We start from the raw sequence: 72,089 nt of genomic DNA, 5'->3' as shown, positions 1-72,089 counted from the left end.
CACTCCAGCGAGGACGTTCCCTGTGACCTTATTTGCTTGAACCTCCTCCTCTTTTCTGCATCATTGCAGGCTCCTGATGTGTTGATGGTAACGCAAAAGGCCATGAGCTATCATTCAACTCCCCCCGTGGGTGTTTTCCATCTTGTATCGCTTGTTAGCGATATTTGTGTATCACCATCTGGTATATTCACCATCTTGACGTAAGACGACACACAAGGCATTACTAACAAAAGTAAAATGCGTTTACATTTTCTGTGGATGTTAAGCAGCGCTGCTCGAGTAGTTAAGATCACTAAACATAATCTCAAGTCGTAATGAGCAACTCTGAGTGAATAAATTGACGAGTGGATGGGTTGTTGAACCTTGGTCCTGGTATGTTGTAGGTTCTTTGATGAATATCAAAATGGTATACAATACCGACAGGTTGGTAGGTAAGACACATAGGCAACAGTTAGGCAACTTTATTCCGAAACGTTTCGCCTACACAGTAGGCTTCTTCAGTCGAGTACAGAAAGTAGGCAGGAGCAGTAGAGATGTGAAGACAATGTAATCAGTCCATCACCCTCGAAGTCGTAGATTTGAGGTTGTCATTCCCTCAGCCTGGAGAAGTTCAGTTCCACAGTCAGGAACTAACTGAAGATCAAGCAATGGCATCTTAGTACAGAAAACACCTTGGACAACTTTTCAAGTGAGAATTGTTTGATCTGAGAGGGACATGACCTCTTAGTGGCTGCGTTCTCACTACTACTACTCTGCACCTCTCCTTCCCACAGTATTTAAGTCTCCGCACTGTCGCTTGATCTTCACTTAGTTCCTGACTATGGAACTGACTTCTCCAGGCTGAGGGACTGACAACCTCAAATCTACGACTTCAAGGGTGATGGACTGATTACATCGTCTTCAAATCTCTACTGTTCCTGCCTACTTTCTGTACTCGACTGAAGAAGCCTACTGTGTAGACGAAACGTTTCGGAATAAAGTTGCCTAACTGTTGCCTATTTGTCTTACCTACCAGGTTGTTTGATACGGCGTTGGGATTGCAATGTGCCAGAACCACTATTTGAGTCCCCATTCATTTATTTTTTATTTCTGAGTATGTATAGAAGGAAATTTATCCACTGTAGGGCGCTATATTAAAGATTATTGCCTCACTAAAGGGATTTTTTCAATCTAATGTATTGTGGCGAAAAGTTTCCAAAATAATGTTAATAAACACTGTATACGTGTTTTTAACATTTCTGGGTATCATATATATGGACAATATCTGAGCACAATACATCGCTCTTAAAACAGAAACAGTTCACACGGTACACAAATTCTACTCTCTTGTGCTTTGCTGACGTCCGACTATCATAAGAACATAAGAACATAAGAACGAAGGAACACTGCAGAAGGCCTACTGGCCCATGCGAGGCAGGTCCAAGTCTCCCACCGGCTTAAGCCAATGCACCCAACCTAGTCAGGTCAGGTCACATTGACTTAAGGGAGGAACACGGCAACCGACCTGTTAGCACAAGCTATCAGGTCTAACTCACACCCACCCACATCCACTCATGTATTTATCCAACCTATTTTTAAAGCTACACAACGTTCTGGCCTCTATAACGGTACTTGGGAGTTTGTTCCACTCATCCACAACTCTATTACCAAACCAGTACTTTCCTATATCCCTCCTGAATCTGAATTTTTCCAACTTAAAACCATTGCTGCGAGTCCTGTCTAGGCTAGATATTTTCAGCACACTATTTACATCCCCTTTATTTATTCCTGTCTTCCACTTATACACCTCAATCATATCCCCCCTAATTCTACGTCTTTCTAGAGAGTGCAGTTTCAGGGCCCTTAGTCTATCCTCATAGGGAAGGTTTCTGATACATGGGATCATCTTTGTCATCCTCCTTTGTACATTTTCCAGAGAATTTATATCCATTCTGTAATACGGTGACCAAAACTGTGCAGCATAATCTAAATGAGGCCTAACCAAGGATGTATAGAGTTGAAGAACAACCTGAGGACTCCTATTATTTATGCTTCTTGATATGAAGCCAAGGATTCTATTAGCTTTATTGCGAACACTTATGCACTGTTGTCTTGGTTTCAGATTACTGCTAACGAGAACTCCTAAATCTTTTTCGCAATCCGTAATATTAAGATCTACATTATTTAGTTTATATGTGGCATGGTTATTGTCCTGTCCAACATTTAGAACTTTGCATTTGTCTATATTAAACTGCATCTGCCACTTCTCCGACCACTGCATCAGTCTATTCAAATCTTCCTGGAGTGCTCGAATGTCCTCGTCAGAATGAATTCGACGGCCTATTTTGGTGTCATCGGCAAACTTGCCGATGTCGCTCTTTATGCCCTCATCTATGTCGTTTATGTAGATTGTGAACAGCAGGGGGCCCAACACTGACCCCTGTGGAACACCGCTCGTGACGCTTCCCCACTCTGATTTCTCCCCATTTATGCAAACTCTCTGCTGCCTATTTGTCAACCATGCCTCTATCCAGGAAAAAATTTCTCCTCCTATTCCATGTGCTTTAATTTTCCTCAATAGTCTCTGATGTGGGACCCTGTCAAAAGCCTTACTGAAGTCCATATACACAATATCATATTCATTACCATGATCTACCTCCTCAAATACCTTAGTGAAAAAAGTTAATAAATTCGTAAGGCAGGAACGCCCCTTTGTAAAACCATGCTGAGATTCGTTGATTAATTTATGCTTTTCAAGGTGGCTACGAACTGCCTCGGCAATTATTGATTCCATAAATTTTCCCACTATGGAGGTTAGGCTTATTGGTCTATAGTTCGAAGCTAAGGACCTGTCACCTGTCTTGAAAATAGGTATCACATTTGCCATTTTCCACTTATCTGGCACCATGCCAGTTTGTAGTGATAAGTTGAAAAGATTAGCCAAAGGTGTGCTAAGCTCCTCTTTACATTCCTTTAGAACCCTTGCATACAGTTCATCAGGGCCTGGGGATTTGTTAGGTTTTAATTTATCTATTTGCCTAAGGACCATGTCACTTGTGACCCTAATAGTGCACTGTTTATTATCGTCCTGTTCTACATAATTTATCATTACTGGAATATCGCTGGTATCCTCCTGTGTAAAAACTGAGAGGAAGTATGTGTTAAAAATTCTACACATTTCCTTATCACTGTCAGTGAGCTGACCCGAGGAACTTTTGAGTGGGCCTATCTTGTCCCTGATCTTACTTCTGTATACCTGAAAGAATCCTTTTGGGTTAGTCTTCGATTCTCTTGCAACTTTAACCTCATAATCTCTATTTGCTTTTCTAATTCCCTTTTTTATTTCTCTCTTTAACTGAATATATCGATTTCTTAATTGCCCCTCTCCTCTTTTGATTTGCCTATATATGCCTCTCTTTTGACCAATCAGATATTTTAATCTATTGTTCATCCATTTAGGATCATTTTTGTTTGATCTGATTTCCCTATTTGGAACATAATTTGACTGAGCAGCTAGAACTATGCCCTGGAAAGCATCATATCGGCAACCATCACCACCTACCTGACCCCTAGTCAGGTCATTCCAGTTCAGCCCACCTAAGTAATTTTTCAGTCCTATGAAATCAGCCAAGCGAAAGTCAGGGACAGAGACTTGATTGCCATTATTAGGGGAATTCCATGATATGTTAAAACTGAGTGATTTGTGATCACTCTCCCCAAGCTCATCATTAACCTCAAGATTATTAATTAGTGTTTCCCTACTGGCAAGAACCAAGTCAAGGAGGTTATTTCCCCTAGTTGGCTCTGTCACAAACTGTTTTAAAAAACAATCCTGGATCGTATCAAGAAAGTCACCCGACTCTAAATTTCCTGTCAAATTGCTCCAGTCAATCTGTCTATAGTTGAAATCTCCCATCTACAATTATTCACAGTAAAAACTACGTATCATCAAAATCAGTAACTAAATTTCAGTTAAATGGAAACTGACCCCCAATACTAGCAATAATAAAATTATGCTTGCTATTTTTTTTATCATGCGTGTAACAAAGGAAGAGAAATCGACTAGGTTAGCACTGTTGAGAAGCCAGAGACGCGAGCAGCATAATAATTGAGTCGTTAATCTTTACGTACCTACATCGCTTAGTGAACCCACGGCCAAGGTACATGTCTAATGTGACTTTGTTGACATACGTAGTATTTATGTGTCTTTCAGACCTTGGTGTTTAAGATAGGATAGGATAGGAAAAATAAATTACCAAACACAGCCTGAGGGACTTCAATGATTATCCTCGAAATTAATTTTTGCATTTGCAAGGTTTTTGTGATACATTGGACTGTATCTCGTTATTTGTTACTATCTTCCAGTTTTGTTTAAGATAATTTGCCATTTTTTGTGTTGTTCCATCTCTTTCTCGTGTACCTTCTCTCTCAAAAGTCTCATAGGCTCTCAGGAGTCACAGCATCCGTTTCCTCTCTCTCTCTCTCTCTCTCTCTCTCTCTCTCTCTCTCTCTCTCTCTCTCTCTCTCTCTCTCTCTCTCTCTCTCTCTCTCTCTCTCTCTCTCTCTCTCTCTCTCTTTCTCTCTGTCGTTGTTAGTAATCGACCCTCCATGAAATGAATGAGGTTCTTTCATGCTAGACGAAGGGCTCTTGATCGGCAGAACTGGAGCTGTTCTGCCCTTGACAGGATCTCATTGACTGCCAGAAATGCCTCGGCATTATAGTGGCTTTCTTTGCACTTAGCAAATCAATATTATAATTGCACATTGTAAACTATGCAAGGAAATAAGCTCCTTAATCCTTACCTGCCTTTCACAGGTTTACCATGATATCCTGGTTCAATACTACTACTGCTAATACTAGTATTACTACTACTACCATTAGTATTACTAATACTATTGCTACTACTACTGTTTGTACTTGTATTACTACTACTATTACTACTGCTATTACTACTACTGCTAATACTACTATTACTACTACTATTAGTAGTAGTAGTAATACTAACTACTACTAATCAAGGCACCTCATTCATTTTATGGAGGGTCGATTACTGACAACGACAGAGAGAGAGAGAGAGAGAGAGAGAGAGAGAGAGAGAGAGAGAGAGAGAGAGAGAGAGAGAAAACGGATGCTGTGACTCCTGAGAGCCTATGAGAGTTTAGAGAGAGAAGAAACACGAGAAAGAGATGAAACAACACAAAAAATGGCAAATTATATTAAACAAAACTGAAAGAAACGAATAACGAGACACAGTCCAATGTTTCACAGAAACCTAACACCTACAAATGTAAAAATAACTTCGAGAACTACTATTAATAATAACAATAATAATAAATAATAATAATAATTCAATTATTATTACTACTACTACTACTATACATAACTCAAGAAAAATATTCAAAGTTATCTAATGATTTCATTCTGGTGAAAACTAGGTCCATGTTTTTGAAACGCCCAGTATAAATAAGATATTGAAAACAAAGAACATTTACTCTTCTCTGGGAGGTACAAAACGGAGTGTGTAATGTATATACTTGATACAGAATCAGCTGATAATGAGTGAGTATTTTTTGTTTGCCACAATCTTAAACCACTAGATGTGGTCAAAACATATGTCAGAGTCAGACATAATTCAGAAGGACTCTGTGTTTTCGTTCTTACGGTGTATTTCACATTTTGAGGTTTGGTTCCATCTTTGTTACTAATAACTGGTTACACAAATTTTACATGAACTTAGCTGGAGTCAGCAAGTGCGTGAAAAATTTTATCTTCATTTTTCCAAAAGTAATCGTATAAATTTTGTGGAATCCGGTTCTGTAACCGACATTTTATCTGGGTGAATATACTTTTTTTTTTAACACAGCTTACATTTTCTTTTTTAAATTAGATTATTCTAACCATGAACGTCATGAAGATTTGACGTCCCTTCTGGGCTCTCTGCCGAGAAGTGCCATCCACTATTAGTGAAAGATTGTCTGGTACTATCAAATGGTTGAGGCAACGATGGCGAGGTACAAGACTCTCATGTGTTTCACTCGTCTCTGGTAAACTGACTACTGGTCTTGGATGATGGAACACTAGCAGGTCTTGAATAGTTAACTAAATACACTGGGAAAGACAATGGAAAAGCCAACCAGCAAATAATCGACAGTGAGATTCATACTGAAAGGTAAAGCTCAAGCCATTGTTCCTACTGAGAGTATCCTGCTAGAAGCCCCTCTAGGAACTAATACTATTGATGTGATGCTCCAAGACAAATAAGATTATTTAAATAAAATACATACATGCATATATTCGCACATTCATAAGTAATATTTGCTGAGAAAAATACATGTAATGTGATGGCAGTATACAGTAAGGGTCAAGTGAGTTTGGAATGTATATGATGGCAGCTACACTTGGTTCTTTGTAAATTATATATCGATAGAAATACGTTTTATTTGTTATTGTTTGCATTAAAAATTTAACCTGATATTTGAAAATATATCAGAGCATCATTCTGAGGTCACAAATTAAGAAAAAATATACATGTAAGTGTATATATACAATATATACGATATAAATGCGCTATCAAGAATTATGTACACACTCATTGTTCATCTCATCCAACAAGACTCACGCTATTTTCATGTCCAGTGTTGTGAATCAATAGACAAAACAATCACTGGCATCTCATTAAGATCAAGCATTACATCTTAATGATCCACTCTACCACTGTGATAAAGTCATTTAGAGAGTCTTCTGTACATCATAATTGCAGGAACTTCCTTGGACAGTCTTGATAAAGCGGGAAGTGTCAACATTGATGCTCTTGAAGGCAGCTTCGCACCGCTTCACGAACTTGTCTGCCAGACTTGGGGAGCGAGTGAAGATGAAAGCAAAGTCTGAGTAATAATCGAAGTTGTAGCTGTGGCAGGAGTATATGCAGGCGAAGTTAGTGTAGTCAGTGTCCAGGATAACGTAGGGAGCCGCCCAGGCTGGTGAGGAGATAATATTCTTTTAGAGTTGCTTAATAACATTAAGCGGAGTCAGGTATATATATACCCGCCCTTACAGAAACACGTCCATACAGTCACCAGCGCATACAAATTATCTCCCTTACAAATACCCGCCCATACAGACACTGGCCCAGACTTATACCCACCCATCCGGATACCCGCAAATACAGATACCCGCATATATATATATATATATATATATATATATATATATATATATATATATATATATATATATATATATATATATATATATATATATATATATATATATATATATATATATATGTTGTTAGTGATTAGCTCTTGTTCCATTAAGTGGACCGCTCTTCACCTTCCTAAAAAAGAATCTGATTGTCTCTCACATCTCATGTGCTGTATGACTCCTAGGAGTTTAGCGCTTCCCCCATAATAATATAAAACTAAAATTAGTAATAATAATATTAATATAAAAATATCAAAAATAATATTAATATAAAAATAGTAATAATATTGATGTACTAATAATAATAATTACAAATGAGACAAGTTTTAGTGCCAAACTTTGCAGAAGATATTCTTTGTATTCAAATATTGAACACAAAATATACAAAAATTTAAATATACGAGCTTCAGTTTTATGTAACTTGTGGATCTTGGAAACAGATGTCCAAACCATATTTACAATTTAATTGACTGAAAACGTGGCAGCGTTTGTTTAATATTAGTAACTACATGCTGAGAGGGCCAAGAACTTGGCATCTGAGATGTATTTTCTCTCACTGCAGCAGCATTCAAGATTCATTGCTTCCAGCTCGCCTGTATCTAACACTCTCACTCAGTCCTCACTAATTCTCCAAACCTACTTCTCACTCTACCATCATATTTTTGCTCGGAAGCTCCCTGTAACAGAGGCTTCTAAGTGTTGCGCCATCCTGGCCACTCCTACCTTCCATGTGTCCCAGGTGTTGCGCCATCCTGGCCACTTTTACCTTCCATGTGTCCCAGGTGTTGCGCCATCCTGGCCACTTTTACCTTCCATGTGTCCCAGGTGTTGCGCCATCCTGGCCACTTTTACCTTCCATGTGTCCCAGGTGTTGCGCCCTCCTGGCCACCCCTACTTTCCATGTGTCCCAGGTGTGTGCGCCCTCCTGGCCACCCTACCTTCCATGTGTCCCAGGTGTGTGCGCCCTCCTGGCCACCCTACCTTCCATGTGTCCCAGGAGTGTGCGCCCTCCTGGCCACCCTACCTTCCATATGTCCCAGGTGTTGCGCCCTCCTGGCCACCCTACCTTCCATATGTCCCAGGTGTTGCGCCCTCCTGGCCACTCCTACCTTCCATGTGTCCCAGGTGTTGCGCCATCCTGGCCACTCCTACCTTTCATGTGTCCAAGGTGTTGCGCCCTCCTGGCCACTCCTACCTTCCATGTGTCCCAGGTGTTGCGCCCTCCTGGCCACTCCTACCTTCCATGTGTCCCTGATGTGTGCACCGTCCTGGCTACCCTATCTTCCATGTGTCCCAGATGTGTGCACACTCCTGGCCACCCCTACCTTGCATGTGCCCGAGGTGTTGCACCCTCCTGGCCATCCCCACCTTCCTCCATCTCTCCTATACGATCAATCATGATAAACGACCACAATACCGTGAGTGGAACTATATAGAGATAATTCACACATAGGAGAAGCAAACTTTTAGCGACGTTTCGGTCCAACTTAGACCATTAACTAGTCCAAATCGGACCGTATCGACGATATCAGTTTTTTTCTGGTATGTTGCAGGTTATTTGTGTAACCTTGCTTATTTCTGCCGAAAACTATACGAAATAATTTACATATTCCTCTTCTTCCCTCTACCCCTTAGGCACCCTCCCTTCTTAGGCACCCTCCCTTCTTAGGCACCGTCGCTTCTTAGGCACTGTCGCTTCTTAGGCACCCTCCCTTCTTAGGCACCCTCCCTTCTTAGGCACCCTCCCTTCTTAGGCACCCTCCCTTCTTAGGCACCCTCCCTTCTTAGGCATCCTCCCTTCTTAGGCATCCTCCCTTCTTAGGCATCATCCCTTCTTAGGCACCCTCCCTTCTTAGGCATCCTCCCTTCTCAGGCACCCTCCCTTCTTAGGCACCCTCCCTTCTTAGGCACCCTCCCTTCTTAGGCACCCTCCCTTCTTAGGCATCCTCCCTTCTTAGGCACCCTCCCTTCTTAGGCATCCTCCCTTCTTAGGCACCCTCCCTTCTTAGGCACCCTCCCTTCTTAGGCACCCTCCCTTCTTAGGCACCCTCCCTTCTTAGGCATCCTCCCTTCTTAGGCACCCTCCCTTCTTAGGCACCCTCCCTTCTTAGGCATCCTCCCTTCTTAGGCACCCTCCCTTCTTAGGCATCCTCCCTTCTTAGGCACCCTCCCTTCTTAGGCACCCTCCCTTCTTAGGCATCCTCCCTTCTTAGGCACCCTCCCTTCTTAGGCACCCTCCCTTCTTAGGCACCCTCCCTTCTTAGGCATCCTCCCTTCTTAGGCACCCTCCCTTCTTAGGCACCCTCCCTTCTTAGGCATCCTCCCTTCTTAGGCACCCTCCCTTCTTAGGCATCCTCCCTTCTTAGGCACCCTCCCTTCTTAGGCACCCTCCCTTCTTAGGCATCCTCCCTTCTTAGGCACCCTCCCTTCTTAGGCATCCTCCCTTCTTAGGCATCCTCCCTTCTTAGGCATCCTCCCTTCTTAGGCATCCTCCCTTCTTAGGCATCCTCCCTTCTTAGGCATCCTCCCTTCTTAGGCATCCTCCCTTCTTAGGCATCCTCCCTTCTTAGGCACCCTCCCTTCTTAGGCATCCTCCCTTCTTAGGCATCCTCCCTTCTTAGGCACCCTCCCTTCTTAGGCATCCTCCCTTCTTAGGCATCCTCCCTTCTTAGGCATACTCCCTTTCTACAGTAATTAATTTACCAACTGTTTCATAATTTTTCCCCTATTCTTCAGCATTTTGGTTTAAATTTCATTTTTATCATCTGAATTTAGCACATTCTTCTTTTTTCCATCACCCACTTTTTTTCCATATTCTGTGCTGTTTCCTAACTAAACTTATTCCTTCCTGCATAATGTATGCACTTTCCGCCTCCGTTTGATCGACATCAAAAAAATATTATTTCCCCTCTTCTAATACTCTGCCACCAGATCCAGAATCATGCAACCTGCACCATTAACTGAATATTCATTTGCTTCTCGGGGTATCTCATATTTATTTCTCTCTCTCCATTCTCCCCCCCCCTCCGTCAGCATAATCTGTTCATAATGACTTGCTCTATTTTTTTACAATGAAGAGATAAGCCCATTTGGGCTTAACGCAAAGATTGGTTGAGGTTCGATCCTCTAGTTAGTAATGGGGAAGTAACAGGGACAACTTACAGTTCTCGTAGTCAATGGTGAGATGAGGATCACCCAGAGGGCTGGGATAGGCCTTTCCTTGTCGCTTCAACAAGCTGCCATCAGTAGTCACGCCAGTCGACGTGATTTCAAACTGTTTTCCATCTGTAAAATTAAAATATATTACATTAATTACCTTGAATGTCTCATATTCGATACTAAACTTTTGTACAGTAAATTAATAATGCAGAATATAATAGAAAAAACTTTCATGGTTGAGAAAAGGGTATATTTACCGAAGGAATATTCGTTGCGGACACATTTATCGATGAGCTGGTATGGGTTGTTGGTGAGGGCGAACTGATACCAGACACCTGCGTACTGCAATGTAAACAAAATTAATTGCTTTATTATCATTATCAGTATCATCATCGTCATCATTATTACTATCATTGATGTCAATATTGTCATTAATTGCTGCGATATGACTCACAGTTGTAAATATTTAATTTATCAGTACATGAAAACATATCTACTATCGAAAATACTTGTGTTTTATCTTCCTCAACCTGTTGCAAGTGTTGCAACAGGTAGACTGAGAGAAAAGATTCTCCACACGTGTCTGTCGCTCATAACTCGTCAACACATAGATTTGAGCAAATATTTATGGATGTGAATTCTTTAAATATAAAACATGAATCAAATTCTCCTCTCGACTCATTATTAAATATGAAAACTAAATGAATGGAAGACGATAATTGAGTGTCATGAAAATTATGTACATTATTACCTAGAGATGAAAGAGAACTTACGTTGGCGTGGTTTGGAACTTGCTCAGCCCACAGCTTGCTCTCTTCAACAGGCTGACACTGGCCTTGGACCACAAAATCTGGAATCTTATCAGCAGCGACTGCGGCTACCAGGACAAGCAGAATGGACAGCGACTTCATGGTGGCAGGCAAGGCAACCTTCTGAGCGTGGAGGGCATCGTGCGTCTTTTATATAAGGATGGGCAGAGTGCAGTTACCTAAGTTACCCCCCGCCCCATCCTTCCTCAAGCCCACAAGTATCCTACAATATATATACACTTTTTAAAGTTATACCCTGCGGATATTTCTGTAGTAATTCTACCCTATATAATAAATTATTAGTTCGTAATGATACTGTAAATAAATCTCAAAATTACTTAACAATGGCTTATTGTACGAACAGTTAGGTTTTTCCTGCTCAGGCCGCCATTATATAAGCGAGGGCATCAAGACGGAGCCTCAGTAACACTCTAACTAGCACGATGTTTACAACAGTCATTGCTGCTGCCCTTGTGGCCTGTGTTGCAGCAGACGGCATTCCAAGTTTTGTCACTCCTGGCAAATGTGCAAGTGTTGCTAACCAAGATAACTTCGACCTCAGAAAGGTGAGTTCACACTGTTGAATCGGACTTGAAAATTAAATATGGTGTAAACATTTCCCAAATATTATATTTTTAAATGTTTTAATATCCTCTGCAGTACGCTGGACGATGGTACCAGACCCATATCATCGAGAACCCATACCAGCCAGTAACTCGTTGCGTCCACTCCAACTATGACTATTCCGAGAGTGACTACGGCTTCAAGGTGACCACCGCCGGCTTCAACCCCAGCGACGAGTACCTTAAGCTTGATTTTAGTGTCTACCCAACTAAGGAGTTCCCAGCAGCTCACATGCTCATTGATGCTCCTTCGGGTAAGTGTGGAGAAATGCAACTGAAGGGAGGGAAGTAGAGGATACAGGAGAAGTGGTTGGTAACGCAAAGAGAGCTGATACTCAATTGCTTTTTCACTACTTTTAAGCCGTCAGTAAAGCAGGGTAACGTGCTTCATTATCACACATACAAACACACACACACACACACACACACACACACACACACACACACACACACACACACACACACACACACACACATAAACACACACACAAACACACACACACACACACACACACACACACACACACACACACACACACACACACACACACACACACACACACACACACATATATATATATATATATATATATATATATACATATATATATATATATATGTGTGTGTGTGTTCGAGTGTGTGTTTATGTCGTGCCGAATAGGTAAAATTGGTCAGTCAGCAAGAACTCATTTAAAATTAAGTCATTTCTGAAATTTTCTCTTATACGTTTAAAGATATATTTCTTTTCATTTATGTGAAAGTAAAAATTAATAATTTTGTACCAAAAGAACCTTAGAAAACTTATCTAGCCTTATTATAACAAGTGCAATTTAATTTAACCTAATCCAACTAAATATATTTTAGATACGTTTACAATAATTTAATAATAAACAAACACAATGAAATATATACTTGTTTTCGTTAGGTTCTGAATGATATATATATATATATATATATATATATATATATATATATATATATAGATATATATATATATATATATACATATATATATATATATATATATATATATATATATACATATATTGTGTGTGTATCTGCTTACGTTTTAATACTATATCACTTTCGGCAGTATTCGCGTCACCTTACGAGGTCATCGAGACTGACTACGATACTTACTCCTGCGTCTACTCCTGCGTCACCACCGACAAGTACAAGTCAGAGTTCGGCTTCGTGTTCTCTCGTACTCCCCAGACCTCAGGACCTGCAGCCGAGAAGTGTGCCGCTGTCTTCAACAAGAACGGTGTTGAGTTCTCCAAGTTCAAACCTGTCCAACAGACGGCTGAGTGCGTCTACAGAGCTTAATTCCACAATTTTTCAAAGCCTTTTAAACTTTAATTTTTTTTTTTATTTCTGTCTCATTTATTTCCGATTGCAAAATTTGTCTCCATCTCGCAACAAATTAAGCAATAAGGGATGTCTCATCATTAACTATAACTCTCAGAAGCATAACATTTTGTCTATGTGAACCAAGAAATGTATTCTTTCAAGTATATGTAATTATGTATATGTGTATATAGTATTCAACAATATATATTTTTTGCGCTATCATGAATGTATGTATGTTAAGAAATTAATAAAATATATTAAATGTATAAACAAGTCTTGCTCTTGGACCATCATAAACATTACTGTGACTTGTAGTTTCTATCACCTTATTTTTTTATTTAGCAAAATATAGATAGACTATTAAGGTGATCCTTTACTATTCAGTCTGATAGTCATACAGTGGGTACAAAAGCTGTGTTGTACCTATCATAGTCGATCACTCAGGATGTGTCACATACATAGTGTTAAAATGAGACGGTAAAAGTTGGGAGACATCAGTAAGGCAGGGTAGTTACTGTCAAGTATTACATTAAGAGTATATAACATGTTTGTATGTTATTTATAGTGTTTATTATATCATATTAGATCAATTCTGATAGATAAATAAGCCGTAGAGTTGATATATAAGCTGATATAAGCGTAATAATGAAGTGATTCCTCCTGGCACTCTCTGGAGTGGGAACACTGCCCAGCGTTCCCATATGGTTCCTGGTTGGTTCTAAGTCTACGGATAAACTCCGCCTACTGTTTTATGATGCCAAATAGTCAGTTATTATATTCAAATTCAAATTCAAATTCAAAGTTTATTCTCTATAAGGATTACAATGCTGTGTTTACAGAATTTGGTTATTGTGTGGTTTACATGTAGTAAAATAATAATTACAGTGTACCACTAGAATAGAATAATGCAAGAAAAAGAGAAATAAGTCACTCTGTCTGACTTTTTTGGGTTATCCTAGGTTCTCTACACATATGCTGCTATGTATGATAATTCTATGTAACTGTATTTTTGTATACCTTAATAAACTTGCTTACTTACTTACTTACTTATAAAAACAAGGAAAATTTTCCAAAAAAATATATGGGCTGTGAGCAGACTCGCTACCCACATCGCCGTCACCATACCTGATATAAATGGCTATAATTTCTTGCAGAAACGTCGTAGAACATTCATTCTGGTACCATTGTGTTGCCAAAGAATTAAGTTATTTTTCGGTATAAATAACTCAATTTCCATAATTTTTCGATTTTTTTTGAGCGCGCGGAAAATTGCTCAGCTACAGGAGCTTCAAAGAGGTTTCCTTCTAGCGCAGCTGGGGTTTCTTGGTCTTCAAGAAAATTTCGGAAAGTAGGCAGTTGTGATGCCTAGATGCTGGTGACGGTGTCTTGATGTACGAAATCTCAACTACCCTGCCCTTCTAATAATGTTGGTACCATTACAGACATACTCTGCTCTTGCAATAATATTGGTACCATTACCAACATACTCTGCTCTTGTAATAATGTTGGTACCATTACCGAAATACTCTGCTCTTGTAATAATATTGGTACCATTACCGACATACTCTGCTCTTCTTCTCCATTAGTTTTCTTTTAAACGGGGAAGGAAGGAAGGATGGAGTGGTAGAAACGACGAAGGGATGCTCTGTAAAACTGATTAATGTAAAAAAAAATAAAAAATAAACCAGCCAACCTTCTGGTGCATGTTCACCGGACGAAAGAATGCGGACGTTTGAGTGTGAAACACCCAAGTGTTGCACATTCATCTAGGTTTTCTTCTATTCTCTTAACAGTTCTTGTTTTTCTTTGGGTTAGAAGTGATCAAGGTCCCAGGACCGAAAAGTTTTCTAATAAATATGTCATAGTGTTTGCTTACGTGTCTTTCTAAACCAACTTGTCGGTATTTATTACCACGGTTTATACCAGCTTTAAGAAGAGATTGGACAAATATATGAGTGGGAGGGGCTGGGTTTGATTAGTGTCATTGGGTACGGGAGTTAATTCTTGGGTAGCTTTGGATAGAGGTCGTTTTGATAAGGACCTGCCTTGTATGGGCCAGTAGGCCTTCTGCAGTGTTCCTCCATTCTTATGTTCTTATGTTCTTTACTTCTGTATATCTCCATGCGGAAACTCAATAACAATGGTTATAAATGACCATAATTTTTAAAGGGGTGGACCGGTAAGCCAGCGGAAGGCCTCGGTCAGATGACCAAAAGCTCCAAAGGCGGGTCATCATCTGACTAAGACCCGCGTCAGGAAACATTTGTCCTGTTTCCTGACGAACCTTACCTAACCTAATCCATGCGGAAACAGAAAAAAATCTTTATCCGTAAACAATGATTGTCGTAAGAGGGGACTCAAATATTGGAAGCAAGAGGCTAGTAACCCTTTCTCCTGTATATATTACTAAATATAAAAAGGAAACTTGTTTTTCCTTTTAGGTCACGCTACCTCGGTGGGATAACTGCTGGATCATTTCATTGTCTCTACGTCCACAGCAGAACTCGAACCTGCAAACTGTGTATCAGAGTCCACAGTACTTTACCATTGAGCTAGACTTACGATAAGTATGGGCGTCCAGCCGGAGCCAGATGATATTTCCCCCATCCCCCCGGGCACCAAGCTCTCTTTGAAAGTTATTTCATCGAATCCTGCCACATGTAGTGGACAACGAATATATATATATATATATATATATATATATATATATATATATATATATATATATATATATATATATATATATATATATATATATATATATATATATATATATATATATATATATATATATATATATATATATATATATATATATATATATATATATATATATATATATATATATATATATATACATATATGTATATATGTATATATATATATATATATATATATATATATATATATATATATATATATATATATATATATATATATATATATATATATATATATGTATATGTATATGTATATGTATATATGTATATATTGCAAATCTTCTGCAGCACTTTTGTTAAGCAATTATTTAGGCTGAGAGACTGATCACCTCTCATCAAGACTAAGGGACTGATCACTTCAAAATTGCTTCTTCTACTGTGAGAACTGGGATCTACGTGGAGGCCCAGTAATATTTAGAGCAAATTGATGGAGGTAACACTGGAAAATTTGAGCCATCATGTCAAAGAAGAGCGAGGACAGGAGACGAACCAACTCAATTAGATCTGGTTTTCACCATAAGTCTATCTGCCACATTCTCCTGAAATAGACAAAAGTAGCCTGTTGTGCAGGCTAAACATTTCTAGAATAGTGATAAAGATAGACAACCAAGTGTTGCATAAGTGTTTTGTTTATCAACTTGCATGAATAATTTTGAATATGTGAATGTTTGTATACATGTGTTTATAAATATATGTACTCACTTATTTGTACTCAGCAATTTGTGGTTGCAGGGGTCGAATCATAGCTCCTGGCCCCACCTCTACACTGATCACTACTAGGTCCTCTCTCTCCCTGCTCTATGTGCTTTATCAAACCTCGTCTTAAAACTATGTATGGTTTCTGCCTCCACTACGTCACTTCCTGACGACTTATGACTACTTCCTGACAACTTATGACTAAAGAAATACTTCCTAATATCCCTTTGACTCGTCTGAGTTTTCAGCTTCCAATTCTGGCCCCTTGTTTCTGTGTCCCCTCTCTGGAATATCCTGTTTATGTCCACCCTGTCAATTCCTCACAGTATTTTGTATGTCGTTATCATGTCTCCCCTAACTCTCCTGTCCTCCAGTGTTGTCAGGCCAATTTTCCTTAACCTTTCTTTATAGAGCATTTCCCTTAGCTCTGGAACTAGTATTGTTGCAAACCGTTGCACTTTCTCTAATTTCTTGACGTGCTTAACAAGGTGTGGGTTTCAAACTGGTGCTGCATACTCCATTATGGTCCTGCCGTACACGGGGAAACAAAGCCTTGAACAATTCCTTACTGAGGTATCGGAACTAAGCACCCATATGCTGCAGCAGTTATCAGCTTGACGTGTGCCTCAGATGTGCTCGGTATTATACTCACTCAAAGATTCTTTTCCTTGAGAGAGGTTTGCAGTCTTTGCAGTGTGTATGTGTATGTGTGTGTGTGTGTACTCACCTAATTGTGGTTGCAGGGGTCGAGACTCAGCTCCTGGCCCCGCCAGGAGCTGTGTGTGTGTGTGTGTGTGTGTGTGTGTGTGTGTGTGTGTGTTTGTGTGTGTGTGATAAAGCGAGACTACAGCTGAGTCCAGCCAAATATTAATAAAATACCGGTATTTTATACCCTTCTTGCACAACTTGTCAGACACAGCAACATCACGGAATCTTGGTTCAGAGAACATCTACGAGACCTTCTTCACAGCTGCTATAACTAACCCGTCCCTTTGGGTATGACCTACTTCCACTGGGGAATCCCGCCTACCAGTGACTATGCCCTCGTCTGCTACACGTCCTTTTCCACTGACGCCTATATAACCGCCAGTCTCCTTGCCTTTGCTCCAGATTCTCTACCACCACGATACTGTGAACACTAACTCCAAGGCTGAGGAACTGATTACCTCATCTTTTGTATATAGTTCTACTGTCTTCTAATTATGTCCTAGAATCTGTATTTATAAAGCCACTGGATGGCGAAACGTCTACAATAAAGATATCCAGATGTTGCACATGTGTCTTAACTTTCAAATATTAATAATATATAACAGTCACACGACAGGTAATTATCGTAGTGTTTTGTGACTTATAATACGTCAGTACTCAAAGTGCCTCCGAGACTGATTTTCAGAGGCTTGTTTTCTCATTTATATCATGAATGCCACTTGACTGATCTTAATGAGCTAAAGTTATTCTATTCAGTTACACATCCTCAACTTATATGGCATTGTGGAAAATACTGTATATATTTTCCAGAAATACAGTAGTTATATGTAAATAGATGGCCATACTGTATTTAATAATATTATGTCATAAAAAATGGGAAATTTTCTGCACCTGGGCAGAAGGAGACTCACCATTTTGTTTGAATTGGACACTAACGGTAGTGCATAATGGGAAGAATTTTTCGTGCTCTAGAGGTTAAAATTGGGTTGACACCTCTCAAATAGGAGGCGAAATTATTGGATGTGCATTCCTGCATAACTTGAGATATCAGGCTACTGGACAAGACAGCTCCAGGAACCTCAGATAAGTCTGTTATGTTTAACTCTGGCCAGTGTTATTTTCATAGATAGACAGTGAGGTTTTCTGAGTATGATACACCTTAATCTCCAGTCAAATTGGTGAGTGATATTAAGATACTTTCCTTCCGTTATGTAAATGTGTGTATATATAATCCTTTTTTAATTTTAATATATAGTCCACAAATTTATATATTTACCAGAATTCCTGGTGTATGTATATTTCATTTATAATTAATAGGTCCAGAGCAACTTGTGGATATGACAGTGGTAGATATCGAAGGGGGACATTTTTTGCGACCTAGGTGTCCCAAATTCCTACTTGTCTAACTGATAAATAATAATTATCTTTGTTCATTTATTGTTATGTATGTACATAATGATACATTCAGCTAAATGCAATTTTCCACATTTAATTAGCCCGTTGGTCCTTCTTGAACCGGAGGTAATTATTGAAGTCATTAATTAGTTAATTACTTAATAATTATATGTGAAATGACAGAAGGAGATGGATGTTAAGTTCACAAATTTACTTAATGTGTAGTGGATTATAATTATTACAATATTAATTTTGATAAGTCAAGTCTGGCTAAGTTTATATTAATTTGTATAATATTAATTTGATAAGACAATTCTGGCCAAGATTTATATCAGTGTATGTGTAACTGATATTGTGGAAAATACTGTATATATTTTCCAGAAATTCAGTATTTATATGTATATAGATGGCCATACTGAATTTAATAATATTTATGTCATAGAAAAAGGAGAGCCTGCGTCTGCGCAGAGCAGACTCGCCATCTTGGTTTTGAATTAGATACAACGTTAGTGTAATGGGAAGGAATTTTCGTGCTCTAGAGGTTAAAATTGTGTTGACACCTCTCAAATAGGAGGCGAACTTGGTGGATGTGCATTCCTGCATAACTTGAGATATCAGGCTACTGGACAAGACAGCTCCAGGAACCTCAGATAAGCTCTCTAGATTTGTGTGTAATTCTGGCCAGCATTATTTTCATAGATTTAGTTAGAGTGAAGTTTTCTGAGTATGATACACATTAATCTCCAGTCAAATTGGTGAGTGATATTAAGATATATTTTCCTTCTGTTATGTAATTGTGTATATATATAACCATTTATTATTTTTAATATACAGTCCACAAATTTATATATTTACCAGTATTCCTGGTGTATGTATATTTCATTTAATTAATAGGTCCAGAGCAACTTGTGGTTATGACAGTGGTAGGTATCGAAGGGGGACATTTTTTGCGACCTAGGTGTCCCAAATTCCTACTTGTCTATGTAACATTGATAAATAATAATTATCTTTGTTATCATTTACTGTTATGTACATAATTAGTTACATTCAGATAAATGCAATTTTCCACATTTAATTTACCCGTTGGTCCTTCTTGAACCGGAGGTAATTAGTGAAGTCATTAATTAGTTAATTACTTGGTAATTATATGTGAAATGACAGAAGGAGGTGGATGTTAAGTTCACAAATTTACTTAATGTGTAGTGAATTATAATAATTACAATATTAATTTTGATAGGCTAAGCTCAAATCTGGCTAAGTTTATATTAATTTGTATAATACTAATTTGATAAGACAATTCTGGCCAAGATTTATATCAGTGTATGTGTAATTGATAAGACAAGTGTGGATAAATATTATATTGTGTATAATATTAATTTTTCTATGCCAAATTCTGGCAAGGATTTATTAATTTGTATAATATTAATTTTGACAAGCCAAGTTTGGCTAAAGGTTTGTATTAATGCACATTTAAAATTGTTATAATTTTTTATATGTAATTGCTAAGCTCAAGTAGCTAGGATTTATTCAAAGGTAAGTTGTATCAGTGTTGTAAGTTGTAATCAGTATATTAATAAAGTTGAATTTAATACATTGCATCATGGCTGAAAATGAGGAAATTAATATAGAAGACAAACATATGGAATACAGAGCAAAGAAAGCATCACTACAAGCTAGAAAGGGTCATGTAACCAAGGCATATAATAAGTGCTTGGAATTAATGAATCAAGAAACTGTGAATACTGATGATTTAAAATTGTATTTAGATGCTTTAGGTAATAGATATGATTCATACAAATTATATTACAACAAATATGAAGGAGATTTGTTAGTAAACTGTGTAGATGAGACTGAAGTAGATCTTATGATTAATCAGTATTATGAATTAGAGGAAAGGATTCTTTCTTGTAAAAGTCAGGCCTTGAATAAATTAAAATGTGTAAACCAGGCAGTTGATCAGTCTGCTCCAACAAATAATACGTCTTTGCCAAAACTCCCAGAATTATGTTTACCTGTATTTAATCCTGGAGAAAATTGGGAGGAATTTTGGTCAATTTTTAAAGCAGCTGTGTATGACAGGAGTGACCTAGCCTGTGTAACTAAATTATTTTACCTCAAAGGACAGGTAAGAGGAGATGCTCACATACTCATACAAGCCTTTCACAATGTAAATGACTCTTACAAGGAAGCAGTTGACTTGTTGAAAGTCACTTATGGTAATATAGAACAAAGTAGGTTGGATCTAGTGAATATCATTGTTAATTTAAAATCTCCAGATCATACTTACAAAGGTTTACAGCAGTTTAGAGTTAAACTGGAGAGCACTCTCAAAACATTAAGTAATAAATATAATCTGAAGGAATCAGACTGGTTATTGAGTGCCATTGTACAGAATAAATTAAACTATAAAACACTTGAATGACTCTCCAACAAATATCACAAGGGTTATTTTGGACTGGAGGAAATAAGACTAGGTCTACAAGAATTAATTGTTCAGTTGCACACCAGCCAACCAACTCATTTTAAAGATGCAACACATAATAACTCTGAGGTGTCTGTCAAGTTTCACAAAGGGAAAAATTATCCCAATGGTAATAATCAAAATTCATTTCCTAAAAAGAGTTGCATAGGTGCATATCAAGTAGCAGGAATCAGAAATAATGATTCCCAACAAGGTAAGAAGAATAAGTACCCTCCTAAGAGTAGCCCAGAGTGTAGAAAGTGTGATTAAATCTTGTGTAATATGTCGCCGTGTGGATGCCAGATCCTATGTGTACCCAGGTCCTCCACCATTGCCAAATGAGCAATTTGAGTCGTTTAGCAACGAACTCTACCCGGCCGCATTGTGGAAAATACTGTATATATTTTCCAGAAATACAGTAGTTATATGTAAATAGATGGCCATACTGTATTTAATAATATTTATGTCATAAAAAATGGGAAATTTTCTGCACCTGGGCAGAAGGAGACTCGCCATTTTGTTTGAATTGGACACTAACGGTAGTGTATAATGGAAAGAATTTTTCGTGCTCTAGAGGTTAAATTTGGGTTGACACCTCTCAAATAGGAGGCGAAATTGTTGGATGTGCATTCCTGCATAACTTGAGATATCAGGCGACTGGACAAGACAGCTCCAGGAACCTCAGATAAGTCTGTTATGTTTAACTCTGGCCAGTGTTATTTTCATACATAGACAGTGAGGTTTTCTGAGTATGATACACCTTAATCTCCAGTCAAATTGGTGAGTGATATTAAGAAATTTTCCTTCTGTTATGTAAATGTGTGTATATATAATCCTTTTTTAATTTTAATATATAGTCCACAAATTTATAAATTTACCAGAATTCCTGGTGTATGTATATTTCATTTATAATTAATAGGTCCAGAGCAACTTGTCGATATGACAGTTGTAGGTATCGAAGGCGGACATTTTTTGCCACCTAGGTGTCCCAAATTCCTACTTGTCTAACTGATAAATAATAATTATCTTTGTTCATTTACTGTTATGTACATAATGATACATTCAGCTAAATGCAATTTTCCACGGGCATCATTCATCTCATAAGACATTAACAACTGGAGATGTTCAGGGGAAGCATTCACTCCATATGTAACAAAAATAAAACAAATAATTTTAAAACTATTGTGAAATACACTCCAATAGCACTCTGAACCTTCCTCTACGTTATCGTACAGCAAACCGTTACACTATTTCCATTCGTAAAATTTGTAAATTGGAAGTAACGCATCCAAAAGCAATCTGAAGCTTCATCTAGGAAACCTTAAAGCCGATCAGAAGTCGTTCTCAAGGTAACGCAGAAACCTCACAGGAAAAAAAGTGAAGACAAAATTTTGACAAGAACTAAACATATCGATTATCCGGGACTAGTTGAAGAGATAATTTAACCTCACAACGATTATCCGGGACTAGTTGAAGAGATAATTTAACCTCACAACGATTATCCGGGACTAGTTGAAGAGATAATTTAACCTCACAACGATTATCCGGGACTAGTTGAAAAGATAATTTCATATCCTTTTCTTGTTCTGATATAAACTATATGTTTCTATGTTTACATTTTTAAATGTAGATGAATGGTTCAGAGAACCGACATGTTGATAAATTAGACACATGTGCAACTCTTGGGTATCTTTATTGAGGAAACGTTTCGCCACACAGTGGCTTCATCAGTCCATACAAAGGAGAAACTTGAAGAACAGGAGGAGAATGAGGTAATCAGTCCTTCAACCTTGAGTCGATGTGGTCAGTCCATCAATCTTGAATAGAATACGGCATACGTGCGGAGAAGCAGCTTATAAACCGTTGGCAGGAGAGGTGCAGCAGTCATAGGTAGTGTCACATTTGTTCAATGTTGAAGTAGGTCGTGCCCAAGAATTAGGCAAGCGAAGAATTCTCAAGTATTAAGATCCCAAGAAGTTGCAGTGTCTGACAGGTTTGTAGATGAATGGTTCAGAGAACCGACATGTTGATAAATTAGACACATGTGCAACTCTTGGGTATCATTCTCCTCCTGTTCTTCAAGATTCTCCTTTGTATGGACTGATGAAGCCACTGTGTGGCGAAACGTTTCCTCAATAAAGATACCCAAGAGTTGCACATGTGTCTAATTTATCAACATTTTTAAATACCTAAAGAAAGGAAGAGAGGGACCAGCTAATTTAAATATAAAAAAAAATGTCAAAATTACCAACATATCTTCTATATAACAATGATATCTGGGTATATGGGTATATGGGTATTTGCAATATTGGAAATGTGTATATTCAAATAACTGATTGACTGTGTGCTTAAGCCATTTTTAGTCTCACTTGGAAATTATAAGGTAAATTTCAAGCCATTTAATTTCATAAATGCCATTTAAATTCCTGGGATCAGTGTTGGGTCATCAGAGTAAAAACTTTCCGTCAGTGTTGATTTATCATAAGAATTTTTCACCAGTGTCTGACTATCATTTTCATAGAGTTCAGTTGATAGTTACTGTATCTAGAGATATTCTAACCGATAATGTCTAATAACCGGAGGACAATATTGACGTCAATCATCACACAGGATTCAAAGCAAACACTATGTATGTGTATGTAGAGTTTATCAAATAAAATTGTGTTCTCTTAAGTGTCAACATTTTATATAAATTATGACTGACAGCTACGTGATCACATACTGCTAAAGACTAATTTTTTACAAAATATTCTGATTTCTAAAATTATAAACAAACTTTTGCAATTAGCTCTGACGCCATTTAAGAATCAATGAAGACAATTCATTCAGAGGTATTTCTGGGCATCATAGTCACAATAGGGGCCTTGAGGGGTCTTGGTGAAGCGGGAAGTGTCAACATGGATGCTCCTGAAAGCAGCTTCACAACGCTTCACAAACTTGTCTGCCAGAACGGGGGAGCGACTGAAGATGAAGGCAAAGTCTGAGTAATACTTCAAGTTGTAGCTGATGCAGGAGTATATACAGGCGTAGTTGGTGTAGTCAGTCTCCAGGATAACGTATGGGGCAGCAAACGCTGGTGGCAAGAAAATTATTAATAAATCTATATTAATTTGTATTAACTATTTCATAATATATATACATAGAGAGAGAAAGAGTGCAAGCAAACTTGTAAATTAATAATTATGTATTCCTTGTGTTATACCATCTTCTTCACTTATCTTTCAATAGTGTTTCATAATCATGAATGTCTTACAAACTGCGGCTACTTACAGTTCTCATAGTCAATGGTGAGATGAGGTTCACCAAAGGGATTGGGATATACTTTGCCATTCCGCTTCAGTGGATTGCCGTAGCCACTGATGCCAGTCGACGAGACTACAAACTGCTTTCCATCTGGAGAAATAAAAAGTTTTATAATGAACCTTTCATCAACTAATAATTTTTCTGTAGCTGTTTGTTGATGCAAGGTTGTATCTTCAGATTATTTTTTTATATTACAATAGATAAAAAAATAAGCTTACCGAACACGTATTCATTACGGACACATTTCTTCAGCAGTTGATACGGGTTGTTAGTAAGTGCGAACTCATACCATACACCAGCATACTGAAATTTATTAAAATAAATCCTAATATTTTATCCGATCTTGTATTATAGCTTTATTTTCCTCATCTCTACATTTTTCCTCGCCTTACCCTATTTTCTTTCTCGTGTTTTAATATAAATATTACAAGTTGTTATTAATAATGATTACATAAAACTATTTCGCAGCCGCGGTAATAAATAAAATAATGTGATAAGGTTGAGGAAATGAGAAAGATGCTCTAAGAAAATAACATTAGAAGTGTCTAAATTTAGAACAAACTACACCAAACAACATTAGACGTGTCTAAATTTAGAACAAACTACACCAAACAGCATTAGAAGTGTCTAAATTTAGAACAAACTACACCAAACAGCATTAGAAGTGTCTAAATTTAGAACAAACTACACCAAACAACATTAGAAGTGTCTAAATTTAGAACAAACTACACCAAACAACATTAGAAGTGTCTAAATTTAGAACAAACTACACCAAACAACATTAGACGGGTCTAAATTTAGGACAAACTGCACCAAACATACGTTGTGAAATTTAGGGACTTGGTAGGTCCAAAGCTTGTTCTCGTCAACAGTAGGACACTGGCCGGGGACTACGAAGTCTGGGATCTTGTCAGCAGCGACGACGGCCACAAGAACCAGCAGGATGGACAGTGACTTCATGGTGCAAACCAACAGCAACTACTGAGTGACAACTGCAGTGCCTACTGTATTTATAGTGCTGGTTAGCGCCACCTTCACGTCAGTCTTATGAGTTGTGGTTTTAAGTTATTCTTAGACACATTCCTCTCACATATTCTTGTCTCTGAATGATAATATCCAGAAATACCATAGAATTGCTTACTTCTGTTTCTTAAATAAACTTAATACACAAATACAGTTACATAGATTATCATACATAGCAGCATATGTGTAGAGAACCCAGGAGATCCCAAAAAATTAGACAGTGACTGATTTCCATTGGGGTCCTTTAATAAAAAGTGTTTAAATCTTCCAGTCAGGTCTGTAGTTTTTAACAAAAACCAAATGAGACCAATACTGAATTCTATTGTCAAAGATTGCTTGTTTTTGTTTAATAATCAAATATATTACCAACACGATGGTGTAGTTATGGAAAATACAGTTAGTCTAACTTTCTGCTTTATATATTTATGTTATCATGAACACAAATGGTTAAATGACTTTCGTTTAGATTATAAACCGCTTATTGTAGTAGATATAGTGACAGTTATTTAAATTTGTAAATTTCTTGATCAAATCCCTTTAATGTTTGATTACGTAAACTCTGGGCGTCCTGATGTTCAGTTTACTTTGAAAACAAAAGTAAACATTATCTGTTGCCTTCCTGTTCACTGTGAACCTTTCTTTACTGGACTGTTTACTAAATATTATTTCATTCGTTTTAAATACAAATGTAATTTAGTTTATAACTTTCCATGCTAATAATAATTATCCTAATTACTTTGTATTGCACTTAGAACAGGGTCACTATTTTGAGGTTTATTGACACGTACAATGAAAAAACTCTTCAATTATTTATTGATGCTCCAGCAAAAAAAGTTGTTGATATATTTAAGAAAACCATTCATTTTCCAATTATTTCTTTTAAGAACACATCATTAATGTTACGAAACAGACTTTCAAAAAAATTTTCCTGACTTTTATGCCCCCAGAAATATTAGAATTACATTCATATCACAAAATACAATCCAAAGACTTTATTAAGGTCAAAGTATTGCTGTTAACTATGAATCTTCTGTTGTTTACATATACTATACGTGTCTGCTGTGAGGCTCATATATAGGAGAAACAAAGAGTCATTGAGTTACCAGAATTTATGAACGTACAGTTACATCAAACCGGACAAAAGTTACTATTAACAAACCAGCATACAGTGCCATTAGCAAACCCGCATACAGTGCCATTAGCAAACCAGCATACAGTGCCATTAGCAAACCCGCATACAGTGCCATTAGCAAACCCGCATACAGTGCTATTAACAAACCCGCATACAGTGCCATTAAGAAACCAACATACAATGCCATTAATAAACCAGCATACAGTGCTATTAACAATCCAGCATACAGTGCCATTAGGGAACATTCCCACATTTTTCATCACCACATAGTTGGTTCAGGTTCACAGTCTTAGCTTTCAGTCGGTGAGACAGCGACCCCCTTATAATAGAGACACTGTTTACGCATCTCTGCAAACTTGACACTGGATGGAAAGAAAATTTCGCACAGTTATTGTGTCTAGGTTTGTCTGAAGCTCCCAGGCTGTGTTTTCAGCTTGAAGCAATTTTAGTCATTTGTTGTTATTACTCGGCTGTTTTCTCTAATACATCTTTACAATTTACAGTTAAAGAGTTATTGTATTTTAATATTCTTATTTCTTACTTATTAATTATGCCAGACTTTGCTATTTCATTTTACTCTATGTCGCATATATCAATTCTAATTCACAGATTCTGAAGATGCATCGAGTGGGTTGTTAAACGTCAGTCACAGTAAAGAATATACACTCAGGTGACCTTCTCTCCCGAATTTCCAACCTGAATGTCAAAAACAAAAGCATGGCTTCCTTCGATGTCACAGCCCTCTTCACCAACGTTCATACTGACGCTACAATCAACATTCTGAGACAGAGGCTCACTGAAAACCACGACCTCCCTTTACCTCTTCTAGATTTCATCAATCTAGTGGAACCTTGTGTTAATTTAAACTTCTTCAAGCATCAGGACAACTGTTACAAACAGTACTTTGGGATGGCAATGGGCAGCCCTCTCAGTGCTGTGCTTGCCAACCTCTTCATGGAAAACCTGGAGACAGAGAAATTCAGCACCCTCATTCCCAACACCGTTACCTGGCTAAGATACGTTGATGATGTATTGGTTTTCTATCCGAGACGTCTCAATATCCAGGCCCTTCTCAGCAAGATCACTGCAGTTGAACCATCAATAAAGTTTACACTTGAACTCGAAAATGATGGCAAACTTCCTTTCCTCGACGTTCTACTGTGCAGATCTCCCGACAGTGACAAACTTCTCTTCAAAGTGTATAGAAAACCTACAAACAAGGACGATCTTATACACTTTTATTCACACCAAGACACCCGCACTAAGAGAGGAGTCCTCATTGGCTTCTTCTTGAGAGCTCTTCGCATCTCCAGCCCTTGTTTTCTAGAAGAATGCACTTACATAACACAAGCCTTTACACGTCTTCAGTTCTCGTCTTTCTTCATCCGAGATTGCAGACTCAAGGCACAAGCTATCCTCATCAAACCGCCCATGGAACAGCCCCCTAAGCAGTTCATAGTACTCCCATGTGGTGATGTTGCCACGAATACTCGCCGGGCACTTGCTATGAGTAACATCAACGTTTCCACCATAAACACATCATCTATCAAAGACCTCACTACGAAACGCAGCCCCACGCCTCTAACTTCTACAGCAGGCGTCTACACTACCCCCTGTGGGTTCTGTCCCAAGAAATATGTAGGCGAGACAGGCAGAGATCTTGCAGTCCGCCTGAATGAGCATCGAAATGCCTCTAACAGAGACGATGTAAGGTACGCCTGTGTCCTCCACAGAGACTCCGCGGGGCATTTGATGAACTGGAATGAGGCACAACTCGTTCTCACCGAACCAGACCTCAGACGCCGACGGTGCCTAGAAGCCTCACTAATCGCCGTCACCGACACTATAGAACGCAACACTGGAAACTACAAAATTTCAAAAACATTGGCATACATGATACTTAAGCACCACCAACCCAACGACACAGGAGTCACATGATTTCATCGTCCACCCATCCTCATCATAGGTAGAGGTTGTTTTGATAAGGACCTGCCTCGCATGGGCCAGTAGGCCTTCTACAGTGATCCTCCATTCTTATGTTCTTATGACATTCCTCAGGTCACGTGCGTCACACCTCACTCTCCGCCTATATATATAATGTCTTTCTACCTCTGTATGTTAGAAGTGATCAAGGTCCCAGGACCGAAACGTTTTCTAATAAATATGTCATAGTGTAAAGTAAAAGGACACAAGTGGAACTAATGTGACATTTATTGTGGCAACGTAATGGCTTGATAAAGCTCCTGGAGAGCGAAACGTTGCCACAATAAATGTCACATTAGTTGCACTTGTGTCCTTTTACTTTACATATTGTCGGTAATTCTACCAACTTTATTACAATATGTCATAGTGTTTGCTCACGTGTCTTTCTAAACCAACTTATTTTTATTTTTTTTATTATCACACTGGCCGATTCCCACCAAGGCAGGGTGGCCCGAAAAAGAAAAACTTTCACCATCATTCACTCCATCACTGTCTTGCCAGAAGGGTGCTTTACACTACAGTTTTTAAACTGCAACATTAACACCCCTCCTTCAGAGTGCAGGCACTGTACTTCCCATCTCCAGGACTCAAGTCCGGCCTGCCGGTTTCCCTGAATCCCTTCATAAATGTTACTTTGCTCACACTCCAACAGCACGTCAAGTATTAAAAACCATTTGTCTCCATTCACTCCTATCAAACACGCTCATGCATGCCTCCTGGAAGTCCAAGCCCCTCGCACACAAAACCTCCTTTACCCCCTCCCTCCAACCTTTCTTAGGCCGACCCCTACCCCGCCTTCCTTCCACTACAGACTGATACACTCTTGAAGTCATTCTGTTTCGCTCCATTCTCTCTACATGTCCGAACCACCTCAACAACCCTTCCTCAGCCCTCTGGACAACAGTTTTGGTAATCCCGCACCTCCTCCTAACTTCCAAACTACGAATTCTCTGCATTATATTCACACCACACATTGCCCTCAGACATGACATCTCCACTGCCTCCAGCCTTCTCCTCGCTGCAACATTCATCACCCACGCTTCACACCCATATAAGAGCGTTGGTAAAACTATACTCTCATACATTCCCCTCTTTGCCTCCAAGGACAAAGTTCTTTGTCTCCACAGACTCCTAAGTGCACCACTCACTCTTTTTCCCTCATCAATTCTATGATTCACCTCATCTTTCATAGACCCATCCGCTGACACGTCCACTCCCAAATATCTGAATACGTTCACCTCCTCCATACTCTCTCCCTCCAATCTGATATTCAATCTTTCATCACCTAATCTTTTTGTTATCCTCATAACCTTACTCTTTCCTGTATTCACCTTTAATTTTCTTCTTTTGCACACCCTACCAAATTCATCCACCAATCTCTGCAACTTCTCTTCAGAATCTCCCAAGAGCACAGTGTCATCAGCAAAGAGCAGCTGTGACAACTCCCACTTTGTGTGTGATTCTTTATCTTTTAACTCCACGCCTCTTGCCAAGACCCTCGCATTTACTTCTCTTACAACCCCATCTATAAATATATTAAACAACCACGGTGACATCACACATCCTTGTCTAAGGCCTACTTTTACTGGGAAAAAATTTCCCTCTTTCCTACATACTCTAACTTGAGCCTCACTATCCTCGTAAAAACTCTTCACTGCTTTCAGTAACCTACCTCCTACACCATACACTTGCAACATCTGCCACATTGCCCCCCTATCCACCCTGTCATACGCCTTTTCCAAATCCATAAATGCCACAAAGACCTCTTTAGCCTTATCTAAATACTGTTCACTTATATGTTTCACTGTAAACACCTGGTCCACACACCCCCTACCTTTCCTAAAGCCTCCTTGTTCATCTGCTATCCTATTCTCCGTCTTACTCTTAATTCTTTCAATTATAACTCTACCATACACTTTACCAGGTACACTCAACAGACTTATCCCCCTATAATTTTTGCACTCTCTTTTATCCCCTTTGCCTTTATACAAAGGAACTATGCATGCTCTCTGCCAATCCCTAGGTACCTTACCCTCTTCCATACATTTATTAAATAATTGCACCAACCACTCCAAAACTATATCCCCACCTGCTTTTAACATTTCTATCTTTATCCCATCAATCCCGGCTGCCTTACCCCCTTTCATTTTACCTACTGCCTCACGAACTTCCCCCACACTCACAACTGGCTCTTCCTCACTCCTACAAGATGTTATTCCTCCTTGCCCTATACACGAAATCACAGCTTCCCTATCTTCATCAACATTTAACAATTCCTCAAAATATTCCCTCCATCTTCCCAATACCTCTAACTCTCCATTTAATAACTCTCCTCTCCTATTTTTAACTGACAAATCCATTTGTTCTCTAGGCTTTCTTAACTTGTTAATCTCACTCCAAAACTTTTTCTTATTTTCAACAAAATTTGTTGATAACATCTCACCCACTCTCTCATTTGCTCTCTTTTTACATTGCTTCACCACTCTCTTAACCTCTCTCTTTTTCTCCATATACTCTTCCCTCCTTGCATCACTTCTACTTTGTAAAAACTTCTCATATGCTAACTTTTTCTCCCTTACTACTCTCTTTACATCATCATTCCACCAATCGCTCCTCTTCCCTCCTGCACCCACTTTCCTGTAACCACAAACTTCTGCTGAACACTCTAACACTACATTTTTAATCCTACCCCATACCTCTTCGACCCCATTGCCTATGCTCTCATTTGCCCATCTATCCTCCAATAGCTGTTTATATCTTACCCTAACTGCCTCCTCTTTTAGTTTATAAACCTTCACCTCTCTCTTCCCTGATGCTTCTATTCTCCTTGTATCCCATCTACCTTTTACTCTCAGTGTAGCTACAACTAGAAAGTGATCTGATATATCTGTGGCCCCTCTATAAACATGTACATCCTGAAGTCTACTCAGCAGTCTTTTATCTACCAATACATAATCCAACAAACTACTGTCATTTCGCCCTACATCATATCTTGTATACTTATTTATCCTCTTTTTCTTAAAATATGTATTACCTATAACTAAACCCCTTTCTATACAAAGTTCAATCAAAGGGCTCCCATTATCATTTACACCTGGCACCCCAAACTTACCTACCACACCCTCTCTAAAAGTTTCTCCTACTTTAGCATTCAGGTCCCCTACCACAATTACTCTCTCACTTGGTTCAAAGGCTCCTATACATTCACTTAACATCTCACAAAATCTCTCTCTCTCCTCTGCATTCCTCTCTTCTCCAGGTGCATACACGCTTATTATGACCCACTTCTCGCACCCAACCTTTACTTTAATCCACATAATTCTTGAATTTACACATTCATATTCTCTTTTCTCCTTCCATAACTGATCATTTAACATTACTGCTACCCCTTCCTTTGCTCTAACTCTCTCAGATACTCCAGATTTAATCCCATTTATTTCCCCCCACTGAAACTCTCCTACCCCCTTCAGCTTTGTTTCGCTTAGAGCCAGGACATCCAACTTCTTTTCATTCATAACATCAGCAATCATCTGTTTCTTGTCATCCGCACTACATCCACGCACATTTAAGCAACCCAGTTTTATAAAGTTTTTCTTCTTCTCTTTTTTAGTAAATGTATACAGGAGAAGGGGTTACTAGCCCATTGCTCCCGGCATTTTAGTCGCCTCATACGACACGCATGGCTTACGGAGGAAAGATTCTTTTCCACTTCCCCATGGACAATAGAAGAAATAAAAAAGGACAAGAGCTATTTAGAAAAAGGAGAAAAACCTAGATGTATGTATATATATATATGCATGTGCGTGTCTGTGAAGTGTGACCAAAGTGTAAGTATGAGTAGCAAGATATCCCTGTTATCTAGCGTGTTTATGAGACAGAAAAAGAAACCAGCAATCCTACCATCATGCAAAACAATTACAGGTTTTTGTTTCACAGTCATCTGGCAGGACGGTAGTACTTCCCTGGGTGGTTGCTGTCTACCAACCTACTACCTAAACCTAAACCAACTTGTCGGTATTTATTACCAAGGTTTATACCATGTATGTATGTATGTATGTATATGAGTATACACAGGTGTAGTCAGTATCCAGGATAACGTATGGGGCGCCAAACGCTGGTTACAAGAAAATTATTAATAACTTTATATTAATTGGTATTAGCAATTCCAAATGTACGTTGTGTTGTCTCTTGAGGCGGGACAATGTGTTGTGGGGTCGAACCCTGGCCTGCCGCAGTTTGGTAAATGATTCAGTACCACTTGTTTCCTGGTAATGAATCTCTTCCAGCTCCTCTGGTGCCAGCATTTTTCCTCAGGGTGGCCACGTTGAGACACTAGAACATGAAAGTGGCTGCCCTTGGTCCTTAGTATGTCAATGTGTCTGGAATTCAGTTTTCTCAGAAACGTGTGGCATTCTTTCCTCATGATCCCATGGTCTCCAGTCCAACTGGGATCGGAGACCTTGCTGATCTTATACTCCTCCCTGTGATCCGCAGTATCTCCGTGTTATCCAACGCTGTGACGGATGTAGGTATTAGCCAGCGTCGACACGTAGATATAGTCCCATTCTAAATGCTTGCCATTCTTCCAAGGATAATGGTGATCCCGTCAGGGCGGTTTGTAGAATTGTGAGTGCTTCTGGATGCTGGAGAACACGGATCTCAGCACTCGAATGTAAACAGTAGGACCAACGATACGGTGGGGAAGGGCAAACAAATCCTTTTTTTTTTTTCTATCCTCCTTTTCAAGTTTACTAAAAAAAAGAAAAGACATACAAAAAAAATTACAATGGATGTAAAAATTAAAATTGTTTGTAAGAACAATTTAAAATTTTACAAGTGTAGAGATAAAAAAAATACTACATAATTAAAAACGAAAGCTCGCAGGAGTTCTCATAAGTGCCTAAGTAAGGCTTAAGTTGGCTGGTAAGTACAGAGCGCCCTTGCGATTTTCAGCTCCTAGTCTGAACCACAACTGACCAACATTTAGAAGAGGCCTTGATCATAACGTGTCTTATACATGCGCATGTTCCCTAATAGCTGAATTTGAAGTCTTACCTAGCAGCTGACCTGTTCTAAAAGATTTATCTATATGTTCAGCTGCATCGTCGTCTTACCAATATATTGAGACTTACATCTTTTATTCGTACATTGATATGTAAACATTAGACGACCATTAGCTGTCAGGGAACGAATCTTTGAACTTAAGGAAACTTCTATAAAGTACAACCATTCCTAACGACAATTCGAGAAGAACATTGTCAATAAAACTCCCTAAACAATTTATTACACTTAATATTATAACTATAATTTCCATTGAGTGGTAGGATAATTAAGGCTTATCGGATATGTTCACGCTATACCAGTTTCCTTCAGGTATTACATTTTATTAGGTCAGTGTTAGGAAAGAATGATCATCCATATAATTTTGTGGAAACTCTTTATGACATCAAATGATCCTATAGTTACAGTAGAAAAAATAAGCATTGTTGTCTTACCACTCACTGGAAATTGTAGTCACAGTAAATATTTAATATTAGTAATGGCTGCACTTTACAGAGGGTTCTATTTTTTTTTTTTTTTTTTTTTTTGCAAGTTTGATCCCTGACAGCTTACAGCATGCCTCACTAATACGGCGGGTTAGGTTCCAGACGGCCGCCGTAAAGCGAATATCCTCTTATAGCAAATCACGGCCTTTTTGTCACTTGCCGGTGCACCTAAAAGCGTATAAACATGTTTACACTATGACTTATTATGTGCACAATACCACTAAGTGTTAAAAAGGAGATGTAAAAATCCACAATATTAGTTACTGGAGAAAATTCAACACTTCTGCTCCAGATTGCCACATTAACGAGGCCTTAGAGCTGTTTTACAGTTAAAGAATTTTTATATGAAATATTCTTTGGCAAACTTATACATTCTGATAAAAGGTGTTGCATCTACGTAAGCTTCTGCAAGCAGTTGCCTATAAAAATTACTAAATTTGCTGGAAAGTATTTGAGTTAAAAGGCCGAGTAATTTATGCCTAAGGCATAAGATTCCCGGTGTGCATCTTTGCAGTACTAATATTGCAAGGTTTTACTTTCTGCCGTTGAATTATTCGTCTGAACTTCCCGAGAAATTACTAGATGTTGTTTCTCGTGTCATTCGTAATTAAATACACTGTTAACAAGAATTTTTGTCCCTCACTTAATGCACTATTTCCACAGCTTCGATATTTTCACCTGTCTTCTGTACTGAGTGACCAATGAGAAGTCATCAGTGTTGCGTCATCAGTGTTAGGTCATCAGTGTTGGGTCATCAGTGTTGGGTCATCATTGTTGCATCATCAGTGTTAGGTCATCATTGTTAGGTCAACATTGTTGGATCATCATTGTTGTGTCATCACTGTTGGGTCATCACTGTTGGGTCATCACTGTTGCATCATCAGTGTTGGGTCATCATTGTTAGGTCATCATTGTTGGATCATCATTGTTGGGTCATCATTGTTAGGTCATCATTGTTGGATCATCATTGTTGGATCATCATTGTTGTGTCATCACTGTTGGGTCATCACTGTTGGGTCATCACTGTTGCATCATCAGTGTTGGGTCATCATTGTTAGGTCATCATTGTTGGATCATCATTGTTGGGTCATCATTGTTAGGTCATCATTGTTGGATCATCATTGTTGGATCATCATTGTTGTGTCATCACTGTTGGGTCATCACTGTTGGGTCATCACTGTTGCATCATCAGTGTTGGGTCATCATTGTTAGGTCATCATTGTTGGATCATCATTGTTGGATCATCATTGTTGTGTCATCACTGTTGGGTCATCACTGTTGGGTCATCACTGTTGCATCATCAGTGTTGGGTCATCATTGTTAGGTCATCATTGTTGGATCATCATTGTTGGATCATCATTGTTGTGTCATCACTGTTGGGTCATCACTGTTAGGTCATCACTGTTGCATCATCAGTGTTGGGTCATCATTGTTAGGTCATCATTGTTGGATCATCATTGTTGGATCATCATTGTTGTGTCATCACTGTTGGGTCATCACTGTTGGGTCATCACTGTTGCATCATCAGTGTTGGGTCATCATTGTTAGGTCATCATTTTTGGATCATCATTGTTGGGTCATCACTGTTGGGTCATCACTGTTGGGTCATCACTGTTGCATCATCAGTGTTGGGTCATCATTGTTAGGTCATCATTTTTGGATCATCATTGTTGGGTCATCACTGTTGGGTCATCACTGTTCGGTCATCAGTGTTGGGTCATCATGAAGGGCACCTTCTCTCCGTCATAGTCATAATATAACAGAGTATAAATAATATATCCCAGAGGATATATTACCAGGATAACCTGGTAGTATATCCTTGGGATTCAAGAAACTTATTTTTTCTCTTCAATCGTTCTTTAGGATTTACAGTAAAAAAATGTATAATATATTTCTTACTGAATTTATTTTACTTATTATTTCTGTGTTTTCTTAAGTGTAACGAATATCTAATATATTACAAATTTATAATAAATGCTCACATCATGCAAAATAATAGATTTTTCTTTTTTATATGTTTATAAATAATAAGTAAATTATGCGATAGACTGCGAACTATGGTGGGATAATTATTCGTTACATCACAGCCAAAGAATGCATTCAGAGGAATTTCTTGAGACCATAATCACAGAAAGGTCCTTGAGGGGTCTGGATGAAGCGGGAAGTGTCAACATGGATGCTCTTGAAGACGGCTTCACACTGCTTCACAAACTTGTCTGCCAGAACGGGGGAGCGACTGAAGACGAAGGCAAAGTCTGAGTAATACTTCAAGTTGTAGCTGATGCAGGAGTATACACAGGCATAGTTGGTGTAGTCAGTATCCAGGATAACGTATGGGGCGCCAAACGCTGGTGGTAAGAAAATGATTAATAACTCTATGTTAACTGTTATTAACAATTCCACAATATGTATGTAGTGTGTAAACAAACTTTGCAAATTAATAATTGTGCATTCATGTGTGTCACGTCATCTACTGTTTCCACATAGATGTTGGTCATGAATGACTTATAAACTGCGGCTACTTACTGTTCTCATAGTCAATGGAGAAATGAGGTTCACCGAAGAGATTGGGATATAATTTCCCAACGCGACTCAGTACAGTGCCGAAGCCACTGATGCCAGTTGATGAGATTAAAAACTGCTTTCCATCTGAAGTTTTAAAATGACGTTTATAATGACAGTTATACACATTCATGTTATCGCAAGGCCTCGTATAAAAATATCAGTATTTATAGCAGTACAGGAGATAAAAAATAATTTTACCGAACACATATTCATTGCGGACACATTTCTTGAGAAGTTGATACGGGTTGGGAGTAAGTGCAAACTCGTACCATACGCCAGCGTACTGAAATGTGTGAACACATCTGTTTATTCCTAGTCTGTTTATATGTAAATACTTTATTTTCTTCCTATCAATCTTTTTCTCCTTTGGAATACGACTTATATATATTGCATTTTTTTTTTTCAAATTCGGTTCTTTATTTCAAAATATTCTATATAAATATTCAATAAGCGGAAAGCCCATAGATGAGCAGTATTGATGGATTAAAAGTATTTCCCAGCTATATTAGTGAAAAAATCAGGTGATAAGATTAAGGAAACGAGAGAAATACTCAGAGAAAATAACGCTGGAAATACTTAAATCTAGAACAAACAATGGTTAGGTTAGGTCAGGTTCGTCAGGAAACAGGTCAAATGTTTCCTGACGTGGGTCTTAGTTATATGATAACCCGCCGTTGGAGCTTATGGTCATCTGACCGAGGCTTTCCGCTGGCTTACCCCTCCACCCCTTTAAAAATTATGGTCATAGGAATAACCATATAGTTTTACTGAACAACCAATACCAAACATACGTTATGAAGGTGAGGAACTTGGTGGGTCCACAGCTTGTACTCGTCAATAGCAGGACACTGGCCGGGAACTACGAAGTCTGGGATCTTGTCAGTACCGACGGCGGCCACGAGGACCAGCAGGACGGACAGCGACTTCATGGCGTAATACAGCAGCAACTTCTGAGTAACATTTGCAGTGCGGTGCTGTATTTATAGTGCTGGTCGATGCCACCCTTCACGTTAATTTTGCGAGTTGGGAGTGTAAGTTATTCCTAAGATGAACTCTGAATTTACCAACCATAATGTCCTCTTCTAAATTACATGAATAGCGTTGTTGAAATTTTCAAAAATGACCTGAAATTCAATGTCATTTTATTCACTAACTGACTCACTTGGAGAAAGTGCTCTCACCTTTCATTAGCCATGAAGCAACTCATATAAATGGGCACATCTGAGTAGGATCAGCAGTGTGGCAGTGACCTGTATCTCGCTCACACCATTCTTCATATATACCCAGACTTGTCTATGTCTCAGGGCATAAATTCGGAGAGTTTTATTTGGTATTTATTTTACATCTTAGAGCATCTATGAATTAAGGTGTACATTTGATATGGAACTTTAATGACTCTTATGCAGACGACAGCTTTAAGACTTATAAACCTGCCATCACTCCTCGCTCTTAGTTTCTGGTTGTTCCTCAGTTAACTTTTCTTAACTGAGGAATCTGGATAAGAAATTCAGGTACATGTCACCAAACTATGATTCGCATTAGCATGGAAATAATTATCGCTAGTAATAGACGCTTGTACTGTGGTGAAGTGGACCAGGACAACAAGCTGGCTGACCTTGGATTCTAATCTCTATCTTTTTTTTTTTTTTAACCAGGTTAAGGATCCCTAACTTTATTGACAAGCTATTTACAGGTTAAGGATTCCTAACTTTATTGACAAGCTATTTACAGGTTAAGGATTCCTAACTTTATTGACAAGCTATTTACAGGTTAAGGATTCCTAACTTTATTGACAAGCTATTTACAGGTTAAGGAATCCTAGCTTTATTGACAAGCTAAGAGCTGTTACCTACATCATCTCATTTGAAAGCATTTTTATTGTTATGAGACATACAAGTAGGGAACAGGATGAAATTGGAGCCATCTGTGGGCCAGCATTTTCATTTGATCAATTGACTATCTCGTTGACATCATTATGCTGTACGAATGTGTTCCAGACTCGAGTCATTCTGGGTATATATGATCTCAGATGGAGTGATGTTCTGGAGAAGGGTACAGCTAGAATGAAAGTACTGCTTTCTGCCCGTCTTGTGGCATAAAAGCTTGTTTCACGCTATCCTCGAAATGGATCCAAGTGTGGTACTTTGACAATATTGGCCTTGTACATAACAGTAAGGCCTCCCACATCCCTCCTGTGTTGAAGGCTCTGCTGAAATGACAGATCTATCCAGGATGGGTCCAGGCGAGAGGTGAGACGTCTTGCTCTGTTCTCTACTCTGTCAAGCAGTCGTAGATGAGAGGGGGGGGGGCAGGCAAACCAAGAAAGTGGAGCATACTCAAGGTGTGAGCGTACATGTGCCTCGTAAAGAATCTTGCAACCCCTACTGTCAAGCAGATATGAGATACGGCGAAGTGCTATAAGCTTCCTGGCTGCCTTGTTTTCAAGATTTACAACATGGTTAGTTTGGAGTCAAGTTTCACCCCAAGGATATCAACTTCTTCTCCAGGTGCCAACATCCTCCTACTCATCCTTACTACTGCACCAGCATTACCATCATGGTGCCTAGAGACCATCATCATTTGCGTTTTCCCAGGTGCAAATGTTACTTGTCATCTATTTCACCAAGCTGATATAGTTCTTAACTGGTGATTGATGTAGCTTATAGCAGCTGGCATTTCTTCTCTTGGAGAAGTGAATGTCAGTGTAGTCATCTGCATACGCATGGGATTCTGGGATGAGATGAAGAAGGTCGTTGAAGTAGACATTCCATAACAATGGTCCCAGCACGCTACCTTGTGGAACACTTGCCCCAATAGGATGTCTTGCTGATTCCGTTCCTTTGAGAACTACCCTTAGAGATCTACCATGAAGGTAATCACTGAGGAGACATAGCGTAGAGCCTGCAATTTTCAGTGCTTGAAGTTTTGCTAAGAGGCCTTGGTGCCACACCCGGTCGAAAGCGCCAGCAATGTCCAGTGCTACCACACAGCTGACTTTGGATTCATCCAGTGACTGGTGCCACTTAGTGGAGAGGTTTAACAACAGATCAGCAGCAGAGTAACCTTTCCTGAAGCCATATTGGCGATCACAAAGTAGTGAGTGGTAGTCAAAAAAACTGTCATTTGTCTTGAGATTATTGTCTCAAGGATCTTACCAGTGATTGACAGGAGTGACACTGGTCTGTAGTTGTTGATTTCTGCTCTGCTCTTCTTTTTGTGAACAGGGACTACATTTGCCTCTTCCCACACAGAGGGTCATTTACACTGTACTAGGCAGTGCTGAAAGATGCGAGTTAGAGGTGCTGCTAGCTGGTCTGCACATCTTCTCAGCAATACTGGGCTCAACCTGTCTGGGCCCACAGCCTTTTCTTGGTCAAGCGATTTAAGAAGGAAATGCACCTCCTCCTGCCTTATTGTCACCACTGACAGTTTTGACACAGTTCTTGCAGCTAGCCAAGGAGGGTCCCTTGCTGGATCAGGAACTTGCATTTTGGTAGCAAGGTATTCGGCAAAGAGGTCTGCCTTCTCTTGACTACTAGTAGAGGTGGTCCCATCCTTTCGATTTAGAGGTGGAATGAGTTCATCAGGCAGATAACCTTGTCTGTCCTTGACCAGGGACCGCCAGGTTTTGGAGCCTACCGTACCTGATGCTAGCTTTCTTTTTGTGTCCACCTCCCATTTAGCAATGGCCCACTTTTGAACGTCACCCATATGCCTACAGGCTTGCCTGTGCAAGTTTCTGTTATAGGTGGTAGGATGTCTCTTATACCTTCACCATGCTTTGTACTTAGCAGTAGCAGCCTCTCTACAACGAAAACCAAACCAAGGCTGATCTGTAGGCTTCGTCACATATTGCCGGCGAGGAATGTGTTCTTGTTGTAGATTAAGGATGTGTCGGCTTTCACTTGGTTGTCAACATCCCCTTCTCTCTCTCTCTCTTTTTTTTTTTTTTTTTTTTTATTTTGTACACAGGGTTTGACAAGGTTAAGGATCCCTAGCTTTATTGACAGCTATTTACAGGTTAAGGATTCCTAACTTTATTGGCAAGCTAAGAGCTGTTACCTACATCAGCTCATTTGAAAGCATTTTTATTGTTATGAGACATACAAGTAGGAAACAGGATGAAGTTGGAGCCATCTGTGGGCCAACATTTTCATTTGATCAACTGACTTTATCTCTCTCTCTCTCAAGTTTCGTTTTCTTGCTGACAATTTTTTTGTTGTAGTAGTATAGGAAAAAAAAAACTTGGAATTGTTTGAATCCGTGATATAACAGGAGAATGACTTATCTACTTCAAATTTCCACTATTGGTGCGATTTCCTAAACACAAGAGCTCACATTGCCATTGTGACTAGTTTGTAAACCGGAACAATAAGAGAACAATGTGTCAACATCCGTGGCCCCAAAAAAAATCAGACTACTACCAGCAAATATCACAAATACTGCTGGATCAACCTGGCTGGTCTTGCTATGGGGACCAATGGGCCGCCACCAGCAACAGCCTGGTAGAACAGGCAATCCACACAAAATCCTAGCTCCAAGCCTGGCAGCAATGGCAGGAAAACTCGAAATTGGTCACAGGTATATCACTGGCATAGGTATATTTACATTTCAGATAGGCTTGCATGAGCCTCCACTGTGGCCACCGATGGAAACCTTCATGGAGGAATCTGCTAAATGACCATCAATACAATTTACCTCTTGTTCTTCAGTACCTCCATCAATGTTTCCAGCAAACCGTAATGAATCACAGTAAACTACTCAGAGGTTGGGATTTGAACCTGTGTATGGCAGCCCTAAAACTACGAAGCAAACAGTGAACCATGAAGGATATAACATGTTAACTAGGTATATTTATGCACCAGGAAGATTTGCGGGAGCCAACACTGTAACCACGGATGCGACCAAAGTGGCATTAATAGATTTAAGGGTGACTGCCTTGTTGCTGGTCACATCTTTGAGATGAAGGAGCAAGAAAGTCACAGTTCTAACTGTGTCAGTGACCCAGGAACAAGATTAGAAAAATCTTTACCATTTTTTCCTCAGGGTTGAAGGCAATCCGATCCTACTAGGACAAAGCGTCATTGATGGTCCCTGTCCCCATATTTGCTAAGTTCATCTACAGCCATATGATCAGCACCACCATCAGTAAATTTGCTGATGGTACAAAAATAGGCCGTGTGATTCATTTGGAGGAAGATACCCCTTTTGACCAATAATAAAATATATTTAGGAGCCATTCCCTGGACAAAGTCTGCAATTATTCCAGGAATATTTTGTGATCTTCATCTGGACGGTTAGATGTGGCTAAAGGATCCTGTTCATAATGTCACTGGCTTCTTCATGTCTTACTTACCAATATCTGAAATCTACAAAAATTTAGACCATGAAAGCAATGTTCGTCAGCTTCCACCAGGCCGCAAAAACATTCATCTTCAATATAAACAGGAGCAAAGCAGAGCCACTAGAGTATGGAGTGTGGAGATATATGGGATGAGATGTGTGACCATTATAAAAAAAATTGAAAATATTAAAAAGAGATCTCCAGAATGGCGAACACTGTCAACTGAGAGAAGCAATCTCCCTGTCACATAATATCGTCTGGGGCAGAGTTTTTGATTAATCTTTTTTTCACAATGGGAGTTGCCATTGCTGAATAATTTTAAGGGCCAATTTGCAGCTACTGTTAGTGCTGAAACTCAGAGTGTCACACTAAACAGTGTCATTAATGAAACAGGAGTCGTGCACGTTCGCTGAAATACCTGGATTGTCTAGTGGAATTTGGCTTATTAGTTGAGTGGATGTTGTGCAGGAAGACAGGAAAGCTGACAAGTAAGTTTGGGAAGTGCTATAGTATCTTTAAATTTTCAGATATCCTCTAGCAGAGAATCTGTGGTGCCCACTACAATGCCATCGTCTAGGAAACATATATTGAAGAATTAGGCACATGTGCAACATCTGGGTGTTTTTGTTTTTAGACGTTTCGCCATCCAGTGGCTTTGTCAATGCAAGGACATAATGTGAAGAATGTAGAATTATGTGCGTACAATTATATACGTACAAAGAATGTTACATTTTATTCGGCGTATGTGTACACTCCCATATTGGCTGCCTCCCAACCAGCGAACCAGGTGCTAAAGGTTTAACGATATGAGTACCCATCGTTAAATCAGTACCTTGGTTCATTAACCAATCATAGGCGAGCCCGCCAAATGTTAATGTGACGTGGCTCATTCATAGTCAACATTTGCCAGACTTGCCTCTAGCTGGTTGAAGCACAGTGCTCTCTCTTAGGCTTCTGTCTTTGCCTTTATCACCGTGTGGTACTTACTTTCAACTCCTGTACATAGTGTACGTAAGTGTACATAACTGTATATAAACATTTGGTGGAGAAAATACAAATTAAATATTATTGCTGAGTTTTTGCTCCAACCCATTACGAGATCACAAGCCATTATTACCTGTGTTCGTAATAGCGCTCCTCACAACTTCTAGGCTGAGGGAATGATTACCTGGTTTATGGTATATAATTCTATATTCTTTACATTGTCCTTGTATTGTACTGATAAAGTCACTGGTTGGCAAAACGTCTACCAATAAAGATACCCAGATGTTGCACATGTCTAATTGTTCATCTTATCGGTATTGTATACCATTCACAGGAAAGAAGTCACTCCTGCTTGAAACGTTCGTGTGAAACAATTTCGAGTTCACAAAGTTCGTAAACATTGCTGTAACTTGGCGGGAGGAAATGTAAATGGGACTACAATGTTGATGTACAGCTCAAAGTACAGCTTACCCTCTGGTTAAATTTAAAGCATTCGTAAAGCCCAGTTTAATGATGGCTTTATGGTGAGTGAGGCTAATAATGTACGTACCTGCTGCACGAGTTTTTTTTTTATATTTTATTTAAAACATCATAAATACAAGGCTGCTTAAAAATGAAATAGCATCACCATACATAATCTATAGAGTACACCAAGATTCACACCATAAATACAAGAAAAAATCTTTGTAACTAATACGAATAGATATATACGACAAACACACCATAAAACGCATACGTACGTTTCACTAAACACACACAATACCAAAAGATATAACTGTTTGTGTAACAAATATAACACTGGTGGAAACCCCCACTAAACCCATTATAAGTTACATTCACATCATACAAACATGTTACATTAATGATTAAACAATAGTTTATGTAATTTGCATACAAAATACACAATTGATTATAGAAATTTCAACTTTAGACACAAATTCAATGATTTACTCTAACAAATTCATTAACATAATAAATATTATATAAATTGACGATCATATTAATCGTCAGCAATTTCCATCCATTCTATATGTGATCAATCTTGATACCTATGAACTACGTTTGAATCACAAACAAAAATCACAATATTACGAAATATTTATAGAATAAAATTGGACGACTCAGGGTAATGTACACGTGTTATATCCCTTTAATACTTTGGTGACTCACAGACTAGATTAAACAGTAACAGGGAAGGGATAAAACATGCATATATATATATATATATATATATATATATATATATATATATATATATAATATGTGTGTAGGTTTGTAAACCCAAATATCTGGACCTATAAAACACAATCAAAAACAAAATACTAAGAAAACTTGTGACTCATGAAAAAACGAGTCTTTACACAAAGGGAAAGCTTCAAAAATATAAATACTGTAAAGGCACCACTGTCGTTTTGTACACAAAAGGTATAGTAAGTAACCCTAACTCCAGAATCAACAAGCACACATCCATAACAACTAGGATACATCCATGCTCAATCTCATATTCACGCAACTCACACCTCCCCCCCAAGAGACGAGCCAGCTATTGCCCACTGACCTACATGGAAACTTACCCGGCATGCCCGTATATTATTCACAAATTCACAAGGCTTTCAATAGTTAGCCTTTTATAACCGTCCGAAAAACCCTTATCCCACCTCATCCCATACAATTCCCTATTCCTACACATTGTACGATAAAACGTTATTGCAAGGACACGCCTTCTCACCTCACTTACCCCTTTTCCCCTCATTACCCACGAAATATAAATGTAATCCACGATAATATAATCTAAAGCTCGTCTAACTTCCTGGTCTACTCCACCGATGTCGAGACTAACGCGCGCAGGACCTGCACCCCTCCCCCCCACCCTCTGTACCACCCTACCTAACCAACCCCTGACATCTTCTAAACCTTCGCAAAAATAGACATGAAAAGCCGTGTCTTCTCCTCCACAAAACCCACACCCGCCACCTTCCACGACTCTTCTGGATCGTAGTCTTGCCCCTGACGGCAATATACCATGTAAAAAACGGAACACGACTTCACGCACCCTAGGCCGTAATTTCAGCTTACTAAATCAGAGCCAAATATTTTCCCACGAGTACATGGGGAACAAACCTTCTACTGGAGCTGCGCACGTACCCCACAGTAACCTACTTAAAACCCTTATGCGAATGTTTTTCCGTTCCCTTACCATCAACAAAGCCCGTAGTACAATCTCACATTACCTCAATTCCATTCCCCCATACCACTTTTTCAACTTCATATATACCTGTTCCATATTTCCCGCCATCACACCCACACGCAAAACCTCCCACTTTAGAAAAACAAATTTCACCCTACGCTTTAAGTCCAACAATCCCAAACCTCCTCGACGGACAGGTAACATAACAACCTCACGTTTTAACCAATCACACCTCGATCCCCACAAAAAGATAAATACTCCTCTCAATATTCCATTGATCGCTGTTCCTGTAATCGGGAATACAGCCGCAACGTGCCACACCTTACTATACAATAAAACGTTAACAACGATCACACGTTGGGCCAGAGTGAGATGTTGGGGCCTCAAAACACCCAGACGACCAATGACCTTTTCCAACGTCCTTACTGAATTTTCCTCCCGCGCCACATCCAAATCGTCTCTATAAATAACCACAAATCTTTAATGACATCGCAGTCGTGTTAACCACATTACAGCTCACCATTCCTCCCCCTTTCCAGGTACCCAACTCCATGATCATTGACTTTTCACTATTTATCTTCATACCCGTGGCTCGTTCAAACACACGTACATCTTCCAACACTTTCATAGACATCCGTTCACACACCAAAACAGTCGTATCATCCACATAACCTATTAATGCCGGCCAACCTCTCCCTTCCCCTACCCCCCCCTCACCCCGGGAATTGACTGTGCTCTCAACCATCCTGTAAAAGGGATCCTGAAAACACGCAAATAAGATCTGTGGCATAGGGCACCCTTGTCGTAAACCTCTACCCATCTCAAAGTCCGTCCCCATACACCCATTTATTTGTACTCTCCTCTTTCCTCCCTTATACAGCGTGTTTACCCACCCAACTATTTCTTCACCGTAACCCTGTCTCCTAAGTATACTCTGCAGTGCACCTCTTTCCACTATCATAGGCGGCTCGCCAGTCTAAGGCCAGTAAAGCCGCCCCCTCCCCCCCCCCTTTGACTCCACAAAACTTCTTAAAATCCCGTGACCTTCTAACATCAACCTGCCCGGCAACCCAAACTGCGATGGTGAAACAACCCTCCCCACCACGCATTTCACCCTATTACCCAAAATTTTAGAGAAAACCTATAGTCGGCACAGAGCAACGATATTGCCCTATACTTCCCAAGGTCTGGCTGCCCTTTGCCTTTCGGGACCAGCACCACAATTGCTGTATTCTGCTTATTCCCTAATGTACCCTTCTCCTTCATACAATTTAATAATCTTACCATGAACTTCCCATCAATACCCGGGGCTTTGCCCTTTCTCATTCCGTGTAAAGCAATTTCAATTTCCTCCTCAGTAATATCCCCACCCAAAGCCTTCCCATCACTATGACCCAAATTGCACTTGGCGTATGTGCACATCCTATTTAATTCCACTTCATCCACATTACTACTAGTCCAGTATTTTTTATACCACATATCCGCATATGTACTCATAGCTTTCGTGTTTCTTATCACTTGACCTGCTCTATGGATTCCCATCGTCTCATGTACCTCCAAGCTCGGGATTGCCATCAGCGCCTGCTTTTGCTTTTGCTGCCGCAACACACAGGCGGATGGCTCGTCTCCCAACAAAACTTCTTCTAATCCTGTTTGCACCCGCACCGCTTGAAACCGCTCATTATGCAACGTTCGCAAGCTCTCTTTTATGTCTACAATCTCGTCCATGGGGTAAACACCACCAGCCTTTCCCTGCCCATAACAACCTCTTAATCGATCCTCTAAATAATTCACTAGTCCATATTTTAGAGTGTTTATACGTTTACCCTCCCTCACCTAAAAGGATTTTATCCTTTCTTTTGCTACCGAGTCCCACCACGTTACAATGTCTTCTACCTCCTGACCTTCCCTTGAAAGCTCTTTCCACAGCATAGAAAAACCCTCTAAACCTTCCTCATCACCTAACACTAATATTTAATTTCCAATAAGGCAGATAAATTTCCGCCATCCCCTCCCACCCTACCTCTACTACTGCCCTATGATCTGACAAGACCGTCTCAACTGTATTAAACGACTTTGCAACTACTCCTTGAGAAATATACACTCTGTCCAACCTTGCAGCATATCCCCTTCTGATAAAAGTATGTTCCGTTTCCCACACCCCTCCCCCAAATACATCACGTAACTTAACATCCCTCAACAAATCTCTGAGAGGTGCAGACATTTACCCAGCCCCTTTGGGTTCGACGTCAGCCGCCCTGATGACAGTTCCAGTCACCCCCCACTACCGCCACTTCCGGAAGTGAACGCAAAAAATAAACAAGGTCCTCATACACAAAATCCTTTCGTACCTTCGTGCTATTCTCCGCAGGGGCGTACACACTTACTAAAGATACAAGCTTTCCCATCCAAGTTTTATCCACTCTCAGCACCCTCCCCCTCCCCCCACCCCCCTCACATCTCTGCAACACCCTCCCCCCACCCCCCTCACATCTCTGCAACACCCTCCCCCCACCCCCCTCACATCTCTGCAATACAAACGGGCTCGTCTCTTTTATTAAAAGACCAACACCACCTTTCAAATGGATAGTTGGCAGGGTCAGTACTTTATAACCTGCAACCTCCAACACTTCCCCCTCTTTGAAATTGTGTTCTTGAAGGAACATAACATCAACTCTATGTTTGCTAAGAAAATTGTTTAACCAATCTCTCTCTAGTCTAGTACATAAACCGTTAACATTAGCAGTCATACACCTAAGGTCTGTTATATTTTCCACCCTTGCCTCTTCTCCTCTCGTTTTTCACCACTTGAATTGTTATTTCTATGGGTTTTCTTTACAGTACCTTCCCATTCGCCTCCCTTCTTGCGATGGCGTCCCACATGCCCCCTCCTCTCTATCCCTTCCCTCTCCCATCCTCTCAGTTTTCTTCCCAGTCCTCTGTGCTGGCGTCAGTACGTCATCTGAATCTGACGTAACTGCTCGTTTCCTCGTAACGTTCTTATCCTCCATGTCAAGGTCTGAGGAAGCCTCACGGTGTACCTCAACATCCACTTTACAGTGAGGTATGAAGTCCCCCGATGTATCAGTCTCGTCGTCATTCCGCTGTCTCATTGTTTACGATCTGGACTCAAAAAGTCTCCAGCTACGTCATTTGTAGACGGAGCTTCCACCACAGGTGGTGACAAGGTCTTTAAAACTTCGTCCAATTCCTCCCCTATATTTAACACGTCATTTCGAGGTACCAATCCAGCAGATGGTATCGACAACGACTCAGGTGCAGGGAGCTGAGGGGAGGACTCTCATTTCGAAAAGCCTGTTCCACCATCTCAATCCACAAACGACCACGCCCTTCCTCTGATGATCGATGCTCACCTTCACCACGTGTGACCGGGGCTACCTCTTCTTGCACAGGTTTGGTCACGCGTCTGTTCTTCTCGCCTGCCGCCGCTATGTGGTCATACTCTCCACAAATGCGACACGTACGCCGTTGTCCAGGATATAAAACCATTACCTGTGTCCTAAAATCTTGAAGATACACGTATGATGGTATGGGTTGCCGCAACGTCATTTTAAGGCTGAAAGTTCCTTCCGGCATACCTTCGTAGGCACCCATCAACCACTTACCCTGCTGGGCAGAATGCACGGTCCCATATTTCTCAAATACGTTTCTGATGTCAGCTTCGTTCGCCTCAAAGGGGACATTCCGCAACTTTATCCAGGTATAATATCGAGACACGTCCACCAATCTCACACGCACAGCAGGCGTAACGTCAGAACACACATCTTGAAAGCGCGTAACCACCGATTCATAAACTGTCGCAGCAAGCAGTTTCACATACTCTATGCGCTCCATTCAACGCTATCCCATACAATTCACAGTCTTGAATGCCATATGTCTCCCTGATTATCTTGGGTAAGAGTATCTGAGCTGAACTAGGTGTAATCGCACCTCGAAGCAGTTCAATACCAATAGTATTAATGCGTCTGCGATGACAAACCGCCATCTTAACACCAGTAATTTTCCAGCGGTGTCAACAGAGACACGACACACCACCTCGTTCCACTGCTGTCAGGTTACTGAGGAGCGTCAGGCAAGGGGGTCTACACGGCTCAAAAGCGATGCAGACAATGGGCTGCACGAGTTGTTGCTGCTTCACAGTTTACTGGGATCTCAAACTTAGCTGGAGATGCAGCTATGGTTGCTACATTACGACTTACTATCCTGACAGACCTGTTAATAAGGTAGAGAGAGGGTGTTACTAACTGGTAATTACTGCGATTTCTTTTTAGGACAGAGGGATGCACCAGAAAAATGGGGATATTGACGTCAGACATCACTATCTAGGCAAACCTTTGCGACTCTTGCAAGTTCAGATAAGATTCCTTGTGCCTTGTTGAACGAGACATTTGCTTTGTGTATTAGGTCTCGACCCTGTGAAACTGCATGTTAATCTCGGTGGGAATAAAGCAGCAACTTTATACACACCTGGATATTGAGGTCAGTGTTATTGTTTGGAGCTCTGGGTTGGTGTTATCTTGTAGAGATGGAGTTGTGGGGGAATTTCCTGGGTGAAAGATATTAACACTAATAATCAGTGTGGATATTCTTCTAGTGTCACACTTCTCTCTTTTCTGACTCCTCACTGCTTTAATTTTAAAAGTTTCGATGTTAGCACTAAGGAAAAATATGGACCAATTTATCATCTCTACAGAATTTATGTAATTGACGAATGTTGATAAACCTAACAGTTGCAATGTTTGGTTAAATATTATAACACTGTTAGGTTTTGAGTATGTGTGTATGTGTGTACTTCAGATATTCTTGACATTTGATGACCTTCTCTGAGGAGAACATTTTTCTTATGAAACAGACCAACTATTTTTTATTGTTTTAATACTGATGATGGAATTTGATGCACCGAGACGTTTGGATGACATTTGAAGTTTACCACGACCTGAGTATTTCTGATCCTTATTGTATTAGTTAAAACACGGAGATGAGTCACAGGGATGTTAGGAACCGCTTCTTTATCCTTACAGTGGTCAGGAAATAGAATGACCTAGAGAGCGAAGCAGTAGAAGAGGGATAAGAACTTTAGGTATGTAAGGCTCACGCAGACAGAAGATTGAACCGTAGCTGCCAGCGCAGAGGCGGGGCCAGGGGCTGAGGCTTGAACCCTTGAAACTGAATTTAGGTAAATACAGTTAAATTGGTTCAGAATATTTAACACCTGCTATCATATTAGCATCTGCCAGAACATTGCCTCACATCCTCGATGAAACTCACTCTCGAGCCGCTGCCAAATTCACTGGTTTCTTGAGGGGGGAAAAGGTCACTGATGTCCCACAACCACCAGACAATAGCACAGCCTCTTGCTATTTGGTAATCCCTCTCTCCATGGCCCACTCGGGAGGCACAACTCCTGAGCAACATTATTAGAGCAATTAATAAGTTTTCCAGAGGTAATAAATGTGTTCATCTTCCATGAATGTTAACATTTCCCCTCATCAGCCTCGGGAAAAGTCAAACAAATAATGCCTGAAATCTTTAACATCAAAGCCAAAATTAGCAAAAAAAAAAAAAAAAAAAAAAAAAAAATAGCGGATTCCATTGGTCACAAACGCCACCACAACACAAGTTGTTCACGCTAAACACCCTCCCAGAGGTCCACACAAGTTGTTCACGCTAAACACCCTCCCAGAGGTCCACACAAGTTGTTCACGCTAAACACCCTCCCAGAGGTCCACACAAGTTGTTCACGCTAAACACCCTCCCAGAGGTCCACACAAGTTGTTCACACTAAACACCCTCCCAGAGGTCCACACAAGTTCTTCACGCTAAACACCCTCCCAGAGGTCCACACAAGTTCTTCACGCTAAACACCCTCCCAGAGGTCCACACAAGTTCTTCACGCTAAACACCCTCCAGAGGTCCACACAAGTTCTTCACGCTAAACACCCTCCAGAGGTCCACACAAGTTCTTCACGCTAAACACCCTCCCAGAGGTCCACACAAGTTCTTCACGCTAAACACCCTCCAGAGGTCCACACAAGTTCTTCACGCTAAACACCCTCCCAGAGGTCCACACAAGTTCTTCACGCTAAACACCCTCCCAGAGGTCCACACAAGTTCTTCACGCTAAACACCCTCCCAGAGGTCCACTAACACTGACCTCCCAGACACTACCACAGAAATGTCTTTAACCCTTCGTAATTCAGATACGTATAAAGCCGCTATGTCATTTCCACCTGGCTCAGCAGATGGCTACAAATGCCACAAATCTGCAGACACAACACATCAATCAAATGCTCTACCCAGCCAGTGGTGACGCTCCAGAGAGCTTCCTATCTTAGATCTGCAAATTAATCTTGTAAAATTGTGAGTAAGCCTAGAAATCATTGATAGATTTTTTATACATTCTTACTTAAAAAAACTGACAAAGACGATAATAAAGTGCGTACTGGGGCCGGGACGTGTGATGATAGTGTGTACTGGGGCCGGGTCGTGTGATAATAGTGCGTACTGGGGCCGGGTCGTGTGATAATAGTGTGTACTGGGGCCGGGTCGTGTGATAATAGTGTGTACTGTGGCCGGGTCGTGTGATAATAGTGTGTACTGGGGCCGGGTCGTGTGATAATAGTGTGTACTGGGGCCGGGTCGTGTGATAATAGTGTGTACTGGGGCCGGGTCGTGTGATAATAGTGTGTACTGTGGCCGGGTCGTGTGATAATAGTGTGTACTGTGGCCGGGTCGTGTGATAATAGTGTGTACTCTGGCCGGGTCGTGTGATAATAGTGTGTACTGGGGCCGGGTCGTGTGATAATAGTGTGTACTGGGGCCGGGTCGTGTGATAATAGTGTGTACTGTGGCCGGGTCGTGTGATAATAGTGTGTACTCTGGCCGGGTCGTGTGATAAGTGTGTACTGGGGCCGGGTCGTGTGATAGTGTGTACTGGGGCCGGGTCGTGTGATCATAGTGCGTACTGGGGCCGGGTCGTGTGATAAGTGTGTACTGGGGCCGGGTCGTGTGATAATAGTGTGTACTGGGGCCGGGTCGTGTGATAATAGTGTGTACTGGGGCCGGGTCGTGTGATAATAGTGTGTACTTGGGCCAGGTCGAGTGATAATAGTGTGTACTGGGGCCGGATCGTGTGATGATAGTGTGTACTGGGGCCGGGTCGTGTGATAGTGTGTACTGGGGCCGGGTCGTGTGATCATAGTGCGCACTGGGGCCGGGTCGTGTGATAATAGTGTGTACTGGGGCCGGGTCGTGTGATAATAGTGTGTACTGGGGCCGGGTCGTGTGATAATAGTGTGTACTGTGGCCGGGTCGTGTGATAATAGTGTGTACTGGGGCCGGGTCGTGTGATAATAGTGTGCACTAGGGCCGGGACGTGTGATAATAGTGTGTACTGGGGTCGGGTCGTGTGATAAGTGTGTACTGGAGCCAGGTCGTGTGATAGTGAGTACTGGGGTCGGGTCGTGTGATAATAGTGTGTACTGTGGCCGGGTCGTGAGATAATAAAGTGTGTACTAGGGCCGGGTCGTGTGATCATAGTGTGTACTGGGGCCGGGTCGTGTGATAAGTGTGTACTGGGGCCGGGTCGTGTGATAATAGTGTGTACTGGGGCCGGGTCGTGTGATAAGTGTGTACTGGGGACGGGTCGTGTGATAATAGTGTGAACTGGGGCCGGGTCGTGTGATAGTGTGTACTTGGGCCAGGTCGAGTGATAATAGTGTGTACTGTGGCCGGGTCGTGAGATAATAAAGTGTGTACTAAATTCGGGTCGTGTGATAGTGTGTACTAGGGCCGGGTCGTGTGATCATAGTGCGTACTGGGGCCGGGTCGTGTGATAAGTGTGTACTGGGGTCGGGTCGTGTGATAATAGTGTGTACTGGGGCCGGGTCGTGTGATAATAGTGTGTACTGGGGCCGGGTCGTGTGATAATAGTGTGTACTGGGGCCGGGTCATGTGATCATAGTGCGTACTGGGGCCGGGTCGTGTGATCATAGTGCGTACTGGGGCCGGGTCGTGTGATAAGTGTGTACTGGGGTCGGGTCGTGTGATAATAGTGTGTACTGGGGCCGGGTCGTGTGATCATAGTGCGTACTGGGGCCGGGTCGTGTGATAAGTGTGTACTGGGGTCGGGTCGTGTGATAATAGTGTGTACTAGGGCCGGGTCGTGTGATCATAGTGCGTACTGGGGCCGGGTCGTGTGATAAGTGTGTACTGGGGTCGGGTCGTGTGATAATAGTGTGTACTGGGGCCGGGTCGTGTGATAATAGTGTGTACTGGGGCCGGGTCGTGTTAATAGTGTGTACTTGGGCCAGGTCGAGTGATAATAGTGTGTACTGGTGCCGGGTCGTGTGATAATGTGTACTGGAGCCGGGTCGTGTGATAGTGTGTACTGGGGCCGGGTCGTGTGATAATAGTGTGTACTGGGGCCGGGTCGTGTGATAATAGTGTGTACTGGGGCCGGGTCGTGTGATAATAGTGTGTACTGTGGCCGGGTCGTGTGATAATAAAGTGTGTACTAGGGCCGGGTCGTGTGATAATAGTGTGTACTGGGGCCGGGTCGTGTGATCATAGTGTGTACTGGGGCCGGGTCGTGTGATAATAGTGTGCACTAGGGCCGGGACGTGTGATAATAGTGTGTACTGGGGTCGGGTCGTGTGATAAGTGTGTACTGGGGCCGGGTCGTGTGATAATAGTGTGTACTGGGGCCGGGTCGTGTGATAATAGTGTGTACTGGGGCCAGGTCGTGTGATAGTACTGGGGCCGGGTCGTGTGATAATAGTGTGTACTGTGGCCGGGTCGTGAGATAATAAAGTGTGTACTAGGGCCGGGTCGTGTGATAATGGTGTGTACTGGGGCCGGGTCGTGTGATCATAGTGCGTACTGGGGCCGGGTCGTATGATAAGTGTGTACTGGGGCCGGGTCGTGTGATAATAGTGTGTACTGGGGGCGGGTCGTGTGATAAGTGTGTACTGGGGCCGGGTCGTGTGATAATAGTGTGTACTTGGGCCGGGTCGAGTGATAATAGTGTGTACTGGGGCAGGATCGTGTGATAATAGTGTGTACTGGGGCCGGGTCGTCTGATAAAATGGGTACTGGTGCCGGGTCGTGTGATAATGTGTATTGGAGCCGGGTCGTGTGATAATAGTGTGTACTGTGGCCGGGTCGTGTGATAATAGTGTGTACTGGGGCCGAGTCGTGTGATAGTGTACTGGAGCCGGGTCGTGTGATAATGGTGTGAACTGGGGCCGGGACGTGTGATAAGTGTGTACTGTGGCCGGGTCGTGTGATAATGTGTATTGGTGCCGGGTAGTGTGATAATAGTGTGTACTGGGGCCGGGACGTGTGATAGTGTGTACTGGTGCCGGGTAGTGCGATAATAGTGTGTACTGGGGCCGGGCCGCGTGATAATAGTGTGTACTGGGGCCGGGTCGTGCGATAATAAAGTGTGTACTAGGGCCGGGTCGTGTGATAATAGTGTGTACTGGGGCCGGGTCATGTGATCATAGTGTGTACTGGGGCCGGGTCGTGTGGTAATAGTGTGTACTTGGGCCGGGTCGAGTGATAATAGTGTGTACTGGGGTCGGATCGTGTGACAATAGTGTGTACTGGGGCCGGGTCGTGTGATAATAGTGTGTACTGTGGCCGGGTCGTGTGATAATAAAGTGTGTACTGGGGCCGAGTCGTGTGATAAGTGTGTACTGGGGCCGGGTCGTGTGATAATGGTGTGAACTGGGGCCGGGACGTGTGATAAGTGTGTACTGTGGCCGGGTTGTGTGATAGTGTGTACTGGTGCCGGGTAGTGTGATAATAATGTGTACTGGGGCCGGGACGTGTGATGTGTACTGTGGCCGGGTCGTGTGATAGTGTGTACTGGTGCCGGGTAGAGTGATAATAGTGTGTACTGGGGCCGGGTCGTGTGATAGTAGTGTACTGGGGCCGGGTCGTGTGATAAGTGTGTACTGGGGCCGGGTCGTGTGATAATAGTGTGTACTGGGGCAGGGTCGTGTGATAATAGTGTGTACTGGGGCCGGGTCGTGTGATAATAAAATGTGTACTGGGGCCGAGTCGTGTGATAATAGTGTGTACTGGGGCCGGGTCGTGTAATAATGGTGTGAACTGGGGCCGGGACGTGTGATAAGTGTGTACTGTTGCCGGGTTGTGTGATAGTGTGTACTGGTGCCGGGTAGTGTGATAATGTGTACTGGGGCCGGGACGTGTGATAAGTGTGTACTGTGGCCGGGTCGTGTGATAGTGTGTACTGGTGCCGGGTAGAGTGATAATATTGTGTACTGGGGCCGGGTCGTGTGATAAGTGTGTACTGGGGCCGGGTCGTGTGATAATAGTGTGTACTGGGGCCGGGTCGTGTGATAATAGTGTGTACTGGGGCCGGGTCGTGTAATAGTGTGTACCCGGGCCGCGTCGTGTGATAGTGTGTACTGGGGCCGGGTCGTGTGATAGTGTGTACTTGGGCCAGGTCGTGTGATTATAAAGTGGGTACTGGTGCTGGGCCATGTGATAATACTGTGTACTGGGGCCTGGTCGTGTGATAATAGTCTGTACTGTGGCCGGGTCGTGTGATAATAAAGTGTGTACTGGGGCCGGGTCGTGTGATAATAGTGTGTACTGGGGCCGGGTCGTGCGATAATAGTGTGTACTGGGGCCGGGTCGTGTGACAAGTGTGTACTGTGGCCGGGTCGTGTGATAAAGCGTGTACTGGTGCTGGGTCGTGTAATAATAGTGTGTACTGGGGCCGGGTCGTGTGATAATAGTGTGTACTGGGGCCGGGTCGTGTGATAAGTGTGTACTGGGGCCGGGTCGTCTGATAATAGTGTGTACTGGGTCCGGGTCGTCTGATAATAGTATGTACTGGGTCCGGGTCGTGTGATAATAGTGTGTACTGGGGCCGGGTCGTCTGATAATAGTATGTACTGGGTCCGGGTCGTGTGATAATAGTGTGTATTGGGGCCGGGTCGTGTGATAATAGTGTTTACTGGGGCCGAGACGTGTGACAGTGTGTACTGGTGCCGGGTCGTGTGATAGTGTGTACTGGGGCCGAGACTTGTGATAATATTGTGGCGGCTGGGTCCTGTGATAATACTGTGTACTGGGGCCGGGTCGTGTGATAATAGTGTGTACTGGTGCCGAGTCGTGTGACAGTGTGTACTGGTGCCGGGTCGTGTGATAGTGTGTACTGGGGCCGAGACTTGTGATAATATTGTGTACTGCGGCTGGGTCCTGTGATAATAGTGTGTACTGGGGTCGGGTCGTGTGATTGTGTGTACTGGGGCCGGGTCGTGTGATAATAGTGTGTACTGGGTCCGGGTCGTGTGATAATGTGTCCTGGGGCCGGGTCGTATGATAAGTGTGTACTGGGACCGGGCCGTGTGATAATAGTCTACTGGGACCGGGTGGTGTGATAATAGTGTGTACTGGTGCCTGGTCGTGTGATAAGTGTGTACTGGTGCCGGGTCGTGTGATAATAGTGTGTACTGGGGCCGGGACGTGTGATAGTATTGTGTACTGCGGCTGAGTCCTGTGATAATAGTGTGTACTGGGGCCGAGTCGTGTGATAATAGTGTGTACTGGGGCCAGGTCGTGTGATAGTGTGTACTGGGGCCGGGTCGTGTGATGTGTACTGGGGCCAGGTCGTGTGATAATAGTGTGTACTGGGGCCAGGTCGTGTGATAATAGTGTGTACTAGGGCCAGGTCGTGTGATAACAGTGTGTACTGGGGCCTGGTCGTGTGATAAGTGTGTACTCTGACAGGGTCGAGTGATAATGTAATAATAGTGAGTACTGGGGCCAGATTGTGTGATAATAGTGTGTACTGGGGCCGAGTCGTGTGATAACAGTGTGTGGGACCAGGTCGTGTGATAATAATGTGTCCTGGGGCCACGTCGTGTGACAATAGTGTGCACTGGGGCCGGGTCGTGTGATGTGTACTGTGGCCAGGTCGTATGATAATAGTGTGTACTGGGGCCAGGTCGCGTTATAATAGTGTGTACTAGGGCCAGGTCGTGTGATAACAGTGTGTACTGGGGCCTGGTCGTGTGATAACAGTGTGTACTGGGGCCTGGTCGTGTGATAAGTGTGTACTCTGACAGGGTCGAGTGATAAAGTGATAATAGTGTGTACTGGGGCCAGATTGTGTGATAGTGTGTACTGGAGCCAGGTCGTGTGATAAATGTGTACTGGGGTCGGGTCGTGTGATAATAGTGTGTACTGGGGCCAGGTCGTGTGATAATAGTGCGTACTGGGGCTAGGTCGTGTGATAGTGTGTACTGGGGCCAGGTCGTGTGATATTAGTGTGTACTGGGGCCGGGTCGTGTGATAATAGTGTGTACTGGGGCCAGGTCGTGTGATAAGTGTGTACTGGGACCGGGTCGTGTGATGTGTACTGGGGCCGGGTCGTGTGGTAGTGTGTACTGGGGGCAGTTTGTGATAATAGTGTGTACTGGGGCCGGGTCGTGTGATAACAGTGTGTTGAGCCAGGTCGTGTGATAATAGTGTGTATTGGGGCCACGTCGTGTGACAATAGTGTGTACTGGGGCCGGGTCGTGTGATGTGTACTGTGGCCAGGTCGTATGATAATGTGTACTGGGGCCAGGTCGTGTGATAGTGTGTACTGGGGCCAGGTCGTGTGATAATAGTGTGTACTGGGGCCAGGTCGTGTGATAATAGTGTGTACTGGGGCCGGGTCGTGTGATAATAGTGTGTACTGGGGCCATGTCGTGTGATAATAGTGTGTACTGTTGCCAGGTCGTGTGATAATAGTGTGTACTGGAGCCAGGTCGTGTGATAAGTGTGTACTGGGGCCAGGTTGTGTGATAATAGTGTGTACTGGGGCCAGGTTGTGTGATAATAGTGTGTACTGGGGCCAGGTCGTGTGATGTGTACTGTGGCCAGGTCGTATGATAGTGTGTACTGGGGCCAGGTCGTGTGATAATAGTGTGTACTGGAGCCAGGTCGTGTGATAATAGTGTGTACTGGGGTCGGGTCGTGTGATAATAGTGTGTACTGGGTCCAGGTCGTGTGATAATAGTGTGTACTGGGGCTAGGTCGTGTGATAGTGTGTACTGGGGCCAGGTCGTGTGATATTAGTGTGTACTGAGGCCGGGTCGTGTGATAATAGTGTGTACTGGGGCCAGGTCGTGTGATAAGTGTGTACTGGGACCGGGTCGTGTGATGTGTACTGGGGCCGGGTCGTGTGATAGTGTGTACTGGGGCCAGGTTGTGATAATAGTGTGTACTGGGGCCGGGTCGTGTGATAACAGTGTGTTGAGCCAGGTCGTGTGATAATAGTGTGTATTGGGGCCACGTCGTGTGACAATAGTGTGTACTGGGGCCGGGTCGTGTGATGTGTACTGTGGCCAGGTCGTATGATAATGTGTACTGGGGCCAGGTCGTGTGATAGTGTGTACTGGGGCCAGGTCGTTTGATAATAGTGTGTACTGGGGCCAGGTCGTGTGATAATAGTGTGTACTGGGGCCGGGTCGTGTGATAATAGTGTGTACTGGGGCCAGGTCGTGTGATAATAGTGTGTACTGTTGCCAGATCGTGTGATAATAGTGTGTACTGGAGCCAGGTCGTGTGATAAGTGTGTACTGGGTCCAGGTTGTGTGATAATAGTGTGTACTGGGGCCAGGTTGTGTGATAATAGTGTGTACTGGGGCCGGGTCGTGTGATGTGTACTGTGGCCAGGTCGTATGATAATAGTGTGTACTGGGGCCAGGTCGTGTGATAATAGTGTGTACTGAAGCCAGGTCGTGTGATAATAGTGTGTACTGGGTCCAGGTCGTGTGATAATAGTGTGTACTGGGTCCAGGTCGTGTGATAATAGTGTGTACTGGGGCTAGGTCGTGTGATAGTGTGTACTGGGGCCAGGTCGTGTGATTAATATTAGTGTGTACTGAGGCCGGGTCGTGTGATAATAGTGTGTACTGGGGCCAGGTCGTGTGATAAGTGTGTACTGGGACCGGGTCGTGTGATGTGTACTGGGGCCGGGTCGTGTGATAGTGTGTACTGGGGCCAGGTTGTGATAATAGTGTGTACTGGGGCCGGGTCGTGTGATAACAGTGTGTGGAGCCAGGTCGTGTGATAATAGTATGTACTGGGGCCACGTCGTGTGACAATAGTGTGTACTGGGGCTGGGTCGTGTGATGTGTACTGTGGCCAGGTCGTATGATAATGTGTACTGGGGCCAGGTCGTGTGATAATAGTGTGTACTGGGTCCAGGTCGTGTGATAATAGTGTGTACTGGGGCTAGGTCGTGTGATAGTGTGTACTGGGGCCAGGTCGTGCGATTAATATTAGTGTGTACTGAGGCCGGGTCGTGTGATAATAGTGTGTACTGGGGCCAGGTCGTGTGATAATTGTGTACTGGGACCGGGTCGTGTGATGTGTACTGGTGCCGGGTCGTGTGATAGTGTGTACTGGGGCCAGGTTGTGATAATAGTGTGTACTGGGGCCGGGTCGTGTGATAACAGTGTGTGGAGCCAGGTCGTGTGATAATAGTATGTACTGGGGCCACGTCGTGTGACAATAGTGTGTACTGGGGCTGGGTCGTGTGATGTGTACTGTGGCCAGGTCGTATGATAATGTGTACTGGGGCCAGGTCGTGTGATAGTGTGTACTGGGGCCAGGTCGTGTGATAATAGTGTGTACTGGGGCCAGGTCGTGTGATAATAGTGTGTACTGGGGCCGTGTCGTGTGATAATAGTGTGTACTGGGGCCAGGTCGTGTGATAATAGTGTGTACTGGAGCCAGGTCGTGTGATAAGTGTGTACTGGGGCCAGGTTGTGTGATAATAGTGTGTACTAGGGCCAGGTTGTGTGATAATAGTGTGTACTAGGGCCAGGTTGTGTGATAATAGTGTGTACTGGGGCCAGGTCCTGTGATAATAGTGTGTACTGGGGCCAGGTTGTGTGATAATAGTGTGTACTTCGGCCAGGTTGTGTGATAATAGTGTGTACTGGGGCCGGGTCGCGTGATAATTTGACCGCTTCCCCCACAATGCCGTCTCACGGAGAACATTTTTTTTTTCTAATGAGTTATGAATGAGTGATCTACGATATCTTTCTTCATAATTTAAATTAGTTTAACAGTGTTAATGATTATTTTACACGCAATGTGTTAAACGATTTTCTCTACACAAAAATACTTTAGACCAAAAAATTTTGGTACGAGAGTTAGGTTTCCAATAAACCATAATACTTGACTCTAACATAATTAATTTTCAAGTTATTCAGTGAAAAATCCCAGTAGGTCAGTATTGTCAAAAACAACGTAGTTATATTTTAAAATTAAGAAATAACTTGGTTCTGACAGTAATGGAAATGCAACTATAATTTTAAAACCTATATACATATATCATAACTTCATTTTAGTACAAAAATCTATATATTCTAATTTGTATATTACGAAAACGATAAGTTTCATTAATCTGGTGAATTACAACAACTGACATCAATGGGCAGTTTGTACATGCGGTCGTGCACAACATTTTATGCCTCTGATATGTGCTTTGCTGTTTTGAGCGTTGCAGCTTCATCTAATGAATTACAGCAAGTGTCCATGTGTCACCAACATGTTACAAGGTCTGTCGACGATCTTGCCCAAAATCTGTTACTTGTTCGAAGAACATGTAGTCCTCCGAGGAATGAATTATGTACTTCAGGAACAGTACTTTCGAGTTCAGTTATCATCTGTAAGCACATTTGTGGCATAGACTGTGACCAGTGACAGCATAAAATCTGAGCAAAATGAAATTATCAGTTTCCAGTTCGTTCTTACTTAATGTAGTTACTCAGAATTTTCCGCCTGAGCATAAGTCGTAACCATAATACTACAGTCATATATGTTTCCAACTTATCTAAGATTGTTAAGCTTGGACGTCTTTCACTAAATAACTTCGGGAGGGGGGTGGTAAATCTTCAGGAGAGACTTCTACAGTTAGCAGCCATCAAACAAGGACACGGACTTCAGTTAAATCGTCACTACCTCCCACTTTCTGTGAACATACGTATTGCTTTTCTTGATAGAATTGTGTTGGGCACAAAATATACTATCAGATGGCTACGTATGGCCCTTACAATCGCTTTATCTTTCACCATGTGATTTACAGCATTTCCATTGTATATTTAAAAAATTTCTCCCAACACAGCGCTAGTCATTACAAATTCAGTGCATCCTTGAAAGCTTATCATCGTCTGCTGTCCCTCTTTATAACTTTCTTTAGTTGGCTGCTTTCTGGTTCATTGTTAAAAATTCCTAGAGTTTTAAAGGAAAGAACCAGGTCATATGTGAGAACAGGTGCCTCACCATATCTAACAGCATCATCAGCAACAAAATATAAAATTTAAAAAAATGATGGATTCATTTGCAGGATCCATATCAGTCGTTATAAGGAATTCATCTGTTGCTATATATATATATATATATATATATATATATATATATATATATATATATATATATATATATATATATATATATATATATATATATATATATATAATGTGTGTGTGTGTGTGTGTATATACATGCGTTATCGAACATTCAAAGATTCTTGTAATTAAATCTTTTATTAATAATATCACGTAGAACATTTATTGTTAATATTTATATTTCTGGACATACAAAAATTCATTACAAGACGAAACGAGATTCGCCGGATGAAAACATTTAAAGAGATTTCTGGTCATCATAATCACAGGAGGATCCTTGAACGGTCTTGGTGAAGCGGGAAGTGTCAACATCGATGCTCTTGAAGGCAGTTTCACAGCGCTTCACGAACTTGTCTGCCAGACTTGGGGAGCGAGTGAAGATGAAAGCAAAGTCTGAGTAATAACCAAAGTTGTAGCTGATGCAGGAATATACGCAGGCGAAGTTAGTGTAGTCAGTATCCAGGATAACGTAGGGAGCCGCGAAAGCTGAAGGAAGAAAATTATGGAATACAAAAAATAATTTTTCAAAAACTTTAGCGATAGAGGCAAATCAAACGAACTTTGTGATCTATGTATTAAACAGTTATCGCATTATACTGCGTATTGTCATGTACCAAGAAGCCTTTAAAAAAATTATCATGGTTAAGTTACATGAATCTGCGACAACTTACAGTTCTCAAAGTCAATGGAGAGGTGAGGTTCACCCAGGGGGTTAGCGTAGACCTGACCGCTGCGCTTCAACAAACTGCCGTCAGCAGTGACACCAGTCGACACAACATCAAACTGTTTTCCATCTGTCAAAATAAATTATAGCTATCATTATCCGAAAATAACTTCCTACAGATCCATGTTGAGGTAAATTTGTGCCTAAACACCGTGTTTAAGATTTCTGGTCAGAAAACTTACCGAAGGTATATTCGTTGCGGACACATTTGTTGATCAGTTGATATGGGTTGTTAGTAAGTGCGAACTGGTACCATACACCAGCATACTGCAATGCAAGAAAAATAAACATTAGAATTCTGTTTATAAAAAAATATTTAAGAACATATTTAAAAAAATGATAAAACATTGTTAAATAATAAGTTTAAAACTTATATTTCAGCGATTGCACCACATGAAAATTTCCCAGTACCAATATTAATCTTTATGATGATCTTTAAGAACTTCTACATAGGACTCCGATGGAAATAAGTCACTCTGTCGGACTTTTCTGGGTTGTCTCAGGCTCTCTGCACATATGCTGCTATGTATAATAATCTATGTAAATGTGTGCATATCTGAATAAACTTACTAGTAATAATGTTGAGGAATTACACACACACATAACACCTGGGTAATTATATTTGGAGAGGCTTCGCAAACCATTGGCTTATTCAGTTTAATGTAGAGATGATATGCGAACACAGTAGAAGTTGAGATAATCAGTCCCTAAGCCTTTCTGAATTATACACAAGACATTGGAAGATAAGGCAATCAGTGTTACGGATGTTAATCTTAGTCTCAGATTCATCAAAACTAAAGTACTGAACACCGGCTCAGGGTCTGATTACCTCAACTTTTACTGCCTTTGTATATCATCTCTATATTAAAATGAAAAAGTCGATGGATGGCGAAATGTCTTCAATAAAGATACCTCATCTTGTAAGCTGTGTATAACATATATACATATATATATCTATATATATATATATATATATATATATATATATATATATATATATATATATATATATATATATATATATATGCAATAAGATCACAGTAAACAGGTGATTTCAGAATATGCAAAACAACCACTCTGAAAGAATAGAGAAATTCCAAGCGCTTTCGTGACTACTCACATTATCAAGGAACTATGAAAGTAAAGCATCCAAGGAAGCTATATAAGGGGTCTGGCCAGCACCTCACTATCAGATCCCACAACGGTTAAACACCTGACGCGCGCCGACCCAACTTGGATAGGTCCTTTGCACAACTCGCCCCACAAACTATTCTACCCAAGAAAATTTCAAAATTATTTGTCCAGTGTATTATTAAATTCTTCCCAAATTCTATTATAAATGGATCTAATTTATATAAACCAAAGGAAATATTCATATTATTGTCAAAACTGCTTTTTATGAAACAAGATTCAATTATATTCCTGTCGACCATGGACTTGCTTGATACTACTTTCTCAACTTTTTGAAAATCAATTCGATGGTTAAAATCTCTTACATGAATAAATAGAGTCAAACTGTCTGTTTTCTCATCAATGTTTTTGAGAGCTTTACGAATTTGTAGTCCTGAGTTCATAGATGAGGAAATATCCAAAATTTATGAAATAGGTAATGATTTAAAATACCCAAGAAATGTAATTGATAAATCTTTTAAAGTTGATAGAAATACTTTTTACAATCCAAAAAGGGACAACCAGCCTTATTCAACTAAAAATATGTTGGTTCTCCCTTACCATGAAAACTTGGTTGATATGCCTTTTCTTCTTAAGACTTTTAATATTAAAGTTGTATTCAAAAATCTTGATACAGTAAAAAAACTTTTGATAAAGAATTCCCCCCAAAATGCTGATGGATGTGTCTATAAGATTCCTTGTAAAATTTGCGATAAAGTTTATTACGGTCAAACTGGTAAAAATCTCGAACTAAGATTAAAACAACATAAATATAGCATTAGAACTGGACAAGATTCCAATGCTCTATTTATTCATGTAAGAGATTTTAACCATCCAATTGATTTTCAAAAAGTTGAGAAAGTAGTATCAAGCAAGTCCATGGTCGACAGGAATATAATTGAATCTTGTTTCATAAAAAGCAGTTTTGACAATAATATGAATATTTCCTTTGGTTTATATAAATTAGATCCATTTATAATTAATAGAATTTGGGAAGAATTTAATAATACACTGGACAAATAATTTTGAAATTTTCGTGGGTAGAATAGTTTGTGGGGTGAGTTGTGCAAAGGACCTATCCAAGTTGGGTCGGCGCGCGTCAGGTGTTTAACCGTTGTGGGATCTGATAGTGAGGTGCTGGCCAGACCCCTTATATAGCTTCCTTGGATGCTTTACTTTCATAGTTCCTTGATAATGTGAGTAGTCACGAAAGCGCTTGGAATTTCTCTATTCTTTCAGAGTGGTTGTTTTGCATATATATATATATATATATATATATATATATATATATATATATATATATATATATATATATATATATATATATATATATATATATATATATATATCAGAGAACTTACGTTGGCATGGTTTGGCACTTGCTCGGACCAAAGCTTGTTCTCGTCAACAGCAGGACACTGGCCGGGGACTACGAAGTCTGGGATCTTATCAGCAGCGACGGCGGCCACAAGGACCAGCAGGATGGACAGTGACTTCATAGTACCAGGTAAAAGTATCTACTAACCAACATCAGTAGCAGGTACGGCATTTATACCTCACGATGCTAGAGGTCCATACCGACCTACCTAGAGTTCCAGATATTTCTTAACATTCTTTCGCATTTATCTGTTGTTTTTGCCCTTACAAAAGTAGTTATTGTTTAATATTTGAATAAAATACTTGAATATTAAAGTGATCATGTCATTCTTATCAACATACAATACACCATCGTATTGAAGAACAACGTTATTTTTTGAATACTTTAATTTTTCTCGCGCCCTCTGAAATAACAACATCTAGCACTTTCTCTTATGAAAAACGAAATATATATAAGGAAGAACATGAGACCGGTTTCCTCAGAGTAAGTGTAATATCCAACATGTTCACTACAGTCCTCACTGCCGCTCTCCTGGCCTGTGTTTCAGCTGACGGAATTCCAAATTTCGTCAAACCTGGCAAATGTGCCTCAGTTGCTAACCAGGATAACTTCGACCTCAGAAAGGTTAGTGGAGGGTAATTATATACATACATATATATATATATATATATATATATATATATATATATATATATATATATATATATATATATATATATATATATATATATATATATATATATATATATATATAATGACAGAAAAGAAGAGATGTGTCCTAAATAGCAAGGTGTCTTTTAGCCCCCAGGAATTGGAGCTTTCCCTGCCTTTTTCATGTTAATACTGACAGCCTCCCATTATCCATTCCCTGCGTGATATCGCTTTAGTAATATTTATTTCTAGTGTCCAGGTTTAACATGCCATTGTTCACTCGACTGGTTTTTTGAAATTTTTCAATGGTACGGAGAGTCGGTCAACTTCTGATTATTCGTTGTTGTGCTGAACTGCGTTTCCTGAGAACTTGTATTATTGTTTTTTTGTTTAATAATTATTTGAGATTCTGGCACGTCCAAAGTTTCTACCGTAGCTACGCCTCTCCTACATTTTCAACAGAATTTAATAACATTTAGGTTTCTTGATTCCCTGTGAGTAGTAATAATTGCTGGTTGAAGAAAATATTCAAACAGCTCCGGGGAGAACCTTGAGTTTTTCCCGAGGAACCTTTATTCTCTTCTCTTATATATATATATAATATATATATATATATATATATATATATATATATATATATATATATATATATATATATATATATATATATATATATATATATATATATATATATGTATATGTATATATATATAAGAACATAACATAAAGGAGGAACACTGCAGGAGGCCTGCTGGCCCATGCTAGGCAGGTCCTTTACAATTCATCCCACTAACAAAACATTTGCCCAACCCAATTTTCAATGCCACCCAAGAAATAAGCTCTGATGTGAAAGTCCCACTCAAATCCAACCCCTCCCACTCATGTACTTATCCAACCTAGATTTGAAACTACCCAAAGTCCTAGCCTCAATAACCCAACTAGGTAGACTGTTCCACTCATCAACTACCCTATTTCCAAACCAATACTTTCCTATGTCCTTTCTAAATCTAAACTTATCTAATTTAAATCCATTACTGCGGGTTCTCTCTTGGAGAGACATCCTCAAGACCTTATTAATATCCCCTTTATTAATACCTATCTTCCACTTATACACTTCGATCAGGTCTCCCCTCATTCTTCGTCTAACAAGTGAATGTAACTTAAGAGTCTTCAATCTTTCTTCATAAGAAAGATTTCTAATGCTATGTATTAATTTAGTCATCCTATGCTGAATGTTTTCTAACGAATTTATGTCCATTTTTGTAATACGGAGACCAGAACTGAGCTGCATAATCTAGGTGAGGCCTTACTAATGATGTATAAAGCTGCAGTATGACCTCTGGACTTCTGTTGCTTACACTTCTTGATATAAATCCCAGTAATCTATTTGCCTTATTACGTACGCTTAGGCATTGCTGTCTTGGTTTAAGGTTGCTGCTCACCATAACCCCCAAGTCCTTTTCGCAATCTGTATGGCTAAGTTCTACATCACTTAACTTATAAGTACTAGGGTTATGGGCACTCCCAAGCTTCAGAACCTTGCATTTATCTACATTGAACTGCATCTGCCACTTTTCTGACCAAGAATAGAGTTTGTTTAAATCCTCCTGAAGTTCCATAACATCTACGTTTGAATCAATTATCCTACCTATCTTTGTGTCATCGGCGAATTTGCTCATATCACTAGTAATTCCCTCATCAAGATCATTGATATATATTATAAACAACAACGGGCCCAAGACTGATCCCTGTGGAACGCCACTTGTTACAGATCCCCACTCGGATTTAACTCCATTTATGGACACTCTCTGCTTCCTGTCAGTGAGCCATGACTCGATCCACGAGAGCACTTTTCCCCCAATGCCATGAGCTGCCACTTTCTTTAACAGTCTATGGTGCGGAACTCTATCAAAAGCCTTACTAAAATCTAAGTAAATAATATCAAATTCTTTATTGTGGTCAACAGCCTCAAAAGCTTTACTGAAGAAAGTTAATAAATTAGTTAGACAAGACCGGCCTCTTGTGAATCCATGCTGAGTATCATTAATCAAGCAATGCTTATCGAGATGGCTTCTTATAATCTCAGCTATAATTGACTCTAGTAATTTGCCTACAATTGAGGTCAGGCTTATTGGGCGGTAATTTGACGGTAACGACTTGTCCCCTGTTTTAAAAATAGGAGTTACATTAGCCATCTTCCACATATCAGACACTACACCTGTTTGAAGAGATAAATTAAAAATATTAGTTAATGGTTCACAGAGTTTCATTTTGCATTCCTTAAGAACCCTTGAAAAAACCTCATCAGGACCCGGCGACTTATTTTGCTTCAGTCTGTCTATCTGCTTCACAACCATCTCACTAGTGACTGTGATGTTACATAATTTATCTTCTTCTAGCCCACTGTAAAAATTAATTACTGGAATATTGCTAGTGTCTTCCTGTGTAAAAACTGAGAGAAAATAATTATTTAAAATCAAGCACATTTCATTCTCTTTGTCAGTAAGGTGCCCATAGTTATTTTTAAGGGGACCTATCTTATCTCTAACTTTTGTTCTATAGACCTGGAAAAAACTTTTTGGGTTAGTTTTAGAATCCCTAGCAACTTTAATTTCATAGTCCCTTTTAGCTTTTCTTATCCCCTTTTTAATGTCCCTCTTAATGTCAATATACTGATTCATAAGATGACCCTCACCTCTTTTGATACGCCTATAAATTCCTTTCTTATGCCCTAGTAGATATTTCAGCCTATTATTCCTCCATTTTGGGTCATTTCTATTTGATCTAATTTCTTTATATGGGATAAACGCTCTTTGAGCAGCATGTATAGTGTTCAGAAAATTGTCATATTGATAGCTCTCTTCGTTACCCCAGTCAACAGATGATATGTGTTCTCTAAGCCCATCGTAATCTGCTAAGCGAAAATCTGGGACTGTTACTGAGTTATCGCTACTATCGTACTTCCATTCAATGCTAAATGTAATTGATTTGTGGTCGCTAGCACCCAGTTCCTCTGAAATTTCTAAATTATTAACAAGGGATTCATTGTTTGCCATAACTAAGTCAAGCAGGTTATTTCCCCTCGTAGGTTCTGTCACAAACTGCTTCGAAAAACAATCCTGAAATACTTCTAAGAAGTCGTATGATTCTAAATTCCCAGTCAAGAAATTCCAATCAACATGACTAAAGTTAAAGTCTCCTAGAATTACTACATTATCGTGCCTTGTGGCCTTAACAATTTCCTCCCATAGTAGTTTCCCTTGGTCCCTATCTAAGTTTGGGGGACGGTATATCACTCCTAAAATCAGTTTTTCATGCCACTCTGAAAATTCTATCCAAACAGACTCTGTATGTGTTACTTCATCTCGGACACACAATGCCACCCCACCCCCCCTCCCAATACTTCCATCTTATTCCTAGCACTACGGCAATTAGCATAATAAACATTGAAAGACTCTCCTTTCTCTTTACCCTTCCTGCTCATTTCTATTTTTCTACTAAACCTATTACTGTCCTTATCACCCAAGGTCCCTGGCTTTTCAATATCTATCTCGTTCTTATTATTACTATCTATCTCGTTCTTATTATTACAATTTCCCCTAGAAATATTTCTACACTGGGACTTCACTGTTTTCCTGCCAAAACCCATACCACTAACTATTCCTAGTTTAAAGTCCTAACTGCTCCCTCCACTGCAGTTGCCAGTGCTCCCACCCCACACCTAGATAAGTGAACCCCATCCCTAGCATACATGTCATCTCTGCCATAGAAGAGGTCCCAGTTGTCAATGAATGTTACCGCATTTTCCTTACAGTATTTGTCCAGCCAGCAATTGACACCAATTGCCCTGGACAACCATTCATTTCCAACTCCCCTCCTTGGCAAAATACCACATATGAGAGGGTTCCCACCCTTACTTCTAATTATTTCTATTGCTGACCTATACCTGCTAATCAGGTCCTCACTCCTACGTCTGCCAACATCGTTGCCTCCAGCACTGAGACAGATAATAGGATTGCTCCCATTACCTCTCATGATGTCATCCAGACGGCTAACAATATCCTCCATCCCAGCCCCAGGAAAGCAAACTCTCTGTCTCCTACTCCTGTCCTTCAAGCAGAACGCCCTATCCATATACCTAACTTGGCTATCCCCAACAACAACAATATTCGTACCTTCCTTAATGTCTTTCGTCGTGTCGTTCCCAGTAGTCAACTCACATTCGTCGGGTAGCACTGAGAATGTATTGGATGTTTCCACAACAGTTTCCACGGCAGTCTCTTTCTTCTTCATCGTTTCTACCTTTCCATTCGTCTTCTTGATCGTCAACTTCTTTCCCTGCTGTCCAGCCACTGACCAGTTTCCCTTCTTGACCTGAGGATATATATATATATATATATATATATATATATATATATATATATATATATATATATATATATATATATATGTCGTGCCGAATAGGCAGAACTTGCGATCTTGGCTTAAATAGCAACGCTCATCTTGTCATATAGGACAAGCGAAAATTTGTGTATGCAATAATTTCGCAAAAATCATTCTGAACCTAACGAAAAAAATATAATTCACTGTGTTTGTTTAGTATTAAATTATTGTAAACAAATCTAAAGTATATTTAGTTGGGTTAGGGTAAAATAAATTGTTCTTGTTATAATAAGGTTAGGTAAGTTTTCTAAGATTCTTCTGTAGCAAAATTAAAAATTTTTACATTATCATTGATGAAAAAAATATATCTTTAAACGTATAAGATAAAATTTTAGAAAGGACTTAATTTTAAAGGAGTTCTTGCTAATTGACCAGTTTTACATATTCGGCACGACATTATATATATATATATATATATATATATATATATATATATATATATATATATATATATATATATATATATATATATATATATATATATATATATGCAAAACAACCACTCTGAAAGAATAGAGAAATTCCAAGCGCTTTCGTGACTACTCACATTATCAAGGAACTATGATAGTTCCTTGATAATGTGAGTAGTCACGAAAGCGCTTGGAATTTCTCTATTCTTTCAGAGTGGTTGTTTTGCATATTCTGAAATCACCTGTTTACTGTGATCTTATTGCATATATATATATGTATGTGTGTGTGTGTGTACATTATTCTCCTTATTGCAGTATGCTGGGCGATGGTACCAGACCCACGTCATCGAGAACCCATATCAGCCAGTAACTCGCTGCGTCCACTCATACTATGACTATTCCGAGAGTGACTACGGCTTCAAGGTGACCACCGCCGGCTTCAACCCCAGCGACGAGTACCTTCAGGTGGACTTCAAGGTCTACCCAACTAAGGAGTTCCCAGCAGCTCACATGCTCATTGATGCTCCCTCGGGTAAATACTGAATATTTAAGTTGACTAAGTATTAGGTAAAAATATTTTCTTATTTGACTTATGCAGGTCTTTTTTTAACAGCTAACTGCTATTAACCCGCTTGGTTACCTCTCCTTTATATATACACACTATAAACAAATGTGCTAACAATTCCAAATCTTTAGTTCGACTTGCTTCCAGCATTTCGGCGCTATTCTTAGCAATCCTTGTTCCTTTTCCCACTTTTAAACCAATTACTTTTTTTTTTTTTGCTACCTTCTATCTCTTCACTTTCTAGTTGATCTCATTATTCACTGCCAAAGACATGAGATTTATCTTCTCACTTCATCTATGACCAACATTTTCTCTCCATCCCCAGCGCCCTGACCTCCTGATGCATCACCTCACCACTGTGACTCGTAATAGACAAATGCATTTGCTATAATAACTTTCTGACCTCATTGATTTTTTCCAAAACTGCAATAGTTTACAGTTTTTCTTCACTATGAGCTAACGGTCTTCATACATCTCTTATACACTGAATGAACCTCTCATATAATTTTTATCAGTAACAATAATTTTCACACCCACAAAACACGACTTCCTCCTGTTCTAACATTCCCGTAACACTGGACATCTGCCGCCTACGCTGACTACTGTCTTCCCGAATCATCAAAACATCTGTTTAACATCATTCTTTTCACTCTGTCTCATCTTAGTCAACAGTGAATCTTGTAATTTTCTACTCTATAACTTTCCACTTGTTTAATAAATTAACTTTCATTTTAACTTTAGAATTTGTTATTCCCTAACGTCTTCCTTTGCAAAATTCAGATATAGGTTACTTAATCCCATTTGTATAAGACACCTCAAAATTTGCTCACTCTTCATATTAAACATTTTAGATCTTCATCTACTTTCCTTTCAACCCCAAGTATACGGATATTACCTAATTCTTTTGTAAATTTCTAAAACATACAGTTCTAGATTTTAACCAATTGTTCATTCAAATGTCTTTTACCTTCCCATGAATACTCTCTGGGATTTTTTTTTGTTTGTTACTCACTGTTAAAACTTTTAGCTTTCATTCATTCAATAACAATAAGTCTCTTCCTGGTTTATTTGACAAGTCCTTAAATATTTAAAAACCCAACTTCAACTTCT

General features: G+C 40.5%; 6 protein-coding genes across 8 annotated transcripts in view; 2 read left to right on the top strand and 4 right to left on the bottom strand.

Annotated features, from left to right (window-relative positions):
- Positions 1-6,465: 6,465 nt before the first annotated feature.
- LOC128690607 (crustacyanin-C1 subunit) lies at positions 6,466-11,286 on the bottom strand. Its single transcript, XM_053779337.2, has 4 exons — positions 11,116-11,286; positions 10,600-10,684; positions 10,346-10,468; positions 6,466-6,957 (listed from the first exon to the last, which is right to left on the bottom strand). Exons 1-4 carry the CDS (start codon positions 11,251-11,253, stop codon positions 6,710-6,712), a joined length of 594 nt encoding a protein of 197 aa, XP_053635312.1. The 5' UTR covers positions 11,254-11,286; the 3' UTR covers positions 6,466-6,709.
- A 271-nt stretch (positions 11,287-11,557) lies between these two features.
- LOC128690608 (crustacyanin-A2 subunit) lies at positions 11,558-13,432 on the top strand. Its single transcript, XM_053779338.2, has 3 exons — positions 11,558-11,717; positions 11,812-12,028; positions 12,868-13,432. The coding sequence occupies exons 1-3, from the start codon at positions 11,595-11,597 to the stop codon at positions 13,098-13,100; spliced, it is 573 nt and encodes a 190-aa protein (XP_053635313.2). The 5' UTR covers positions 11,558-11,594; the 3' UTR covers positions 13,101-13,432.
- Positions 13,433-23,742: 10,310 nt separating this feature from the next.
- LOC128690403 (crustacyanin-C1 subunit-like) lies at positions 23,743-25,374 on the bottom strand. Its single transcript, XM_053779082.2, has 4 exons — positions 25,230-25,374; positions 24,626-24,710; positions 24,375-24,497; positions 23,743-24,177 (listed from the first exon to the last, which is right to left on the bottom strand). The coding sequence occupies exons 1-4, from the start codon at positions 25,365-25,367 to the stop codon at positions 23,930-23,932; spliced, it is 594 nt and encodes a 197-aa protein (XP_053635057.1). The 5' UTR covers positions 25,368-25,374; the 3' UTR covers positions 23,743-23,929.
- A 10,614-nt stretch (positions 25,375-35,988) lies between these two features.
- LOC128690459 (crustacyanin-C1 subunit-like) lies at positions 35,989-37,765 on the bottom strand. The gene is made up of 4 exons (XM_053779134.2): positions 37,448-37,765; positions 36,855-36,939; positions 36,618-36,740; positions 35,989-36,439 (listed from the first exon to the last, which is right to left on the bottom strand). Exons 1-4 carry the CDS (start codon positions 37,583-37,585, stop codon positions 36,192-36,194), a joined length of 594 nt encoding a protein of 197 aa, XP_053635109.1. The 5' UTR covers positions 37,586-37,765; the 3' UTR covers positions 35,989-36,191.
- Positions 37,766-61,763: 23,998 nt separating this feature from the next.
- Positions 61,764-65,031, bottom strand: LOC128690402 (crustacyanin-C1 subunit-like). The gene is made up of 4 exons (XM_053779081.2): positions 64,894-65,031; positions 62,545-62,629; positions 62,310-62,432; positions 61,764-62,124 (listed from the first exon to the last, which is right to left on the bottom strand). Exons 1-4 carry the CDS (start codon positions 65,029-65,031, stop codon positions 61,877-61,879), a joined length of 594 nt encoding a protein of 197 aa, XP_053635056.2. The 3' UTR covers positions 61,764-61,876.
- The window catches only part of LOC128690401 (crustacyanin-A2 subunit-like), an 8,011-nt gene continuing 838 nt past the window's right edge, over positions 64,917-72,089 (top strand). The window contains exons 1-3 of one of the 3 annotated variants that reach the window (XM_053779077.2): positions 64,917-65,039; positions 65,425-65,534; positions 70,730-70,946. In XM_053779077.2, the coding sequence (XP_053635052.1) occupies positions 65,015-65,039; positions 65,425-65,534; positions 70,730-70,946 (352 nt within the window). In that variant the 5' untranslated portion in view covers positions 64,917-65,014. Of the gene's footprint in view, positions 65,040-65,392; positions 65,535-70,729; positions 70,947-72,089 lie in introns of all 3 variants that reach the window. The other 2 variants (XM_053779080.2, XM_053779078.2) reach the window with 2 other exon arrangements.

Source organism: Cherax quadricarinatus, chromosome 29 (genome assembly GCF_038502225.1).
Source record: "Cherax quadricarinatus isolate ZL_2023a chromosome 29, ASM3850222v1, whole genome shotgun sequence".
Taxonomy (NCBI): Eukaryota; Metazoa; Arthropoda; class Malacostraca; order Decapoda; family Parastacidae; genus Cherax; species Cherax quadricarinatus.
The sequence above is the reverse complement of the archived record's forward strand: the minus strand, read 5'-3'. Positions and strand labels throughout refer to the sequence as shown.

Bases quoted from the DNA above. Each gene is read 5' to 3' on its own strand.
- LOC128690607 (XM_053779337.2), bottom strand. From the start codon at position 11,253: ATGAAGTCGCTGTCCATTCTGCTTGTCCTGGTAGCCGCAGTCGCTGCT. The intron at 10,685-11,115 runs GTAAGTTCTCTT...TTTACATTGCAG, and splicing joins AAGTTCCAAACCACGCCAAC to TACGCAGGTGTCTGGTATCA. The intron at 10,469-10,599 runs GTAAATATACCC...TTAATTTTACAG, and splicing joins CCGCAACGAATATTCCTTCG to ATGGAAAACAGTTTGAAATC.
- LOC128690608 (XM_053779338.2), top strand. From the start codon at position 11,595: ATGTTTACAACAGTCATTGCTGCTGCCCTTGTGGCCTGTGTTGCAGCA. The intron at 11,718-11,811 runs GTGAGTTCACAC...TATCCTCTGCAG, and splicing joins ATAACTTCGACCTCAGAAAG to TACGCTGGACGATGGTACCA. The intron at 12,029-12,867 runs GTAAGTGTGGAG...CACTTTCGGCAG, and splicing joins GCTCATTGATGCTCCTTCGG to TATTCGCGTCACCTTACGAG.
- LOC128690403 (XM_053779082.2), bottom strand. From the start codon at position 25,367: ATGAAGTCACTGTCCATCCTGCTGGTTCTTGTGGCCGTCGTCGCTGCT. The intron at 24,711-25,229 runs GTATGTTTGGTG...AATAAATTTCAG, and splicing joins AAGTCCCTAAATTTCACAAC to TATGCTGGTGTATGGTATGA. The intron at 24,498-24,625 runs GTAAGCTTATTT...TTATTTCTCCAG, and splicing joins CCGTAATGAATACGTGTTCG to ATGGAAAGCAGTTTGTAGTC.
- LOC128690459 (XM_053779134.2), bottom strand. From the start codon at position 37,585: ATGAAGTCGCTGTCCGTCCTGCTGGTCCTCGTGGCCGCCGTCGGTACT. The intron at 36,940-37,447 runs GTATGTTTGGTA...CACACATTTCAG, and splicing joins AAGTTCCTCACCTTCATAAC to TACGCTGGCGTATGGTACGA. The intron at 36,741-36,854 runs GTAAAATTATTT...TTAAAACTTCAG, and splicing joins CCGCAATGAATATGTGTTCG to ATGGAAAGCAGTTTTTAATC.
- LOC128690402 (XM_053779081.2), bottom strand. From the start codon at position 65,031: ATGAAGTCACTGTCCATCCTGCTGGTCCTTGTGGCCGCCGTCGCTGCT. The intron at 62,630-64,893 runs GTAAGTTCTCTG...CTTGCATTGCAG, and splicing joins AAGTGCCAAACCATGCCAAC to TATGCTGGTGTATGGTACCA. The intron at 62,125-62,309 runs GTAAGTTGTCGC...TTCTTCCTTCAG, and splicing joins CTCCATTGACTTTGAGAACT to CTTTCGCGGCTCCCTACGTT.